The following is a 72089-nucleotide window of genomic DNA, read 5'->3' as shown; positions in this document are numbered from 1 at the left end:
ATACATGCCGAAGCACCCAATACCATGGACTGAAAACCATCACGTCCAAAACCATGTGCGAAAAATCATGCACAAAACCATAGGTAGGTCCGCCCAACCTAATATAGGGTCCAAAAACAAAATTTCCCGAGGCGCTACCCCTGACCCCATAGAGTGGGGTTCCTTGCACCCCTCAAACCCCCTGTGACCCCCCCCGCTATGCAATTGGCGCAACGAAGGGGGGGCTCTGCCCCCCCTCTAACCCCTCTGGTTAACTACGTGGGCTAGTCGTGGAAAGAATATAACACAACCCAACAATATACACCATGATAGAACAACCATCAAGGAAACATAATAACAAGTATAATTACTCATGCAAATACAAGAGAAAAAGAGATCTTATTATCATATGCAAAATCCAACCAGGTCAAGGAATTCCACGTACCACACGATCAAATATTGGGATGAACCAAATATCTCTTTCAACCAATCATCCCTGTGCCACATACCAAGCATGAATATGGGATCTCATGGAATAAACCAAACAAAACCAAACCAGGGCTTCTAGTGGAAAAATCACCTCAACCATGAACCAATGATTCCACCTCACAGTTGGACATCACTAACACTATCTAGATCATTCTCTACCCATGTTGTCTAGGGCTCCAGAGCGTTTGTCCCAACCGCAACTCCATGAACTAATAAATCAACCCACAACCTTATAGGGCTCTTAAGTGTTTGTCCAACCTAGCTCTAGGACTAGTAACTCAACCCACAAAGGGCTCCAGAGAATTTGTCCAACCTAGGCTCGAGGAATAGGAACTCAACCCTAGCAGTTACAGGGCTCCAAATCATTTTTTCTTACCAACGACTCTAGGAACTTGTAACTCAATCCATAGTCATACGGAACCAGAGCACCAATAAAAAACAAGAAGTGGAAAAACCCACAACACCATGGCTATCTAGGAAATGGAAAGGCTAGGAAAAACCACTGTCAATTGAGGAATCCTCCATGCCAATGACAAAATCATAACCAAGTAACCACATGCATATACCATGCATGCCAAAACTAGCAAGCAAATCATACATGTAACTCGATACCTGCAAGGAAATGTCATTGTAGTTATTGATCCCACTATTTCCTTACACTTTCCTGCCTTCCTTTGCCTTCTTTCTCCAAATCCAATGAAAACTAGAGTGCTCCAAGTATGCTCCAACAATGTTCCAAGATTTCTCTAAGTATGCAAGAGTATGAGAGAGAGAGAATAGAGAAAGAGAGAGAGCTCCAAGCTAAAACTAAAAAAAAAGGGTTAACCAACAAAAGCCATGAATTGATCCTTAGAAGAATTTTTATCATTGAGGTCTCTATTTTCTTCATTTTTCTGTAATTTTCCTTCAATTTTCCTCACATGAACTTCTGTGACCTACCTTCCTTTTCTCCTATTTTCCATTATTTTCATAAATAAATGCCAATTAATGCCACTTTTCCTTTGCCAATTTTCATAGCCATTTATTATTCACCAGTGACCCCCATCGCTATGTTTTTCCCAACATTCAACTTGGAATATGTGTCCCATGACCTTGTTTATTATTTTTATTTATTTACATAGGAAATCAACCAGGGGTTGTTACAATAAGAGTCCACGACTTACTACAACAAGGATTTTACGTCCCATAAAAGAGGTAATTCTAACAATGCAAACTTCAAGTTTATAAGCTTAAAATGGATGCGCACTCAACTCCTTTTCTAAGGAAATATCAATCCATGTGATTTCTTCTTGTACAATCATCCAACATAGCAATACGACCTAAAGAAAGCACATGTTTCAACCTCAGGAAATATCAACTAACTCAACCCCTTTTTAGGTATAAACTCGACCCCCTTGTAGCACTGTTCTTATTCAACAAGAAAAGTAAACTCGATCCAGCTGAGATATATTATCCAGCCAAAAATACAATATGACTCGACCCTCCTTCTTGACATAAACTACGACCTATGATAAGGAATTAACCACAGTCTCCTTTATCGTCCTAGTTCTGCTACTCAAGTGGTCACAAATTAGCCAACAATGAAGTAAATACTCAGTCCCTTGATACATATTCGACCCGCCGACACAAAATATGTAACTCGACCAAAAATTTAATTCGACTCATCTCATAAATGTTGTTGGTATCCACGACCATCTCCAAAAAGTGTATTTGGTGGCTTTTATTCATATCCTCATCCCCCACATTTGGCTCTCGATCTCCAGTAAACTCAACCTTATACAAATAGATATGTATAAAAATCACGATTAGTAGATAAAATCAAGATATCTTCCACAAATCATCTTCTCTAGTTAAGCACAAGGGATAAATATGAGTGATTCGCTCTCCAAATATCTAGGGTGTGTGATCTCAACACCGAAACTAGAAATCTACAAGTAGGGTTTCCAAAACCCCATAATATTTCTCCAAGAGCTCTCCAAAATTTCTTTTTCTTAATTGGAAAAGTCTAGAATGAGGAGAGATCCCCTCATTTCCCTTTTTTATAACTCATTTGCTACTTTTGCCACCATTTTACCTTTTTCACCATTTAAATAATAACAAATCACTTTTCCCTTCTTTATTTAATAAAGTGTCTTTTATTAACTAATTAAAGTCACTTTTAACCCTTGGAAATGCCTAATTTTCCTCCATGGCCACACCACCCTCACAAATCCCATTTTTATCATCCAGACTTGTACATATTTTATTCCCAATTCCAATGATATATTACACTAAAGTGTTCCTACAAACAATCAACCTCAAATAACACCTTAAGCGTACATAAATAAAAGATGTTTGCTAATAACCTCGTTTTACGAGAATCGTTGGAATGCAATGGAACCAAGAATGAATTATGCATAATTGATCTTGATGATGAAAAATGGTTAGTAATTTCAATAGGACCCCATAAAAATCTTCAAAACCCTTATGGCCAACCAATAATGTAATCCAACTCTTTTGACTTGGCTGACATAAGCTCTGGAAACTCCTCCTGATCTCATCACAAAGTAATGCAAAATTTGGGGACATTACAATCTCCCCTCCCCAAAATTTCTTGTCTTCAAGTAATGTCAATACTCATTTCCTCTCCGCAAGCTGATCCCCATTAATACCATGGTCCCAAATATGCCTTTGATCCACTCTAGAACATTTTACTACCCCAACTCGAATGGATATCATGATGGCGGGGTCCCAAATAATCTTGATCTTTGTGAAGCATTCTTTTCTCCTCCAACTTCTCAACAAGGCATAACAACCAAAGGCCCTCTACATACTACCAGTAAGTAGAGCATCTTGATAATGAAAAATCCTGATCAAATCCTTTAAAATTTTCACTACCCAAAAACCACACCCATGTACCTCAAGAGTAAAATCCTAGAAGTACAATCCAACTCTTGCTGAAAAGGGTCCTCATCCATGTGAACTAACAACAACCTCCTCTTGTATACCATCAATGAATCATTGAGAAGTGAAATTCTCCCTGCCAAACTGAATTCCAATGGAAGATCTAAGTGACCTTCCCTTGTAAAAATCAACTCATCTCTAATGGTAGTTGAAATGACAAGCCTTGTAATGCCAAGATCCCATGTTGATCTAAAAAATGGATTGCTAGGATAACACTGCGCCAATTTGGCCTTAACTAACTTCCCATTGTGATCATATTTATTCCTCCTCATCTGGAGCCTCATGCCAAAATATCTATAAGTTTTGGACCCATACCCTTGAATCACCTCCTTCCAGGGCATCTTAGTGAGGTTAGAGTCTACTTCTCTAGAACCAGAGTTGACCCTAAGCAACAACAGGGAAAATATGCACACCACATGGTGAAGGCCTCAATGATTCTCCTTGTGTCAACCTCAAAATCAACTGTAGAATTTTCTATACAAATCAGCTAGCTCACTGATATCATGTAGAAATTTCACCTGTAGATCAAACTGATATATGCAATGTACTAAAGCATAAAACTAGATCTACATCTACCATAAACTTTGCAGAAGCTTAATTGAACATGAGCAACATCAAGCATGAACACATATAACTGGTAAGAAGGAATCAATCACACATAACACAAAATATATCACTGGGGAAAGCACCAACATAAAACCCCAACACTGTATTATCAATCAAGTGGAGATCCTCAACAACATACAAAAAGAATCAACTCAATAGCTATCCTGCTCTCTCTATAATCAGAAGATGAAAATCATGGACTACCTAGGCCTCAATATATAGGCTGTAAATTGGTCTAATCATACCTGCTGTCACCTCAGGTCCAACTACGTACTCATAGAAGAAAATATATTCCTTCCTCATGCAAGGAATACTTACTGGAAATATCCAAGCATCTGATAGTACACTGTCCCTCATCTGATCTCAACTAGGTCTCTGTCTGAACTAACATGCATCAATTATCCATGAGAAAATACTCAGTTATCTGAAAATAATAGTTGTCACATTCATGCAAGCATTAACAAACTGTATCTCATTAATTTAACAACTTGTTGAATTAATCTAACTGGACTTGACTAAGTTAAACTAAGTCAATTGATCCTCTCAATATAGAATTGAACCTTATCTCCTTTAATCAAGGGATAAATTCCTAAATCAAGGGAGAAAATAATTGCATGATCTCACAAAGACCTCTGGTCTGATTCTCCTCAACTAATTAACTCATAGAGAATTAATTAATTAATTTTCAAACCATTGGTAAGACCAAATTCAAATTTTACTTCATATAGTTAGACCAGGGACTGCTAACAATAGGAAGGGACCCAGAAATGCTATTTTAGAAAGTGCTATTTTTAGTAGTTTCACCTCTCACCCAATGTGGCCAATGACCTCACTGGCCAAACTGCTATTTTTAGTAAGTTCTATCTTTAACATTTCTTGTTGCACATTTTTCAACACTCCCTCTCAACAAGAAAGGCTTCCTCTCGAATCCGATCCTATACCTTTAGAATGTTTTGCATGCAATACTTGCTCCAAAGAAAAATCCCAACTGACTTCTCTGTTGGGCTAGAAACATACTTTGATGCTGAAGCTCTACCTGCTGCTAACAAGTGCTCCCTCTCTGACCTCTACACTACTGCAACATCTCCATGCATCTGGCACCATTGCACCCTGCACTATGCAACACACTTGTGCCTCTCACATTGCTGCAGCCTACATGCTTTGCACTGTCCTAGGATTCCCTGCACTATAGCTCTCTCTGCCACTCCATTTGCATCTGTCTCTACCCAATCAGTCAGTGCATCTGTAGGAGGTGGGACGATCACTCTATATCTCCCCACCTCCTACCTGGAGGTATGGCTGCATGTGATCCCTCTGCCCACTGGGCTCGAAATTTCCCCCTACTAGAGGTCTCTGCATGAGTAGATGTCTCTACTCAATCTCCTCTCAACTTCTCCTGTTGCGGCTGCTCCACAACCTCTTGAAGTTGCTGCACCAATCGTGGCTCCTCCACAATCGTCTGAGACTTCTTTTAGCGCTGCATGTTGAGAGGTAATACTCTCCCTCTCAACCACCAAGTCTCCATCAGTTGCCTTGCTGTTCAAGGCTTTGCATGCATCTTGAACCTTAAGAGCATACAGGTTCTTGACCCATGAACCAATCTGCTTCACCTGTCTACTGATGATGTGTCTAAGGAAAACATTTCCCTTACTGAAGACTACATCATAGCCTCTATCTTCCAGCATCGTGATTGACACCAAGTTTCTCTTCAGTCTTGGTACATACTTGACATCGGTCAAGGTAAGGTGAGCTCCATGCTCCCTCTAAAAAATAACCATGCCACAGCTGAGACACTATAATTTTCATCATTACCCATTGCTATGAGTATCTGGAGATCTTTCTCCTCCAAAGTACTGAACAAACTCTTATCGCCGGTCATGTGGAAAGAAGCTCCACTGTCAAGAAACCATCCACTTCCCACCATGGATGAAACCATGCATGCGAAGAGTGTGAAATCCAACTCAAACTGTGAAGCAAGTGCCTTACCTTCAGATCCTTCCCCGGATCCCTTCTTGGATTTCCTCTGTGGACAATTTGTAGCATAATAGCCCACCTCATGACAACGAAAGCATCGCACTTTCGATTTGTCAACCTTCTTCCCATCATTGGAAGAACTGGATTCGGAAAGAGAAACCTTCTCCTTCCCCTTCTTTGCCTTACTTGCTAAGGAACAATTCTCCTCATCCTCCAAGGATGAATAACCATCTCTGGTGCTCCATCTGATCTCCTCCTGCATCAAATCCGACCATAGTCATTCCCAATTTGGCAATTTCTCCCTTCCATTAACAAAGTCCTGGTAGCTATGCTAGCTCTTAGGAAGGCCAAGGAGTGCTAGAATCACCATATCATCATTAGCTATCACGACCCCTACACTTGCAAGCTCATCCCTGCATGTGATGAGCTTGGTCAGATACATAGAGATCGTCTCATCCTTTTCACACTTGATCTTCGAAGTTTGTCCTTCAGTGCCAGCTTCCTTTGATCACTGCTATTCTGATATAAATATTTCAATGTTTTCCACATTGCATGTGGAGTCTCCTTCCCATGGGGGCTCGAGACAATGTGATCTCACACTCCCTCCAATAGAATTCTCCTAACTCTAGCCACACACTTCTTCCATTACGCCAGTTGAGTAGAATTAGTAGGCTTAGGGACTTCTTGATCAATGAAGTCCTTAAGGTTGTTATCTTCCAATACTGCCTCCATGCGATCCTTCCAAGCTATATAGTTTGAGCTTCCATCAAGGGCATACTCAAGCCTCAAACCATAGAACGCCATCGGTGAAATAGATGTGATAAGAACTTGAGATCTATATCCCGAATAATAAACTTTGAATTCGTTCTTGTATATTGTTCTTCCTTGATCACTTGTGCTCTGATACCATGTAGAATTTTGTAGAATTTTTTTACACATAAGCCAGCTCTGATACCATGTAGAATTTTCAATAAAAATCAGCTAGCTCACTGATATCATGTAGAAATTTCACCTATAGATCAAACTGATATATGGAATGTACTAAAGCATAAAACTAGATCTACATCTACCATAAACTTTGCGGAAGCTTAATTGAACATGAGCAACATCAAGCATGAACAAATATAACTAATAAGAAGGAATCAATCACACATAACACAGAATATATCACTGGGGAAAGCACCAACATAAAACCCCAACACTGTATTATCAATCAAGTGGAGATCCTAAAAAACATACAAAAATAATCTACTCAAGAACTATCCTACTCTCTCTGTAATCTGAAGATGAAAATAATGGACTACCTAGGCCTCAATATATAGGCTATAAATTGGTCTAATCATACCTACTATCACCTCAGGTCCAACTACGTAGTCATAGAAGAAATAGATTTCTTTCTCATGCAAGGAATACTTACTAGAAATATCCAAGCATCTGATAGTACACTGTCCCTCATCTGATCTCAACTGGGTCTCTGTCTGAACTAACATACATAAGTTATCCATGAGAAAATACTCAGTTATCTGAAAATAACAGTTGTCTCATGCATGCGAGCATTAACAAACTGTATCTCATTAATTTAACAACTTGTTAAATTAATCTAACTGGACTTAACTAAGTTAAACTAATTCAATTGATCCTCTCAATATAAAACTGAACCTTATCTTCTTTAATCAAGGGATAAATTCCTAAATCAAGGGAGAAAATAATTGCATGATCTCACAAAAACCTCTGGTCTGATTCTCCTCAACTAATTAACTCATAGAGAATTAATTAATTAATTTTCAAACCACTGGTAAGACCAAATTCGAATTTTACTTCATATAGTTAGACTAGGGACTGCTAACAATAAGAAGGGACCCATAAATGCTATTTTAGAAAGTGTTATTTTTAGCAGTTTCACCTCTCACCCAATGTGGCCAATGACTTCACTGGCCAAACTGCTATTTTTAGCAAGTTCTATTTTTAAGATTTCTTGTTGCACATTTTTCAACATCAACTAGATCACTCAATTTTATAACCTTTCTCATCGAGAGGTGGAGTGATCTATCAACCAACATAATCTCTAGATTCCACAACAAAATCATAAGTTCACAACTTTCCATTTTTATAGACTGCCATTGCATAGTACTAATAGTTGTTGTAACCCATCTATGCCTCCCCTATGATCCCTACATGTATCAATAATTAACTTGGTGCTTGTTAAGCCACCCTTCTCTTGCCAAATCACATAGATAAATATAATAACACACCCAAATATTGCTTGGTGTCTAGGAACCCTCCTATAATATAGGTTTACCGTATGATGTATCTCATGTTCATAGGTTATCTCAGAATTTCCTACCTAAAGTGTGTCATGCATCTCCCTAAGTGTGAGATCTGGGGTAGAACTTATGGTATCTCTATAGTAAATTGGGCCATCTCTAAGTATAGATTTGCCAACTCCTGCCTTGACCATATGCCACAAGTGGGAAGTCTCTCTATTAATGCATTGTGTCCCATCGAACTATCTCAAGTGATCCTCCCACGTCCTATTGCTTGTGATGAGAGAATCAAGGGAAAAAAAACCAAATCCTCTGTGATTGTAAGCAATACGATAGAGAGATAGGCATGTGAGTCCCTAGGGGTATGAAAAAGCGATTCTCATCCTTTTCCTCATTGATCCTAGGTAAGCTAAACCCAATGATATGCCTGATGTCCTTGTTAAGAGATCTCTCTAGAGGGAAGACTCCAAAATTCCACTGTGCAACATCATACACTAATGCATACAACCATGTATCCTTACACTCCTATGCATAACACTGTATCCTGTGACATATGTCTATGCACCACTGGATGTCACTCCTTATTTTCATACCTACCTGTATCATCTGACATCCTGCATTAGCGAATGTAGCTGCCACTCTACTAGTTAACCCATTATGATGTAAGCCATATCCCGTCATCTATCCTAGTAGATATAAGTGACATAACTCCTCACACGCTAATGGGAATGTCACTATTGTGTCAATCCTCTGTGGATCCTATGCCCAATACATCCATGGAAGAGAATCATCTCCATAAAATTCCCTTCTTGGTGGCATACTGATGCCATCCCATTTGAATAACTCCTTCCAATAACCCCACACATAGATGACATGCCAGGACGTCCCCTAATGTCTACTCATAAACTGATTGGCCACTAATACTGATTGGAACTCCTATAAAGAATGTGTGGGTTCATTAACTTGGTTAACCATCCCACTAATGTCATAGTCATCATGCACCTTTAGTATATGATGAAAAGCCCAGGATCTGAATTTCATCCGGGCTTCTAGTATCCACTCCACTCACATGAACTGAACCTGGATCCTAGATGGATGTATCCTTGTATGAAATATACATGTATCCACATCCTTTGGGTGCATAATCAGGAACCTCTAGGACATACCTCTCTGCAAGTTCCAGTTCATTTGGGTGCTCCTTCTACTCAACTATCATAGGAGGATCCCTTATCAAACCATGAGTGCCCCTAACATCCTCTTCTATGATGGTTTCCATAGTTAACTGATTGTCTACTATGGAGGATGAAGAACACACGTAACTCAACTCCATACAAAGCTGCTCAACCTACAAATCTAATTCTTGAAGGGCCAACTGGCTACTCTTCAAGTACTCCTGGGTAGTCTCAAGCTCATGTGCAAGCCTGTCAATTTCCTCCACTTTCCCTACTAGCACATCATTATATATCTCACTAAGGATGAGTAGGTGATATCTACCTGAAAGGAGGTGTAAGTAGTTGGATTTAATATCTACCAATTCCCTTTTGAGAGTTTGAAAATCTACAAGTGAAGGCCATCCTCCAAAATTGTCACATGTCAGTGCAGTTCTCTAACAATTATCTACCATTATTGCCTATATATCATCATAATTCCTCATGGATTCCATAATCTTGTCTGTGTCCATCTTCAATTGGTTTTCCAAATTATGTGCACATGTAAGCTTGTGAACAATGTTTACCTCAACAACTAATGGGTTTGGGTTTGCATCGCTAACCACCTCTGTGTTATCATCTTTGCACACCTTCGGATGGGGAACTAAGGAAACATTGATCCCAAACAAAGGATCATCGTCAACTATCGTTAAAAAAAAATTGTCCTTGTGATTTTCCTTGTGCTCATCATCTAACTCCACAATCTTGCTAAGTGACGATAGGATTTCTGTAGTAATATCTGACTCTCTTCCATCTTGGAAAACCCTTGTACCAATTGTAGAAATTCTGCAAATTCTCTACAAATATACCTCTGAGATATCTGTAGAAAATATGACTATAGATTAACCCGATAATGCAATATACCAAAAAAAATACTATAATCTACTTCTACTATCAAACTTGCAGAAGCTTAAAGATTGAGCAAGATCGAGCTGAACACATATAACCAGAAGAAGAAACAATACACATGAAAATACTTTCGGGAAAGCCTCTGCTAAAAAACCCACTATCTGTATTATCATACAAGGTGGAAATACATCAGAATTATACAAAGCCTTAGCTCTCACAACTAGCTAGCTCTCAGTACAATCCTCTTGGATGCTCACAGGTAATCAAAGCTTCTCACAAGTCTTCTCCTCTGCCCTCCAAGCTCCTATTTCCTTGTGCAGTTTCTCCTGGGTGATCCTCCTATTACCAAGTGGAAGACTCTCAACCAAGTGGAACACTGATCTCTCACATTGATCTCACACCCTGTCAGACCTGCGCAATCCTCCTGTGCATTAATCCTTCTGCATGCATAAGTTTCCTTTATAGGATAAAACATGCAACTGATAGTACACTTGTCCTTGACATTTAGCTCAACTGGGTCTTTCTCAGAATAGACATGCATGAGTTTCTGATGAGAGAATCTTCAGTTATCTGAAGTACACTTGTTAAGTGCATGCATGCATCAACTGACTGATAACTCACAATTAATTCCTCAAATAGTTTGGAACTAATTTAACTGGACTTAACTCAGTAAATTGAGCTAACTAATTACAACTCAAATATAACTCAATCTTATCTCCTTAATTAAGGGATAATCTCCTTAATTTAAGGGATAACTATTACATGACTTCAGAAAGACTTCTAACTTGAATTTCTCCAACTAATTAGCTCAAGATGAATTAATTAATTATTTTTCAAGCAGCTGATGAGACTAAATTCGAATTTTAATTCACAATTCTAATTTAAGGACAAATTAAAATTGGAATATCTGGATTATATTTTTATCATTTCTTGTTGCTATTTTCAACACTCCCTCTCAAAAAGAAAGGAATTCAACTCGATCCCGATCCTGAACCTTTGGAATGTTCTACATGCAACACTTCTCTCTAGTGTTGTTGCTCCAACAACTCTAGAAACAAAAAAACATCCAACCTGAATCAGTATGATGCATCTGTCATCAAAATCTCTGACTGCTATTGCCTCTGTCACCTGAAAACTTTGCACTTCGGCTGACTCTGCCTTTCTACACTACTGTCAATCCTTCTTAACGCTCTTCAGTATTTGACTACTCTAGCCTCTGTCACTTTGATCTCTGACTGCATCAATCCCACTGATTCCTCTAGCTACTATGTACTTTGGGCTCCTGTAGCAAGGTACGATCCATGAGATAAAACCTCTCAATGGACCTTGCCAAATTTCAGCCTTCTTGGGACTATTAGTTCACATCACCCCACCTCACACCTGGAGGTATGGCTGCATGTGATCCTTCTGCCCACTTCTCCAATTGTGGCTCCTCCACAATTTTTTGAGACTTCTTCTAGGACTGCATGTTGAGAGGTAATTTACTCTCCCTCTCAACCACCAAGTCTCTAACATTTTCCTTGCTCCTCAAGGCTTTGCATGCATCTTGAACCTCAAGAGCATATAGGTTCTTGACTCGTGAACTGATCTGTTTCATTTTTCTCGTGGTTATGTGTCTAAGGAAAATATTTCCCTTACTGAAGACAACATTGTAGCCTTTGTCCTCCAACATCGCGACCGATACCAAGTTCTTTTTCTGTCCAGGCACATATTTCACATCTGTTAAGGTGATAGGAGCTCCATGCTCCCTCTAAAAAGAAACCGTGCCCACTCCTGAAACACTAAACCTTTCGTTGTCAGCCATCTCTATGCACATCTTGAAGTTTTTCTCCTCCAAGGTACTGAATAAACTTTTATCCCTGGCCATGTGGAATGAGGATCCACTATCAAGATACCAACCAAAACCCATCATCAATGACACCATGCATGCGATGAGGGTGAAGTCCATTTCGAACTAAGAGGCCAATGCCTCACCTTCCGACCCTTCCGAGGATCCCTTCTTGGACTTCTTCGATGGGCAATTAGTCACATAATGACCCATCTCGTGACAACTAAAGCATCTCACTTTAGACTTGTCAAACTTCTTCCCTCCATGAGAAGAATTCAATTTGGAATGGGACGGCTTCCCATTCCCTTTCCTTGCCTTACTCACTAAGGAAATATTTTCTTCATCATCATCCTTAGATGAAGAACCATCTTGAGTGCTCCTCCTGATCTCCTCCTGCATGAGATCCGACCACAGTCGTTCCCAATCCGGCAGTTTCTCCCTTCCATTCACATAGTCCTGGTAGCTTTTCCAGCTGTTTGGAAGGCCAAGGAGAGCGAGGCTCACCATATCATCATCAGCAGTAGTTATTTCCACACTTCCAATCTCATCTCTGCAAGTGGTTAGCTTGTTCAGATATGTGGAAATAGTATCGCCCTTGTCCATCTTGATTCTTCGAAGCTTATCCTTGAGCGCCAATTTCCTCTGGTTGCTACTGTTTTGGTAGAGGTCCTTCAATGTCTTCCACATTGAATATGGAGTATCCTTCCCATGGAGACTCGAGACAATATTGTCTCAAACTCCCTCAAGGATGATCTGTCTCGCCCTCGCCACACACTTCTTCCACTCAGCTAACTCTTGTGCATTAGTTGAACCTGGCTTTGGGATTTCTCGATCAATGAAATCCTTCAAGCTGTTGTCTTCTAATATAGCCTCCATGTGATCTTTCCATGCTATGTAACTCGAGAGCCTTCCAAGGCATACTCGCGTCTCAAGCCATAGAATGCCATTGGCAAACCTTGAAGTATGATAAGAATTCAATTTGCACCTGCAACCCTGAACTTCAAACTTCGAATTATCTTTTCCGTATACTATTCACAGCTCTGATAACCTTTGCTCCGATACCATGTAGAAATTCTGCAAATTCTCTACAAATATACCTCTGAGATCTCTGTAGAAAATCTGACTATAGATTAACCCGATAATGTAATATACCAAAGCAAAATACTATAATCTACTTCTACTATCAAACTTGCTGAAGCTTAAAGATTGAGCAAGATCGAGCTGAACACATATAACTAGAAGAATAAGAATAAATGCACAATACACATGAAAATACTTTGGGGAAAGCCTCAGCTAAAAACCCCATTATCTATATTATCATACAAGGTGGAAATACATTAGAATTATAAAAAGCCTTAGCTCTCACAACTATCTAGCTCTCAATACAATCCTCCTGGATGCTCATAGGTAATTGAAGCTTCTCACAAGCCTTCTCCTCTTCCCTCCAAGCTCCTATTTCCTTGCGCAATTTCTCCAGGGTGATCCTCCTATTACCAAGTGGAAGACTCTCAACCAAGTGGAACACTGATCTCTCACACTGATATCACACCCTGTTAGAGCTGTGCAATCCTCCTATGCATTAATCCTTCTACATGGATGAGTTTCCTTTATAGGAGAAAACATGTAACTAATAGTACACTTGTCCTTCACATTTAACTCAACTGGGTCTTTCTCAGAATAGACATGCATGAGTTTCTGATGAGAGAATCTTCAGTTATCTAGAGTACACTTGTTGAGTGCATGCATGCATCAACTGACTGATAACTCACAATTAGTTCCTCAAACAGTTTGGAACTAATTTAACTGGAATTAACTCAATAAACTGAGCTAACTAATTACAACTCAAATATAACTCAATCTTATCTCCTTAATTTAAGGGATAACTGTTGCATGAATTCAGAAATACTTCTAACTTGAATTTCTCCAACTAATTAACTCAAGATGAATTAATTAATTATTTTTCAAGCACTTGGTGAGACTAAATTCGAACTTTAATTCACAATTTTAATTCAAGGGAAAATTAAAATTGGAATATCTGGATTCTAATTTTATCATTTCTTGTTGCTATTTTCAACACCAACTGTTTGGAGTTAATTTGTGATAGCTTCATCTTCAATGGGTATGGTTTTTCCTAATTCATCTTGGAAGGTTTGGTCATCGTCTTGTTGTAGTGGCTAAAACCACCCTGCAAAATTTTTCCTTAGCTTCGTTTTGGAGCCTCCTTACCAACCATCCTTAGCAGCATGTCTTGCACTATCAAGTACATAGGCTTGAATTGAGTTTCAGTGGCTCAACAACTTGTGCATGTCAACTTGTTTGTCTACCACCCACAGGTTATCATTTCGGACTTAGGAAATTTTCTGGCTGAGATGCTCCCCTTAAAATTTGTGCAATTATTGAGGGGAACCAACCTTTCCTCTAGAAATTGTGCAATCCTACTGGGCTACCTACTGAGCTCCAAAATTGAGCAATCCAGCCAGGCAGCCCTCCCTAAAAAAATTATGCAATCTAGCCCAACTTTTAGGCTTCAGCCCAGAAATTGCACAATTATGGGAGACAATTACCTACTAACCCTAGAAATTGTGCAATGCCTGAGGGACAACCAACCTTTCTCAACCCATAAACTGCACAAATTTCATCCCCAAGCTTGCAGGCTATTGCATGTGCTGTTAGGTTGACTAGTTCCCTCCAGGACTAAGCAAGCCTGATTTGCATGCATGGCCTGCTTGTCCCAAAAAAAAAAAGGAAAAGCATCCCTAGATTTTAGGGATCTCTTTTTAGCAGCTAGAGGTTACATGCAAAGATCATTTTATAAACCTCCTGCTAAGTGTCGCTTTTTTCTAGATTTGTAGCATGCGTGTCGTAACCTCGATCTTATCAAAATTCATTTGTCGGACGCTGCAGAGCTCATTCCTCACATCGATCTTGTAGCTCTGACATCCCACGTCGCATCTAGGAGTATTTGACACATTTAGCTAAGCTTTTTCAGGGTAAGTCTACATTTCATGTCTTGTGATGCATTTCTGTCGCTTTTTGTATTTCTCTTTGTGTAAATATTGTATGATTGATTTGAATGAACACTTTCGGTTGATTTGATGCATGTTAGCTTGTAGAAGCACTATTTCAATTTTTCTTTGCATCTCACTGCTGTCGCATGCATGACACTATTTCTGCACTAACAGTCGTCGTCGTGGTGAATCACTTCATACACATGCTGGTTTTTCCGTTTATTAAATCCTGCACTCATTGTTTGCATGCATGATCATCCACTCTTGTTTGCATTCAGCTTTTCCATGCATTCAAACTTCTCGTGTTTTCAGTTGCTCGAAACTCCACATTTCTGAAAGTGAAGATTATGCCTTCCCTCCAGAAATTGGGCAAATCTAGCCCGACATTGACCTTTAGGCTTGCATTACGCAATTCTAGGAGGTAGTGCCTTGTTGGCCCCGGTTTGCATGTCACTACTGACTGAAATAGCACATTGCGCTATTTCAGTCCTCAGTAGGCTAGGATGGACTATGAATTGCACATTTCCAGCAGCCAGTCAGCCTCCTGACAGCGTGGACTGGGCCTTGCACAGTTTTGGTAGTCAGTCACAGGATGTTGCATGTCAGTCCTCCATTTTTTTTTAGTTTTCAAATGACAGATTGCTTACTATGAGTGTTTCTATATCTCCAAGTATCACAAGTGTTTGTCTTCCTATCAGCAGTACAGGTACATTGGCCTCCCAGAGAGCAAGGTCAAAGGACATAATTGATAGCGCAATTGGAGATGTAGTTGAGCGCACGTCTATGACCTTGCATATCTATGAAGACACCAAGCTGCTCATAGACAAGGATATCAATGGTAGTGACATCATAGAGAGAAACACCATCAGTAGCAGAGGGTAGCATGCCTAAGCATGACCAAGGCAGGAGGAAGGTTGTTGATAGCACAGAGGCGGAGAAAACCTGCAAGTTCAAAGCAGATTCACTTGTAATGAAAGTATCTTAGGAGATTGAGACTTAGAGGCGACAGCGTGACAAGGGGATCGCACAAAGGTAGAAAGAGAAACAGAGAAGGAGTTGCAGGAGATGAAACGACATCTCAGAGAATAACAGGAGCTGCATAGACCTGAGAAGGAAGCGTAGCACGAACAAGGACATCAGGAGGCACAACATGCACAAAACTGATGAAACTACACCCATATAGGTTATAGACCCATCCCGACAGTTGGCACAGACCAGACAGGGTGAGTAGTGTTGTCGATTGCATGCAAGGTTGTTTAGGAGCATGGGTGTCATTATGCGCACGCATGAAATCCCACCCATTGGCACACTCACCGAGGCGAATATAAGAACCAAGTATGACTGGAGCTGGACATGTACTTCGATGTGTTGATACACATAGCCACCAGCACACACTTGGAGATCAGTGCAGACACTATGCATCAGTATGTTGCTGGGCTGACTCCACTCAAGACTATGATGCACATATTATTAGACGAGTTGGACAGAGGAGCCAAATCAATGTACGTAGATGCAAAGGAGGCAAGAGTTCGCTTCCAGCAGGATGTCACCACAGAGTACATAGACACCATCACAGATTACCAATATTGGCATCAGATCGTCACCGTCGATCATCGTGAGGATGTCGAAGAGTTGGCCTTCCCACGTCTGTCCAAGTCTTAGTGATGTCTTTCATGGCTTACTTAAGCTGATTTTGTCTCACAAGGGTACATGTGCATATTGTAATGTAAAATCCTGTAAAAGAGAAAGATCAGGTGTTGATAGTCGAATGTAACAGTCATGTAGTAGTTGAAGAGTCATGAGGGTAAGTGAAGAGTCACAAAGGGGAATGTCAAGGGTCACCCCAACCTTTTCTATTTATAGAACCTCATAATTCATTGTAAAGCTTTTGGAAGCCAAGCTTGCTAAAGGTGTATCTTAGAGAAAGCTTGGAGTGTATTGTAACAAGCCTTGGCTTATCCATAGTGAAGAGCTAGTATATCTCTTTGGAGGAGTAGGTGATAGAGACTATAATGTTCCGTTGTTGGGACTAGTAGTTGGACATGGTTATATGTATGATTGGAAATTTGACTTTCTTAATATAATAGAGTCAACATGTTTCATGTATATGTTATTATTGTATTTCAGTTATCTTGGTTACTCTAATAATATATGTAGTTGTTTTCTTACACATGTATGTATGGACCCTTTCTATATATGTATGTATGAATCTTGTTTAGATGTGCTGTTGGTTTAACCATCACTTTGGATCGTTGGTTCACCTACCTTCCAGCTCGTGATGTATCTTTACTCATGTGTTTCCTTCCAAGCTGTGTGTTTCCATAGGTTTCCAAGGGGCACACTTATTCCACTTTCTGTGTGTTAGAACCTTTCATGCACCTTCCTTGGCTCGATGCACTGGTCACACCCTTGCTACCAACAAGGACATCCTACTTTCCTCTGCACGTAATCACGGTTAAGGCGATACCATATGACCCGCTGCTGGGACTCCTACACTAATTGGTCTGAGGTCTAGTTGGGACTTCTTACCGAGGAGATCCCTTGAAATTTTGGTGGGTCCAACACCATCAAAATTATGGTGCTAGAAGGAGGGTCAGATGACAAGTTGAGTCCTCACAATATGTTTTGAATCTCTACATACCTATCATGAATAACTACATAGTTTCTCTTCCGGAGTGTATGTCTTATGGGAACAACTTCAAAGTCTCAGAAGAGCTCTGGGATAACTTGTCACATAAAACATACGATGGTGGAGGCCACATAGCCTTGGTTAGGCACACAATCGACATTGTAGGCTCATGCAAAAGACATGAAATCTTTGAAGATTACATGACCTGCATGCTATTCACCTACACGCTTTGAGGGCACCCAATGCATTGGTGTGCAACGCTGCTCAAAAAATCTATTCATCCTCTTTCTCATCTAGTCACAGAGATGAATCGTGATTTCAATCATTTTGACCATAAAGCACTCAATAAATAAATTCTGAAATTACAGAAAGCACCCGATGAATCCGTTGAACAGTTTCACACACACCTTTGTAATCTTGCATACCGGTTTCCCGAAGGTGAAATTGATTGGCAATTTCTCGATGGAATATTTGAGTATCTTCTTTACATATCCGAAAATCCAAAATTCTTGAAATCACTCGAATCCCTCTTAACATACTTCGGTGATGGAGATGCGCAATCACAGGCAGACACTGTTGTTGTCACAAGTGATTGTCTGCCTTCACCTCGCCGAACAACTCCACCATCGCAGAGTGATGTGGGAGAACATGGACACACATTTTTTGAATTGTCACATCCTCTGACCCCACCTGCTCTTGATATCTGTGAAGATTTGGCTTGCAAGCCTACTGGTTGTCACTTGGATTCATTCCCTCAACCTTTGTCCCTATGTTCCATTGAGCCTTCAGATTGTACTATCTTGTGTTCTTCTGTTCCGGACTCCATGCTTGTTGTGAACGAGGATCAAGTTGTTGACGGAGTTGGTGTTGTGCAACCAACCTATGCCATCATTCATGATGAGTTTGTGTGGGAATCTAAAGAAGAACCAACAGTGAAGGGTGAATCCCTTCCACTCGTGCCTCACTGAATCTATCTTGACATCCCTTGTGATTCTGCCATTATTGATTTCCCCTGTGAAAACTCATTTCCAGATGTTTCTACTTCCGATCGTTCACAGGACACATCGGATGTTAGTATTTCATTACATTGCGGAGAGGACACATCTTCCTCTAAAAATCTGTCCAATCTGTCATCTATCATTTCTGAAAACACATAGGTTGAACATCCTTGCTTCTCATCTACCCCTCTACACGATTCATCAAATCATGAGGATTCCGACAAACATCCCAAATTTTCTGATTATGGCTGTCGTGATCTTTGTACTTCTTCATTCGATCATGATGTTGATTCACTTGCTATTAATATGTCTAGGCTACTAGTCTCTGATGATCTACCTATCGACGAAGTTGAAACCCCCCAGGCTATTGAGGCACTTCAACTCGAGCTGACGGCTATGTCAGGCCCTCGTTGTCCTAAGGTTGGTTTCATTTTTGATCAGGAAATTGTTGAAACACACAAGGCTCCTCATCATTTTCTGCTTTGCATTGAAGATCAACCAAACACCCAGATTTCGCTTCCTCCACTCGAATCACATGATCCCATCACTCTTGCATTGGAGGAATCTTACACAACAATAACACTTGCGCAACGTAAGTGGTCTACCTTTTTCACGTTTTCTTGCATGTCATAGTCAAGAGAATGTGTATGCTTAACATCTACACGTAGTGTAGCACAACACCATGGCAAGTCCACAGAGTGCATGTCATGCTTTTTCACTCATTTCGTTTCTATGGACGCATTTAAACTCGGAGTGTGTTTGTCTTCATCTTTATCTATTTCACGTTTGTTGGTTCACATGAATGTGTTGTTCATGAACCATGCCTTCACGAACATGGGTTGACCAATGCACCGGTGGCTGCATTGGAAGTATCTCTTTACGTGAGTAGCCCCATGCACCACTAGCTTAGGAGTACGAGTAGTGTTTGCTTACTATCTTGTTTACTTGCATGCATGTTTGCTTTCTTGTTTGTGTGTTTGTTTTCTTGTCTTCTTGCTTTGCTTACTCCCTTTTCTTTCGCATTTGTTGTTACTCTTTTCTTTCTTGTTTGTTTGCTTGTTTACATTCGTAGGTTAGTTTCACATGAAACTGTGTGCGACTCTTGAAACAAGCAAGGTAAAGTGCAAGAAGACTTGTGCAAATATCAATACTTGGTTATTTGTCGTCTTGTCTCTGTATGATGAAATTTTTGTCTTTAGTCCATGATACACCGATGGAAAATACGTTCTGTTCGAAGTGAAGCTTGATGAAAACACAATTCTTGCACGCAAACTAGTATCACCAACTCTAGTCATTTGTTTTGGGTTAACCCTTGTCATCTTAGTCAAGTAGAGTAAGGTGAGGGGGAAAACCTTAACAAGTATGTTAGAGGTATATACAAAATACTTCTCTGAAGGAACAACCTCTTGTACTCTCAATAAGTTGGGATCCCTCTTCCACCTCCGAAATGAATAAGTGCTATGCATAGTTGTTGAAAAAATGAAAAAAATGAAAAAAGTTGAAAAAATGAAAAATGAATAAGGCAAAAGAAGATAAAAGCTTCCTGCACAGAGAGGTGATGCAAGTAAATTTTCTAGGGTAATGACTAGGATCACTGCAAGTGGAGTGATGATTTTGTTCCTGCATGACTCCATCGTGGTACTGTCTAGGTCTGCTGGCAGTGGAGCAACATCAGAGATGAAACTTAAACTTTGACTATCATATTTTCTGTGTACCAATATACCCCTCATCCCTAATCGAAACAACTGTGTTGACTTGGCTTGGAATGTGTGCTAACCGACCAAGAGCACGACAGGTGCTACATCTTTCAATCAAGCTAGTGTGGAAATCAAGATGATCTAAGAATCGAGCAATAATTCCGGAGGAGTTAGACTTGATTTTCAAGAAACAAGGTCTATTTAGAGAGCTGGAGTTCTACTAGTGTGTCCCAAAGTGCTGTAGCAGCTACAACCACCCTCCAAAATTTTTCCTTAGCTTCATTTTGGAGTCTCCCTACCAACCATCCTTAGCAGAATGTCTTGCACTGTCAAGTACATAGGCTTCAGTTGAGTTTTAGTGGTTCAACAGCCTGTGCATGACAACTTGTTTGTCTCCCACCTGTAGGTTGTCATTCCGGACTTAGGAAATTTTCTGGCTGAGATGCTCCCCCTGAAAATTGCGTAATTCTGGAGGGGAACCAGCCTTCCCTCCAGAAATTGTGCAATCCTGTTGGGTTTCCTACTAAGCTCCATAATTTGCAATCCAACCAGGTAGCCCTCCATTAGAAAATTGTGTAATATAACCCAACACTGGGCTTCAGCCCAGAAATTGCGCAATTCTGGGAGATAGTGTGATCCATGTGGATGTTGGTGGCCACCCACCTATCCCACTTGGACCCCCACAACTGTCACTTTCAGTATTTTTGGTTCCTTAATTGTAGCACAATTTACTATTTTTAGCAGTTTTTTGGGTCCTGAACTTCCGGAGCCGTTTTGAGGCCCTAAATGATGTTTTTTGGGAAAACTAGGAGGAACATGGGTCATAGACCGACCCATGTTTCTCATCCCAAAGTTGTAGTCCTCATACAGATCCTTCTAACGAGCTATTGTGCGCGTCAAATGGAGATCGTATGCCAAAGTTACGACCTCGGGAAGTTGATGTACCAATTTACCCAAACGGGGCCCACAGTTTGGCTTTTCATCTCCTAGGGTTAGGTTTTTGGATGTTTAGGGTTTTCCATTGTTTCTCAGCAATAAATAGGCCTTCGAGCCTCATTGTAACACAATTCAGAGGCATGTAGCCACCACATCTCTTCTCAGAGATAAGCTACCATCGCCCTAGCTGGTTTATTTCCATTTCTGTTTGTAAGCATATTTCAGTATTTTACATTAATGAAATGAAGTATTATTTCTGTTGCATCTCTATGTTTATGGTTATCTCTGTAATTTGTTGCGTTCTTGTTTAAATCTGGAGAAGTGGTATTAGAGCGGTCTACTCTTTCTTTGTTTTTCTTTGCATGTCCCTAACGAGGTCGGGATATAAGGAGTTAGGGCTTGAACTGGTCGAACCTTTGCAAGACCAGCATCGCAAATCTTGATGGCCTCCCATGGCGGATGAAAAGAAAGACGAGGGGGCAGGAGGTCCTATCAAAATCTTGCTCGAAGAAGCCCTCGAGCGACAAAGGAACGTGATGATGGATAACTTTTCCCAGATCCTTCAGTGGCTATCCAAAGGCGACGCATCAGTTTCCAACAACTACTCTGGAAACGCCACACCATTTAAGGTACGAGTTAATTTTGAAATCCCCATTTTCGAGGGTAAAATAGACATAGATGTCATAGATAAATGGCTAAATCTGCTAGAAGGGTATTGTTCTGTTCATGATTTTTCCAGTCGGGAAAAGATTATTTTCGCTCTTCTCAAAGAAGCCCCCCACGTCAAGGATTGGTGGGAAACCTACTGCGAGCAGAAGGAAGAAAGTATGGGTTCAATGTTTTCAACTGCACCCACTTGGAATTCATTCTGGGATGCCATCAAGGAGCAGTATTACCCTGTCAAAAAGCTATGATGAAAAATACATAAAGTGGACCACGCTGCGGTAGGGAAGGGACCAAGATGTGCTGGAGTTCACAAACATTTTTCATACCCTTCGAACACAGTTGGGTATCAAGGATTCTGAGTTGCATTTGGTACTCAAATACCACGACTTCCTACACAAGTACATCCAAGAAGAGATGGAGTTCCTGAACATCTCCTTGCTCAGCACGACATATCGATACGCTATCAAAATTAAGCAGAAGTTTAAATGGAAGAAGCAAGAATTTGGATCTGCGAATCCGTAGCAAGGGAAAGGCTTCCCCAAATTGCAGAACCAAGGACAAATCCAAGATGGGGCAACCCAAGAAAACCTGTCAAAGCCACAAGAAAAGAACAACACCACGAAGTTGAACAAGGACACAGGAAAGTGGTGTGAGTTCGATAAGAGCCCCACTCACAACACAAGTAAGTGTTGGACCAAGCAGTCATTGGTGGTTGAGTTGAAGGCTTCCGAATTAGATGCATGTTCTGACCCTGAGTCAGAACCTAAAAAGGGGAATGGAAAAGGGAAGTAGATCATTGATGTGAAGCCCAATGCCATTGTTTCCACTGCTCAGATCGAGAAGAATGAGCCCGAAGATCCAGAGGAGGGGGAGCGAGTTTTCCACTCACAAATGTGGGTGAAGGGTTCGCTGCTGCAATTCATTGTCGACAGTGGAAGCCAAAAGAACCTCATTTTAGTAGAGGTTGTGAAGCGGTTGGGCCTACCGACTACACCACACCCACAGCCATACAGTATCGGGTGGATTCACCAAGGGCAAGATCTCCGAGTTCGCCAATAGTGTCACCTTCCCTACAACATCAAACCCTTCACAAACAAGGTATTGTGTGATGTTACACCTCTGGATGTTTGTGATGTATTATTAGGCCAGCCTTACTTTTGGAGGTTACATGCTGTGTATGAGTCAAGGCCTCGCACTGTCATTATTTATTTATGTAATTCATTATATAGGATACTGGAGGTAGCCCCACCTACCGCCACCTCTTTGATCATTGCTAAGAAAAGAAGCAAGCTCATCTCCCAGACTATGAAATTTATTTTCTGTCTGGTTTGCCCCCAAAGTAAGGGGGAGATTGTTGCCACATCCATGGCCCTCGCGAAGGGTCCCTCCACGTAGCAGCAGCAGATGAATATGGTCATGAAAGAACACAGGAACATCTTCTCCCCAACCACATGGGTACCATTACACTGTTAGGTCAAGCATTCATTCAATCTGACTCCTAGAACACCTCTACCCAATGGACCGATATATCACCTCTCCATTCTGGAAAACGCCAAGAAAAAGCAACGACATGATCAACATCAGGTACCACACAAGTTTCAAGTGGGTGAAAAAGTCTGGTTGCATTTGCAGAAAGAACACCTTACAAGAGCCCATACCAAGGCTATGGGAAACAATGCTTTGGAGCACAACATTTCCCCATTCCTTCTCTTACACTGAGTGTTCAATGTGGACCACCCTCGACCATGCTTCCCACCATTACTAGACACATCAGAGGTTGTAGAATAGCTCACCAAGGACCCACCTCAGCAGAAGTTTCCTCATCTTAGGGAGGAACTCAACGCAATGGGGACCATTGCTTCCTAAGGGGGGAGGAATGATCTAGGTGGATGTTGGTGGCCACCCACCTATCCCACTTGGGTCCCCACAACTATCTCTTTCAGTTTTTTGGTTTCCTTAATTGTAGCACAATTTACTATTTTTAGCAGTTTTTCGGTTCCTGAACTTCCGGAGCCGCTTTGAGGCCCTAAAACAATGTTTTTTTTGGGAAAACCAAGAGCAACATGGGTCTAGAACCCATGAACCCATGTTGCTTATCCCAAATTTGTAGTCCTCGTATAGATTTTTCTAGCGAGCTATTGTGCACATCAAACATAGATCGCATGCCAAACTTATGACCCCAGGAAGTTGATGTACCAATTTACCCAAACGGGGCCCACAGTTTAGCGTTTCATCTCCTAGGGTTAGGTTTTTGGATGTTTAGAGTTTTCTATTGTTTCTCAACAATAAATAGGCCTTCGAGCCTCATTGCAACAGAGTTTAGAGGCATGTAGCTTCCACATCTCTTCTCAGAGATAAGCTACCATTGCCCTAGCTAGTTTATTTCCATTTCTGTTTGTAAGCATATTTCAGTATTTTACATTAATGAAATGAAGTATTATTTCCGTTGAATCTCTGCGTTTATGGTTATCTCTGTAATTTTTTGTGTTCCTGTTTAAATCCGGAGCATAGTGTCCTGCTAACCCCATAAATTGTACAATGCTTGAGGGACAACCAGGCTTGCTTAACCAATAAACTGCGCAAATTTCATCCCGAGGCTTGTAGGCTATTGCATGTGCTGTCAGGGTGACCGATTCCCTCTAGGATTGAGCAAGTATGATTTTCATGCATGATCTGCTTGTCTTAAAAAAGAAAAAGGCAAAGAATCCCTAGATTTTAGGGATCTCTTTTTAGCAGTTGGAGGTTACATGCAAAGATCATTTTAGAAACCTCCCGCTCAGTGTCGCTTTTTCCAATATTTGTGGCATGCATGTCATAACCTCGATCTTATCAAAAATTATTTTCCGGACACCGCAGAGCTCATTCCTCAGATCGATCTTATAGCTCTGACATCCCACATCACATCTAGGAGTCTTCAACACATTCAACTCAACTTTTTCAGGGTAAGTCTACTTTTCATGTCTTGTGTGTTTCTATCGCTTTTTGTACTTTGATTTGTGTAAATGTTGTTTGCTTGATTTTAATGAACGCTTGCTATTGTTTTGATAAATGTTAGCTTGTAGAAGCACTATTTCAGTTTTTCTTTGCATCTCACTATTGTCCCGTGCATGACATTGTTTTTGCACTAACGGTCGCCATCGCGGCGACTCGCTTCACACACATGCTGGTTTTCCTGTTTGCTGAATCATGCACTCATTGTTTGCATGCATGATCATTCACTATTGTTTTCACTCAACTTCGCCATGCACTTAGACTTCTCATGTTTTCAGTCACCCGTCGGTGGGTCTGTGCTGCGTTGGCCCAAACCCTGCCTTGCCTGGCTTAAAAATGCACATTTCTGGAAGTGAAGGCTCCGCCTTCCCTCCAGAAATTGCACAAATATGGCCCAATACTGACCTCTAGGATTTTATTGCACAATTATGGGAGGCAGTGCCTTGCTGGCCCCAGAAACTCTGCAATGCAGTTTGCTGGTTTGCATGTCACTGCCGACTGAAATTGCGCATTGTGAAGTTTCAGTCCTCAGCGGGTCAGGATGAACTGTGAATTGCGTAGTTACAGTAGTTAGTCAGCCTCTTGATAGCTTGAACTAGGCCTTGCACAGCTTTGGTATTCAGTCTCCCAGCCTCCCAGTGAAAATTGTGCAATCTTCACAGACAGTCACACAGGTATGTTGCATGTCAATCCTCCATTTTGTTTTCAATTGAAAGATTGCTTTCCATGAGTGTTTCTATGTACATTGGCCTCCCAAAGAGTAGGGTCAGAGGACATCATTGAGAGCGCAACTAGAGATGCAGTTGAGCGAGTGTCTATGAGCTTGCATATCTATGAAAATACCAAGCTACTAGGAGATAAAGATATCAATGGAAACGACATCGTAGAGAGAAGCACCATCAGCAATAGTAGAGGGTAGCATGCCTGAGCATGACCAAGGTAAGAGGAAGGTTGTTGACAACGCAGAGGAAGAGAAAAGATACAAGTTCAAAGCAGATTCACATGTAATGAAATTATCTTTGGATATTGAGACTTAGAGGTGACATCGTGATAAGAGGATCACGTAAAGGTAGAAAGAGAAATAGAGAAGGAGTTGCGGGAGATGAAGTGACAACTCAGAGAATAATAGGAGCTGCACAGATGAGAGAAGGAAGTGCAGTAGGAATAGGTACATCAGGAGGCGCAACATGCACAGACTGATGAAACTGCACCCATATAGGTTATAGACCCATCCCAACATCTGGAACAAAGCAAATAGGGTGAGCAGTGCCGTCGATCACATGCAAGGGTGTTTAGGAGCATGTATGTCATTGTGCACATGCATACGATCCCACCCATTGGCACACTCACCGAGGTGAATACAAGAACCAAGTCTGACTGGAGCTGGACATGTACTTTGACGAGTTGATGTGTATAGCCACCAACACACACTTGGATTTCAGCACAAACACTATGCATTAGTATGTTGTTGTTCTGGCTGCACTCAAGACTATGATGTGCATGTTATCAGAAGAGTTGGACAGAGGAGCCAAATTAGTGTACCCGGATGCAACAGAGGAAAGAGTTCGCTTCCAGAAGGATGTCACCATAGAATAGACGGACACCATCATGGACTACCAAGATTGGCATCTATTTGCCACCGTCAATCATCATGAGGATGTCGAAGAGTTGGTCTTCCCACGACTGCCAGAGTCTTAATGATGTCTTGCATGGCTTAATCAAGCCTATTTTGTCTCATGTGGGTACATGTGCAGATTATAATGTAACATCTTGTAAAAGTGAAAGACCAAGTGTTGATAGTCAAATATAACAGTCATGTAGTAGTTGAAGGGTCATGAGGGTAGGTGAGGAGTCACAAAGGGGCCAAGTGTCACCCCACCCTTTGATATTTATAGAACCTCATAAATCATTGTAAAGGCTTTTGGAAGCCAAGCTTCCTATAGGTGTATATTAGAGAAAGCTTGGAGTGTATTGTAACAAGCCTTGGCTTCTCCACAGTGCAGAGCTAGTATATCTCTTTGGAGGAGCAGGTGGCAGTGACTGTAACGTTTTGTTGTCGGGACTAGTAGTTGGACATGGTTCTATGTATGATTGGAACTTTCACCTTCTTAATATAACATAGCCAACACATTTCATGCATATGTTATTATTTTATTTCAATTATCATGGTTACTCTAATAATATATGTAGTTGTTTTCTTACACATGTATGTATGGACTCTTTCGACATATGTATGTATGAATCTTGTTGAGATGTGCTATTGGTTTAACCATCACTTTGGATCGTTGGTGCACCTGCCTTCCAGCTTGTGATGTATCTTTTCTCATGTGTGGTGAGCTCTAGTATTGTAGCAATAATGCTGCAACTCCTGGGGCTCCCTACTTTACTTTTTATCAACTTGGTAGTTCGTAACAAACTTGGAAGCGACAGCGCTGTATACACAAGTACTAGCTCTTACTATAGGCTGTCACTTGATCAGCTGGTGCAAGTTTGCTAGGAGCTTAAGCCAACTTCTATGAATTCTCAAAAGAGGCTTTTAACTGTGATGAAAGAAAACTAACTCGAAAGAGGCTATTCTACTTGCAGAAAGAGAAGGAAAACTGAAATGTAATGCAAACCCTAGCAAACCCTAATTTACCCACTAACCCTATTGTTGCAGGAAAAGAGATCAAAACTGATGAAATGAGTGCCATTGACTACTGAAAAGGTAAATTTCATTTATTCAAGCTACTTCTGAAAAGAAATGAGAAGGAAACATCTTTTTGTACTTTTGAGTGTTTTTATGTGAAATTATTATGCTTGTGACATATCTAGTTATGGCTGTGCAAAGGTTTGGTGGCAAAGGACGATGGAGTTGGCTTTTGCAGAGGTGGAGTAATGTGTGGAGAGGTCCTAAGAAGCCCCTAGTACCCTTCTGGAGACTTCCATTGCGAACAAACTTCGAAAAATCACTCACAGGAAATTCTACAGGAGGCTACAAGGGATCTATAGGAGGATCTACAGGAGAAGGCCGAGAGCTATTTTTGGAGTTTTGAAAGTGGAAAAAGGATGGGAAAAGGGAAATGAAGGCTGGATGAAGGTGTTGAGGTGTCTAGAATTTGTCAAAGAAGATCAGGGATGAACGTGATGGTTGGATTTGTTCAAATGGTAAGAAAATAGTTTTATGGAAAAATGCAAAAATTAGGGCAGATTGGTGAAATGTTGCGAATGAGCTGGGAAATCTATGAGGAGTGAGGTAGTGATGACTGTTGCATGGATGGATGGTGAGCAGGAAGGTCCTGCAATGGATTTTGCACAAAAACTGATCAAAGGAAGAACTACTATACCATGAAAATAGATCTTTTTCTATCTTGACCTAATTTCTGACCTACAAACATAAAAATGTTGAAAAATCACTTATGAACAGAAAAGCATGTGGAGAAATTATGGTAAAAGAATAGAAAATGATCTAAGCAAGTGAATCTGAACCAATATCAACTTTTCCAAATCAGGTTATCACGCTAGCAGTTGCATGGAAGAGCAAAAACTATGTTTTTGGTGGCAACAGTAGTGCCTTGACCTCAAATCATAGTCCCAAGAAGGGAGAAAGGAGATTAGGGCCTGCTGTGGCATTTTTGAATCTTATCTTGTCATTGCAGTAACCTACTTAATCAACTGAAACAATAACAACTATACTAACCATCAAAAGCAACCTATTCTAATAAGGCAAAGTGAATTTATGCAACAGAAATTAACTGATGAATGGAAGCAAAGAACATATAAGTACACAAAGGAGGTTCTAGGAAACTTGGGTTGGGCCTTAACCCAAGAGCTTCATCCCTTTGAAAAGGATCAGTGCTGGCTCAAAAACTGTTTCATCTTCATTTATCAAAAATAGTAGTTACATCACATAAACTATTCTAAAAAAGAACTCGAAAATAAGCTGACCAATGTGCTGCACAAAAGTGCGAAAATATACTAAGAACTGGCTAACCTACTGAGGCTATAAGCCTCCTTGTTTATACAAATGGAGTTCTTCAACAGTCCTCCTAAAATCAAGGAACTTGACTTTCTAGAATTGGAGATAAACAACAGGCCTACTTTACTTGCTTGGTTGCCCCTTGGAATCATCCATGTGGACCTTTGTGCTCAAAGTTGCTGATGGAGGATTCGAGGAAAGGGGTCATAAATACAAGAGACACCCCCCCTACAAGTCCTCTTCCCTGTCTTCCTCAAGTTTGGTTGCCATTTGCTCATAAATTCCTTGACTTTGTCAGAAATTGGCCAAAAAATCTGCATACAACACACATTTGGCTACATGGCAAAGTGACTAACCCAATTCACTCTATTAGCATAAATATATTAAAAAAAGTGCATTAAACTAATGAGAATGGCGGATTAAGTCGAAATAAGAGGTAGAATGAACCCATATAATTACCCATTTCTGGGGCTCATCATCACCCGCCTGCTAAACGAGTTTCTCATCCTCTGAGCAACTAATCTAGCTCTTCATCCTTAAGGGCTCTGACAGATTCCCTGACATCCGAAGCCTCTGATGTGATGTCTTCCTCCTTATCATGGAAACCTGCTTTCATATCCACTTCCTCCCATTTTTTCTGTTCTTCCTCCTCCTTAACTCCTTGCAACAGTCCTAGCAGCAGTGGAGGACTGAACATAAGACCAATCCAGTTGGCTTTCAAGTTTTGCATTGAGTGCTTATACAGGGGCACTCTCCTCATGCCCTCCCTCATCCTGTTTGGGGAGTGATACTCCTTGATCCTTAGGCTATGTGGCAATGTATTCCATCTTCTCATGCAGGCATGAAGGCAGTCATCACTAAACAATTTCTCCATATCCTTGAAATGAGCAACAACCTGTGCTTGCCTGCCAACATAGTCAGGGAGAACTTGAGGATTAGCTACAAGGTGTTGGTGGGCATAGATGAGAGCTAATGGGTTTGCTGGTTTTTCTCTAATCATCAGGGGCTCACTCAGCTCAACTCTTTTGTCATCATTTTCTGAATTTCCATTGCTCTCTTTTTTTCATGGCTCATCCACGAAGCCATAGCCATTAGCTTCAAGTCTCCCAATGCATCATTTGGATCCCATAAATTCATGTCAGGAAGTGCCATGTTGTGTAGGTAAAATTCTGTTAGTTTTGATTTATCCTCAGTTGAGCTACAATCACATAAATGCATAAATTTGCCATAATCTTGAAATGGTATTGTGCCCCTTTGGGCCAGTGTCTTAATCTAGAATTAGAGCCACTAATCTTTGAGATATAGTGCATATGATTTAGCTAGCCATCTGCACTGCAATGCCTCCATTACCCAGCTGGCCATGTAGGCTAACTGGGCTTCCTTTTCCTATAGTTTCCTTTCCAAAATCAACACTGCAGTTTCTGCCTAGGATTCTTTTTCTTGCTGCTATTTCATCAGTGTCTCACTATCTGTCTGTGGTTCTTCTTGTTGTTGTTGTTTTTCTGTTGCCTCACTATCTTCTTGGGGTCCCTCTTTTTGTTGCTGTCCTTCCAAGATTGACAGTTTATTTCCTCCTTGAGGTTCCATTTCTTGTAGCTGCTTTTTCAACAATTCATTTTCTTCCTGCAGTTGAGCTCTTTTGATGCTCTCTGTGTGCCTGTTGTGGCCAGAAACAACCCCCCTTCTTATTTAGTGTTATTCCTAATACTAAATAATTGGGGACCCTTAGTTAAAAATTTAAAAAATCAAAGTAGTGCTTAAGTCCCTTTCCTAATAAAACTTACCATCATAAGCTTAGGAAACCCCCTTGCAAAATCTAAAAAATCTAAGTTTTATGATAAAGTAAGACAAAATCTTTCCTTAGGAAATCTCGCATCGAAAAAATAAAATGACAAGATACCACCTTACAAGCCGAACTCCAACATTACGAGATCGCGATATGTGATAATAAAATATCGCATCGCATATATCAAGCACAACTTACATTGAAACATTGTAATTTGCCGATATGCGATGACGCCGATCACAAATCGCATTTCGAAGAAAACAGGTTAACGAAGATTGACATATATCACTTTCATGTGATCTGCGATATTACAATATTGCAATTTTGTGATATAGCGACAATGCGATAATGCGATATACCAAGCTATCAACTCTGCGATGTCATAATTCCGCGATATTGCGATCTGCGATATTGCGAAGCAAATCGCAAAATCACTTCATCGTAGATCTTTCGAGCTCGTTATTCAAAAAGTTATTTTCCATAAACTGACACCTGGTTATGTGCTTTAATGCTAATAAATAAGTTAGTTGCCAGTTATTAATGGAATATGGTTTCGTGCTTATCAAAAAATTATCTCACGTAAGGTGGTATACTTTATGCATCTCCGGCATTTAAAACTTTCCCATCACCCTTCCTTGTCATTATTTTCACTTCACTTGTGAATTGCAGGAATGGAGAACAGAAAATGGTACAAAGCAATACACAGAATATTATGGGAAAGAAAAGAAAAGCTCCGAGCTCTGAAGAGAAAGAAATGGCGCCCTTGTATACAGACACGGCCTGTAACAGAGACGCAGGAATTGCTACATGGGAAGGCATGTATAATCTGCTTGAGGAGGAGAATCCCAGAGTAATGGAAGTTACTGCTACTGCGGGCTCACATAGTTCTTCTGAGGCATCTATCACAGAGCTAGCTTGCTCATTCTTGCATCGGATAGCAGCAAGGCCCAAAATTCTCCCATACACGGACATGGTTAAGTGGATAATGGACAGCGTTGATATCAGAAATAGACAGTTTAAGACTTAGGGTCAAGAGCTTACGGAATTATTATTTTTACAAATTTTTAGCTTTATATCTGCTTAGAGGAAAAAGCGCAAAAGGTGAAAAACGCATCAAGGAAGTCCGGACCAAGAAACAGAGGCAGTTTCCAATGCGCGATTACTAAGAAAAATTCTCGAAAAGGAAAGCTGCTAATTGCCCAGTCACCTGCAAGCCCCGAAAATTACAAGAAAACAATGGTAGAGACAGATTGGAAGCAGAAAGCTCAAGAAAAGTCAGAAGCAATCCAAGGGTTAACCAAGTTGAACTGGGATTATTACTGGGCATACTTGGTAAAGCCACATAGCTAGTGGATGACTATCAAGTGTATCATCAATTCGGCCGAAGAGATGGTGCCAGCTCTTGTCGATTCTATTTTCTTAGCTCAGCTGAAATTGGAGGTCGGCCAACCGACTCTTCTCAAACAAATGCTGCATGCGTGTAATTTCAAGGACCATATACAAAAGTAGTTTTGATTTTAGATTCAATTTTAGTTTTAATTTTGTTTTGTTTTTCCTGAAATGAGGACGGTCATTTAAACCGCATCCTACATTTTTGTAATAATTTATTTTTAGATTTAGTTAGTAGTATTTAAACCCTTCTCATGCATTTAGAGAAGGGTCCTGAAATTTGTCAAAAACTTATCCCCAGAACATGCACTTCTGTACCCTCTGAGGAGGTTTTGATGAATGAATGGAACAATATTTATTGATATTTTCATTTGATATCTGCTACTGATGTTGCACCTTTGTACTCTTAGTGGATGTTTGATCAAGAAGAGATAAATCATTATCGCTTGAAGTTCATGAGTAGGACTAGTTATAAATGGTACTTCTATCTCTTAACTATTTCTGCCTCTATGTTAAAGTGATATTCATGTTCAGTTATTTATATATTGATGTATGAATGCCTGAGTTATCATTTAGCACTTTTGTACGGTGATAGCTATTTATTTATGCTTAATGTATGAATAGCTTATTATGCGATATGTTTTTCACAACTGTTTCGTCTAACTTTTTATACGAAGTGGTTCATCTTTATTGAATTCTTTTCTCATAACAGTTGAATGATCTTTATTACCAGTTGTTATTTGAAATCATTTTAGATCGCATAGAAGAAAGATTACACCCCGGGTTAGTGTATATTTAGATATTTCTGCTTATTAGAATACAATTTCCATGTTATTAGACTAGAGTTAGAGTAAAAGTATTCCATTTAGAAACTGTTAGAAAGGGAAATATCAGTCCATCACACACACACACCTAAATTGGGAAACTGGTCCCATATCCCCAGTCGGACCCACTATACCAAACGGAAAAGGAGCTGCTAACCAAGGTCCGGACTGGGTGGGTATCCCCCTTGTTGTAGACCCGATTTTCGGGGCTTCAACATATTTGGTGCTAGAAGGAGGGCCACGAACTGTGAATGGAAAGTAAATCTAAATCTAAATACCATTCTGAGAGTAAATCACCCTCACCATCTCCCCCGACTTCTCCATTGCATTTAAATCCAGAGTCAGAAGTTGCTGGACCAACAACCGCTGCTACAAACCCTGATATTTCAGAACAATCTACTATTGAACCTCCTGAAGTTGAATCTTTGATTCAAAAACTTCAGCGATTTTCTATATCTCCTCAAAAATCTGATAAATCTCAAGGCAGCGTGACTTCACAATATAACCCTGCTCATCCTCTTACCAGGTTAAAAAGCGGAAAGTTTGGTGTTCAACCAACTGAATTACCTCTACCAACAAGGAAGAGAGCAAGGAAGTCTCCTAAAGGGTCCGATAGCAAGACTCTCTCATCATCATCATCCATCTCAACCTCTTCACCGCGAAGTCAACCATCCACTCCTCCACTTCAGATCATCGTCCATCAGCCTACTGGAACTTCCACAACTCCTTCCCAACCATCTGGAATCGTAATATCCTCATTTTCTCAACTGCAAGGATCATCTTCTGCACTTTCCTCTGTTAGTAGTTCAGTGATGGCCCAATCTCCATGGAATAACCCAGGAGCAGTCTTAATGCCTGCACCCTTGAGTCAGTTACTGGCCCATCCTGAAAAATGGCTGCCTAAGTTTAATCCTAAGGCAGGCATGCTAGCGGAAGAACATATAAATAACTTTATGCTATCCATAAATCTCAATGGAGTTGTTAACGAAGACGTTTTTCTTCAACTTTTTCCTTATACTTTGCAAGGAATAGCCGGATCATGGTATTTCTCATTACCATCTGGATCTATTACTAGTTGGGATATCTTCCAAGAACAATTCCTGACCAAGTTCGGTGATGACAGGTCTACAACGACACTGATCAATGACTTGTCTAACCTTAAGGCCGAGTCAAGAGAACCTATCAAAGATTTTAATTTACATTTCAATAAAATCTTAAACAAAATTCCTACTACTTCTCAGCCTAGCGAAGAAGTGCGAAGTGAATGGTACATTACCGCTTTACCATCAAACTTAGCAATCTTTGTTGATAGGGCTAACAAAACAACCTTAGTAGAAAATATGAAAGAAGCAATAGCAGTAGAGAAACATATTATGGCCCTAGAAAAGAAAAATGTGATAGAAGAACGAAAATCTAAGAAGGTTTCTTTCAAAGAAGATCCCAAGAAAAAACTATCGAAAGATCCATTCGATTTAGAAGGATTACAAAAAGTTTTGAAGACCATGTTTAACGAAATGGTCGACATTAAGAAACAAGTAGTAGAAACTTCTTCTAAAAAGCCATACAGGCCTTTTAAAAGAAATCCTTCAACTGATTCCAAACCCCCTAACGCAATTACAAATGCTGAATCAGAAGAAGAAGAAGAGGAAAACGTTATTGAAGAACATACCGATGAAGAAGAAGTTGTAGAGTTATAAGGTATGTGGGATTTCATCCTCCCAGATGAAGAGGATCAAGAGGCATTCCTGGTTAGTACTCGCAACAACTTGATCCTCCTCAACCTACACCTAAGCCAAAGAGCGCAAGCTCGATGACTAAGGATAAAGTCGCAGCCAAGAAAACATCACCCAAAGCGACTCAAACCAGCCTAGTCCAAACAGACACATCAACTCCATCTAAAATGCTAATCGTTTCAGATGAAATGGAGTATAATATCATAGAAGACATGAAAAAGACTAGGGCCAATATTACTATTTTTGAATTGAGCAAGTTAAAACGCCAACAAAAAGTACTTTTGAAAGAATTACATGCTGTACGAGTTGCACCTTTACTAGCCGCTGTAATCTCTGAAGCTTCCCATGATATGGGAAGACCTCCAACTAATACGATGAATAAGGTTTATCCAAACGATATTGCCTTAATTGGAGGAAGATCGAGATCGCATACTCCCCCATTTCTCCTTACTTATGAAATTTTTAATAAAAACGTGCATAATTGCTTAGTGGATTCTGGAGCTTCATCTAATATTTTACCAAGATCAATATGTACGAAATTGAACGTTCAACCACAGAAATCCGCTGTGTGGATAGTTTAGCTAGATCGATCTCAAGTCGAAGTGATTGGCAAATTAAATCAGGTTACCATAAGGCTGTCATCAAACCCAAAGGTATGTCAAGTTATCGACATTTTAGTTGCTGATATTCCAGAATTTATGGCTTAATTCTTAGTAGAGATTGGTCATAAAAACTTCATGGATACTTTGCAACTGACTGGTTGCACATGTGTCTCCCTTACAATGGTAAACCAAATTAGATAAAAGTTGAGCAGGAAAAACATCAGAAATACATAGTAACAGAACTCAGGGGAGAAAATGAACCAGTAGCATATAATTCTAACATCATTGGTAACTATTCAGTAGATTATTTCTTAGGAAATTTTAATGCTCATACTTCACCATACTTAGAACATTCTGTTTTATCTCAAGTAGAAAATTTCTCTCAAACAGATAGTTCTAAATGCATTAATTTTATAGATAGTCCTGTAAATAAATCTTTGTTTTGGAAACTATTTTTTGATGGTTCTAAGTCTAACGAAGGAGCAGGAGCAAGATGCGTGTTAGTAAGTCCAGAGGGAGATAAAACTATGCTAACTTGCAGACTCAAATTTGAGTGCACCAACAATACCGCAGAATACGAGGCTTTAATCCAAGGGTTATACAAAGCAATCGGGTTAGACTTCAAATACCTGCAAGTTTTTGGAGATTTAGAAATTGTAATCAGACAGGTACGTAATACTATACATTGTTTATCAGGTCATTAAAAGCATTACCAATCTTTAGTTCAAGATCTGATTGAACACTTTATACCATTTAATATTTCATCGATTCCCAGACTCCAGAATGCTAGTGCATACCTCTTAGCCAACGTAGCTTCCAAGCTCATTCCTTCAGAAGATTTCAGCCTTGACCGATTTTCAATTGAGTTAATTTTTAGACCATCTATTCCTGATAACATTACCAATTGGAGGATTTTCAACGACGATCCTGATATCGTGAGTTTACTCACATCTGAAGGATCCTACACCAATCAAATAATTGACGAAGACCAACATGATCAACAATTACAACAGGATAGTACTAATAATGCTATACCTAAATCAGTAGTCAAATTAGAATACCTTTATGATTTGAAAGATCGATTCAAAAGATCTACCAATTCAAAACTCCAAAGTTCAACTTTGAATCATGAATTAGTAAATCTAGGAACTGATGCCAAACCACAGAATATCAATCTATGCCTTGGCCTAGACCCTGAAGAAAAATTAGTGTATATTTGTATCTTGAGACAATAAAAAAGTGTCTTTGCTTGGAATTATGATGAACTCAAAACATATGACACCTCCATCATCCAACATACTATCCCAATGATTGATAATGAAAAACCTGTCCAACAAAAGTTGAGAAAGATCCATCCCAATTTAGAAAATCAGATCAAAACTGAACTCAATAAGTTATTGAAAGCCAAAATAATCTTTCCCGTTAGGCATTCTAAATGGGTCTCCAATATGGTACCTGTTAGAAATAAAAACAGAGATATTAGAATCTGCATTAACTTTCAAAACCTTAACAAGGCCTGCCAAAAGGATAATTTTCCTTTACCTCCTATGGAACAAATACTGCAGGTAGTTGCAGGCTTAGAATTAATGTCATTCTTGGATGGATTCTCAGGATACAATCAAGTGTTGGTACATTCCGACGATCAATTAAAAACTACATTCAGAACTAAATGGGGTACATACACATATCAAAAGATGCCATTCGGATTGATTAATGTAGGTGCCACATTTCAGAGAGCCATGGACATTGCATTCAAGGGGTTATTTAATAGATCAGTGGTAATCTATTTGAATGATATAACTGTGTATTCCAAGAAACGAAACAACCATATCAGGGATTTAAAACAAATCTTCCAATGTTGTTTAAGGTATGGAATTTTGCTTAACCCGAAAAAATCCTTTTTCACATTAAGTGAAGGAAAACTTCTAGGATTCATAGTGTCAAAATCTGGAATTCAAATTGATCCTGACAGAATCAAGGCAATTTCCACAGTACCCCTACCTCACAACAAGAAAGCCATGCAATCTTTCCTTGGCCAGATTAACTTTGTAAAGAGATTTGTTCCAGGATTTTCAAGAATCATATCTCCTTTACAAGCAATGATTAAAAAGAATGCAAACTTTAAATGGGGTCAAGACGAACATGGGGCATTCAATCTGATCAAACAAGCTATTATCAATGCACCATCTCTAGCAACTCCCAATTTTTCCGATCCTTTTATATTGTATACATTTGCCTCGGATAAATCATATGCTGCGATACTCACTCAAGCAAATCAAGAAAAGGCGAAAGCCCCAATTGCTTTTTTCAGTTCCAATTTACAAGGAGTTGAGTTGAATTATTCAGATGTGGAGAAACAAGCTTATGCTGTTTTCAAAGCAATTAAATATTTCAGACCTTTTTTACTCAAAATACATACCAAGATCATAGTACCATTTCCAGCTGTAAGAAATATTTTAGTACAGAAGGATGTGGGTGAGAAAAGGGCCAATTGGGTTACTACCTTACAGGAATATGATGTAGAAATCAAACCAGCGAGTATTGTAAAAGGCCAAGGCTTTTAAAAAATGCTAGCAGGAGCATCGCTAATGTCCGAAAATCCATCTGCAGAGGTACAAGTGTACGAGGTAAGCCTAAATGATGTTGAGTCATTATACGCTGATATTATTTATTATCTAAAGAACAGATATGCTCATTCAGACCTCGATCATACCAAGAAAAGAGCTCTAAGGTTAAAAGCCAAACAATATCAACTCATGAATGACGTTCTTTTTAGAATAAATTATGATTCTGTTCTCCTTAGATGTCTTGAGAAAGCTGAAGCTGAAAAAGTCTTGCAGGAACTCCACGATGGGCCAGCAGGCGGACATTATGCTAGAGACGCAACTGCTCATAAAATCTTACACGCAGGCTATTACTGGACCACATTATTCAAAGACACACATAATTACATGAGGAAATTTCAAGTCTGTCAAACCGCTGCTGGGAGACAAAAGAAACCATCCCTGCCACTGCAACCAGTTAACATTGAACAACCTTTTGATCAGTGGGGATTGGACGTACTAGGTGAGATCGTTCCTCACTCTTCTAAATAGCATAGATATATCCTTACAGCAACAGATTACTTTACTAAATGGGTAGAAACAGTTCCACTCAAAACGGATAACGTTGAAAATATCATCGAGTTCATAGATCAGTTCATAATTACCAGGTTTGGATTGCCTTCTGCTTTAATGTTTGATAATGCATCATATTTTCCTGGTAATGCAATGACTGAATTTTCACTCAAAAGAGGTTTCAAGCTTAAATACTCTGCCAATTATTACCCACAAGGGAATGGGTTGGTTGAATCTACAAATAAGAACTTAATTAGAATCATTAAGCGAACCATTGACCAAAATCATAAAAATTGGCATAAGTCTTTAATATATTCTTTATGGGCAGATCAAATAAGGCAGAAAGCCTCCATCGGCACTTCTCCCTTTAATTTAGTTTATGGGAAAGAAGTGGTTCTTCCAACACATCTGGCAATTCCTTCTTTAGCCTTGGTTCAATATATTAATGAAGCACCAACTTCTTCCTTACAACTAAGGCAGCTAGAATTGATTAAATTAGAAGAACAATGAGAACGAGATAAGATAGCTCACGCTCATCATCAAGCATTAGTGAAAGGCTCTTTTTATTCCAATATGATATCCAGAAAAGACTTTCAGATGGGAGATCTAGTTTTAAAATGGGACAAGGCACATGAGGAAAAAGGGAAACATACAAAATTTCAAAGAATGTGGCTTGGTCATTTTCAAATCATAGAAGTCATAGGTCCGTCTACTTCATGTTACAATATTTAACAGGGAAAAGATATTCTCTACCTGTTAATGGTGAGATCCTTAAAAGGTATTTTCCATAGAAGATCATTCTTCTATTTTTGTAGGCTAGTTGTTTTCTTTTTATAATAAAACCAGTTGTAAATGGTTACATTTGAGATTCACGAAAAAGACACAAATTCTCTTTTAGATTTTGTTTTCACTTGTATAAATAGAATTCTTTCTAAAAAATTAATCATTACTATTGAAAGATACAGTTAAAGACTATAGGCCTAGAAATGATATTAGTTTCAATTGTATAAATTTTGATGAAAAGCCACCTTTAGTTAGAAATTGTTTTATATCCATCCAGTGAAAGGTATCAATAACAAAATGAAGATTCTCTGTAGAAAGGCTCTTTCCCAAAAACTCTATCATTGTCGTCCAGAGCTATCTTAAGGATACAATGACTTCCTCCCCACCTAAGAAATTACAATATTCAGAGAATGAACCAAAGATACACTTTAACTTAAAGAGTAAGAGGTCTCATCACGAGTTGACTTATCATGATCATAGATATTATAGCTTGCTGACTTTGCCAATACTGCATACCACAACAGGGCAATGACTCAAGATTGTTGTAATCAAAAGACAAGGGGTCTCATCACGAGCCAGCTTGTTCAACAAAGTTATAAATCAGTGAATGACTATGTCATGAATTGGCTATCAAACCAAGACATTGTTCTTTAAGAATAAAAAGAAAATGAAAGAAAAAAGTGTGGAAATGGATTTTTCTTTGAAAAGTTGTAAATTTCTCTAAGTAGGATACAGGATCATTGTTGGATAATAGGTAACCTTGTCGAAGCTATAAACGCTTGCTGGCAGCAGAGGCTCTACCTACGACAAATGAGCATATTTAAAACTGATTTACAGAGAAGACTTTGTTTTTATCTTTATAAACCAAGTAATGACTGATGTAGATACAAGGACTAGCTTGAGGGAGTAAATAATCAAAGTTGGGAAAAAAGAAGAAACGAAATATCATTGATAGGCAAAAGCATAATGTACTTAGTCTTTCTATAGTAAAGTTTAATTTTCTGGAAAATTTTCTGTTTTGGAAGTTTTGAAAATTCAAAAGAACAACAGAGATAACTGGTTCTTCCAAGTGAATCGCCAATTGTTGTGGCCAGCAACAACCCCCCTTCTTATTTAGTGTTATTCCTAATACTAAATAATTGGGGACCCTTAGTTAAAAATTTAAAAAATCAAAGTAGTGCTTAAGTCTCTTTCTTAATAAAACTTACCATCATAAGCTTAGGAAACCCCCTTGCAAAATCTAAAAAATCTAAGTTTTATGATAAGGTAAGACAAAATCTTTCCTTAGGAAATCTCGCATCGAAAAAAGAAAATGACAGGATACCACCTTACAAGCCGAATTCCAACATTGCAAGATCGCGATATGCGATAATAAAATATCACATCGCATATATCAAGCACAACTTACATTGAAACATCGTAATTTGCCGATATGCGATGACACCGATCGCAAATTGCATTTCGCAGAAAATAGGTTAACGGAGATTGACATATATCACTTTCCTGCGATCTACGATATTGCGATATTGCGATTTCGCAATACAGCGACAATGCGATAATGCGATATACCGAGCTATCAACTCTGCGATGTCATGATTCCACGATATTGCGATCTGTGATATTGTGAAGCAAATCGCAAAATTGCTTCATCACAGATCTTTCGGCCTCGTTATTCAAAAAAGCTATTTTCCATAAACTGACACCTGGTTATGCGCTTTAATGCTAATAAATGAGTTAGTTGCCAGTTATTACTGGAATATGGTTTCGTGCTTATCGAAAAATCATCTCACGTAAGGTGGTATACTTTATGCATCTTCAACATTTAAACTTTCCCATCACCCTTCCTTGTCATTATTTTCACTTCACTTGTGAATTGCAGGAATGGAGAACAGAAAACGATACAAAGCAATACACATGATATTATGGGAAAGAAAAGCAAAGCTCCGAGCTCTGAAGAGAAAGAAATGGTGCCCTTGTATATAGACACAACCTGTAACAGAGATGCAGGAATTGCTATGTGGGAAGGCATGTATAATCTGCTTGAGGAGGAGAATCCCAGAGTAATGGAAGTTACTGCTACTGCGGGCTCACATAGTTCTTCTGAGGCATCTATCACAGAGCTAGCTTGCTCATTCTTGCGCCGGATAGCAGAAAGGTCCAAAATTATCCCATACACGGACATGGTTAAGTGGATACTGGAAAACATTGATATCAGAAATAGACAGTTTAAGACTCAGGGTCAAGAGCTTACGGAATTATTATTTTTACAAATTTTTAGCTTTATATCTGGTAAGAGGAAAAAGCGCAAAATGTGAAAAATGCATCAAGGAAGTCTGGACCAAGAAACGGAGGCAGTTTCCGATGTACGATTAGCGCCTAGCGCTAATCGTGCATTGCTGAGAAAAATTTCTCGAAAAGAAAAGCTGCTAATTACCCAGTCACCTGCAAGCCCCGAAAATTGCAAGAAAACAACGGTAGAGACATATTGGAAGCAGAAAGCTTAAGAAAAGTCAGAAGCAATCCAAGGGTTAACCAAATTGAACTTGGATTATTACTAGGCATACTTGGTAAAGACACATAGCTAGTGGATGACTATCAAGTGTATCATCAATTCGGCTGAAAAGATGGCGGGAGCTCTTGTCGATTCTGTTTTCTCAGCTCAGCTAAAATCGGAGGTCGGCCAGCCAAATCTTCTCAAACAGATGCTGCATGTGTGAGATTTGAAGGACCAGATACAAAAGTAGTTTTGATTTTAGATTCAATTTTAGTTTTAATTTTGTTTTATTTTGCCTGGAATGAGGACGGTCATTTAAACCGCATCCTACATTTTTGTAATAATTTATTTTTAGATTTAGTTAGTAGTATTTAAACCCTTCTCATGCATTTAGAGGAGGGTCCTGAAATTTGTCAAAAACTTATCCCCAAAACATGAACTTCTGTACCCTCTGAGGAGGTTTTGATGAATGAATGCAACAGGATTTATTGATATTTGTATTTGACATCTGCTACTAATGTTGCACCTTTGTACTCTTAGTGGATGTTTGATCAAGAAGAGATAAATCATTATCGCTTGAAGCTCATGAGTAGGACTAGTTATAAATGGTATTTCTATCTCTCAACTATTTTTGCCTCTGTGTTAAAGTGATATTCATGTTCAGTTATTTATATATTGATGTATGAATTCCTAAGTTATCATTTGGCACTTTTGTATGGTGATAGCTATTTATTTATGTTTAATGTATGAATAGCTTATTATGCGATATGTTTTTCACAACTGTTTCGTCTAACTTTTTATACGAAGTGGTTCATCTTTATTTGAATTCTTTTCTCATAACAATTGAATGATCTTTATTACCAGTTGTTATTTGAAATCATTTTAGATCGCATAGAAGAAATATTACACCCCGGGTTAGTGTAGATTTAGATATTTCTGCTTGTTAGAATACAATTTCCATGTTATTAGATTAGAGTTAGAGTAAAAGTATTCCATTTAGAAACTGTTAGAAATGGAAATATCAGTCCATCACACACACACCTAAATTGGGAAACTGGTCCCATATCCCCAGTCGGACCCACTATACCAAACAGAAAAGGAGCTGCTAACCAAGGTCCGGACTGGTTGGGTATCCCCCTTGTTGTAGACACGATTTTCGAGGCTTCAGCAGTGCCTTACCATGCTCAATTCTCTGCTCATCTCTCTCAACTTGTTTTCCATGTGCCCTATATCTTCGACCCCTTTGGATTTTGCAATCTGCATCCAGGTGTGGGTCTTGACTCTTTCCTTCTCCAGTTCGAAGAAAAGAGGCACTGCAAATTTTTGTGGGATGATCTTCCCACCTTCTAGAAGGTTGTAGTAGGAGCCTAAGTTAGGCTACGGTCCAGGCTCTGGTATCTCTTTTGCCTTACCTTCATCTTGGGACTGTTCTTCTGCCTTCTTTTCCAGTTTCTCAGTTTCTTTGAGCTTGGCCAATGTCTCCTATAGAGAGGTTTGTGCCTCCTGTAGAACTGCTTTAGAGTCCATTAATTTGATCCTTTCCTTCCAGGTGGAGGTCTTAGGACTCCCTCTCTCATAAGTGATAGAGATTTTGGAGGGAGATTCCTCCTTTGTTACAGTAGGTGCATCCTCAATTATGATGGGCTCCTTTGAAGGTGGCTGAGGCTTCCCTATCTTGATCCTAGTGCTCTTTCGAGCTTTGAAATACATAGATGTCTGTCTCTTTCTCTTCCCTTTTTGCTTAGCTGGAGTGCTAAGTGCAGCAAGAACAGCTGCTGCTTCTCTTGCTAGTGTCTCAGGAGACACTTCTTCTTGCTATTTTTCTTCTTCATCTTCTGTAGTCTTGCCTGTGTCTGTTGTTCCTGATTTTGTTTCTGCTGTCTCTGGTGTTGTTTTCTCCTTTTCTTGCTGAGTTTCTACCTTTCCTGTGGCAATCTTTTTCTGAGCTGTCTTGGGCTTCTTCTTCTCAACTTTTGTTCTCTTCCTTTTCTTTGCTTTTGATGCTATTTTCTTCTCTGCTTTAGGTTCAACTGTGGTGGTGTCTTGTTTCTCTTCTCCTCTTTGTTTTTCTTCTTTGTCTTCTCCCAATTGGATATTCTAGGTTTCCTCATGGATTTCCTTCTCAAGTTCCTCTTTCTGCTCCTCCTCTTCACTGCCAGATGGGCTAAGGTCATCAATGAGAGCTTTTATGTCATCTTCCCTAGACATGTTCCTAAAAATTTCCTAGGCTATAGGGATGGTGTATGTGTGGAGGGCTTCCTCTACCAATAATTTAATGAGCCCATGGTGGGCCAGTTGGTCTGGAACCCTTGCATTCAACTTGGTGCCACACTCCATCAAATATTGGAGGAGGAAATATGGGAGACTGAGTTTTCTAGATGCAGGTAGGTCCATTGCATATCTTATTTCATGCAATAATATGAAATGATAACCATAGACTATACTGTATCTCCCTTCACAAGAGATATATTTCATGATTTGGTAGCTGACCTCACCCCATGGATGAGGTATACTTGTCCTTTTGACCCCATTCTTATCCTCTACAGGTTGTTCATCAAGTTGGAAAAATGTCTTTTTAGCAACCTATCCTAATGGTTTTTCTTCTTTGCTCCAAGGGAGCCCAAGTGGAAGACCTGTGATTCTGTTGTGAATTCTAGTGTAAGCTCTATGGTTAGACCCCTGAAACTAACTGTAGCATCATACCCATGAATTCTCTCAAATAAAGGCATCCAATTTTCCCTGGTAAAGAGGGCTACCACTTCTGGGTGTTCATGAAATTTGGTGGAATTTAGAGGCTCTTTTCTCACAAAACCCCTGGTCATGATGTTTAGTGACTACTAGAAATTCTCAGGTGAGGAGGAAGGCAACAATTTTTCAAGACCAAAAACAGAGGAATAGCTGAGGTTTGTCTTTTTGGAACTAGAGAGGGAATTTTTTCGTGTTTTTTTCACAACAACAATTTGCAATTTCCCTCCCTTCAAACCCTGTTCTCAACCTGAATCTACTTCTCGGGCTTTTTGAGGAAATCAAGATTTTGACAAAACAGAGAGTATATAAACCAATGCTTTTCTTTCTCACAAGATAAACAGACTGCCCAAATGCAAATTCACTCTTTTTTTTTAACAGGCTTGATTTTCTATGGTTGCATCCCTTCTTTACAGGAGAATACGGGAAAGAAAAAGATAGACTTTTAGTGCAGAGAGTAAAATGGAGAGACTGTATGTAATTCAGAAAAACACAGGCAGACTTTTGTTTTCACTTCCCCTTATTTTTTTCAACCCAGTACTTTGCTTCAAATCCCACCACCTTTTGTAGATATTCACATGCAGAGTGGGTTTCTGAGCCTACCTTGTTTCGAGCTCGAATTTGGCAAAAATTTCAAATTTTCCCTCTGCAGAGCTGCTCTTTGGGCTTCCTGTAGAAAGGCTCCTGTAGACTGTGTTTCCGCTCCTGTAGAATGTGATAATGCTCCTGTAGAGCCCGATAAGCGGGAGGGTTTTGAAAATTGGCAAAGAGTGACTATTTCAGTGTTCTAAAGGTGGTAGGTGGGTTGTTGCAGCCGAGAAATCGTCGATGCCAATGAAAAAAAAAGGTGTTGGAGGCTTCTACCGCAGTGTACTTAAGATGATGGCGTGATCTGCGGTGACGAGGTGAGGTGGCAAGATGGGTACATTATCCCCATCCAGACTATTGGTCCCTACTCCAGTGCCATTATGGTTTTTCATCTTGCCTGCCTGCCATCACTTCCATCATTCCCGTTATACGCTACCACCACTACTGGTTCTGATTTTTTTCTTTCCGAGTTGACAAACCACACGTGCTAACTGCACCTTCTGACCACTGTTTGAATTGGACGAGGCTTGTTTGAATTGGATGAGGGTGGCCAGTTAGCTAGCCACCGATTTTGATTAATCGCAACCATCTCAAAGGTTCATGCAGTCTCTAAATAATATTCACGCAACAGAGGAACGGGTTTAGCCACTTACCTGTTAGTCGCTACCATGCTCTGCATGTTTAGACTTTGGTACTTTTTTCTTTTATTGCTACTGCTGTTGATGCTCATGGCCTCTGAACTGGTGGCTTTCCTACCTTATGCTGGTGATTTTCTATCAGGAACCGCTCCTTGCACATTGGATACATCTTGACTACACTGACCCTGCCTCTGAAGCTTGTTTTTTAAAGGGATCAGCTGTTAGAGGAATCCTGCAGGATTTCCTGTAGTTGCTTCTCCCTCTAAAATTTCTGGCTGATGCTTGAGCAGGGACTGAAGAGACAGTTGAGGAAGGTTTTGAAGGAAAGGAAGAGTAGCTGGAATGCATCAAGTAAGAAATAAGTGAAGAATGCTACTGTTTTATTCATCATTTTTTTATTATTTAAAAAAGCAAAAGAAATAGAATTTCTGTGTTTTTTGTGCAAGGAAGGAAAAGCGGGCGGAAATGTACTGGTGCAGGGATGGAACAGAGAGTTAGGAGGATGAATGGTGGCAGGGAGGTCCACAAGTCTTCTGGACTAATTTCTAGCCCTCGGATTCTCTTCTGAACTTGATTTTGAGCTCGCTGTGGTTTCTACAAGAACCTCTTGTAGAATGCACAGAGTTTCCTGTAGGATGCAAAATTTCTAGCATGAGTGAGACCAAGGCCTGGGAAAAGACAATGGCGATGGAGAAATGAGATATCAAGGGTGTATGCAGCCTGGACATGTCCTTTCTCCTTCTGTGACCCTCCTGCAATCTGTAATGTATTCAAAAGAAGTTAGTTTTTTTTGCTTTTTTCTGTTTTTTTTTTATGAGACAATTGGGGCGCCTCCAGGAGGTTTTCACCCAGGGATATTTTATTCTCTTTTTCTATTATTTATTTATTTTTGTTTATTTGTTTAGGGTGTGGGTGGAGTGGAGGTAGAGATCTGCTCCACTACCAACACTGTTTTACTCAGATTTTCAATGAAATCCTGCTTGGAAAGGGGCTTCCTGTAGATCTTCAACCTATGCCCATTGACGAGCATGGGGATGGCTTTTTCATCGATGGTATGGATCAGGACTGAACCATTGTCATTGCATTTTTCTACTGTGTATGGTCCTAGCCATCTTGTCGTCAGTTTTCCCTTGAAATCCTTATATTTTGAATCATACAACAGTGCCCAATCTCCTTCATGGAATTTTTTTTATTTGAGGTGTCTGTCATGCCATATTTTTCTTTGAAGTTGGACTACCTCTGAGTGGAGAAGGGCTTGCAATATCTATTCATCCAATCCATTTAGCTGAAGTAACCTTCCCTTTTGTGCATGGCTGAGATCTAGGTCCAGCTGAGCTGCCATCCTAAATGTGTTATATTCAAATTCTATTGACAACAAAGCCTTCTTCCCATAGACCAACTCAAAGGGTGCGAACCCTGTGGTGGTTTTCCAGGTGGTGTTATAGGCCCAGGTGGCCTCAACTAATCGACCTTCTCAATCTTTCCTGCTGCTGCTCACTACCTTAGTCAAAATCCCTTCCAAAGCTCTGTTAGTGACTTACACCTGTCCATTTGCTTGCAGATGATATGAGGTGGAATTCCTGTGCTTAATTTTGTGATGTGTGAGCAAGTCTTCAATCATATTGGATGTAAACTAACTCCCTTGATCTGTGATTAATTCTCTTGAATAGCCAAACTTGTAGAAGATATTTTCTCTCAAAAACTTAGCTACTCTTTCTTCTATTGCTGCCTTGATCGCCTTTGTTTTTGCCCATTTTGTCAGATAATCAATACACACAATGATGTAAGGTTTCTTTTTTGAAGGAGGGTTGATAGGACCCACAAAGTCCATGCCCCACTTCTCAAATGGCTCGAAAGTCACTTGAGGTTGCAGGGGCATCTCATGCCTTGGAGTAGGTTTCCCCATCCTTTGACATCGGTCACATTGGTTGACATATCTCCTGACATCTTGATAAGAGTGGGCCAATAGTAACCTGCTTGCAGAATTTTGAAGGTAGTCCTCTTTGCTGCAAAATGGCCCCCATAGGGCCCATCATGACAGGTTAGGAGAATGTCAAAAACTTCCTCCTCCCTGACACATCGCCTCAAAATCTAATCTGGGCGAAGTTTAAAAAGATTGCCCCCAATCCAGGTGAATGGGGCACTTTTCCTCACGATCTTTCTCTTCTCTTTTGAGGACAGGTGTGGCGGAAACTGTGCTAAAACCAAGTAATTTGCTATATCAACAAACCATGGAGAGAGTACTGAAATAGCAAATAGCTGTTCGTCTCACATTTGATCATCCACCATTCCTTCTTCACCTGCAGGCAGATCTAGTCTAGACATAAAATCAGCAACAACATTTTCCTTACCCAGCTTATCAACAATGGTTAAATCAAATTGCTGTAATAAAAGTAACCATCTAATAATACGAGCATTCACATCTGGTTTGTTCATCAAATACCTAATTGCAGCATGATCAATGTGCACGAATGTCTGATAGCCGGTGATGTAGTGTCTGAACTTATTTTGGGAATGGACTACAGCTAGGAGCTCCTTTTCGGTTACAATGTAGTTTAATTTTTCCTTGGACAAGTTTTTACTTACAAAATATATTGCATAAGGAAACTTCTCATCAACTTGCCTTAAGGCTGCTCCTATCGCTTTGTTCGAGGCATATGTATGAATGTGGAAAGGTAGGGCTTAGTTTAGACCTCTCAAAATTGGGGTAGTTACCGGTTTACTTTCAAGGTGTCTAGAGCCTCTTGAAAGTTGTCAGTCCATATGAACTCAGCATCTTTTCCCAAAAGACCAAACAATGGAGAGGCTAGCTTACTAAAATCATTAATGAGTCTTTTATAATACTCTGCTAAGCGTAGGAAACTCTAAAAATTTCTTACCTTTGGAGGAGGTGGGACCCTTTGGATGATGGCAATCTTATTGGGATCCACCTATAATCCTTGCTGAAAAATTGTATGACCTAGCACGGTCCCTTCAGTCATCAAGAATTCGCATTTTTCAGGATTGAGGGACAGGTTCATTTCGATGCACTTGGCTAAAACTTTTCCCAGGTTAGTCAAAGTTTCTTGGAAGTTAGAACCATAAGGGGTAAATTCATCCATATAGATTTCCACTGAATCATGAACCAGTTCAGCAAACATGCTAAGTACTGCTCTCTGGAAAGTGGTGGGAGCATTGCAAAACCCAAAAGGAAGGACCTGGTATGCAGAAGTACCCCAAGGACAAGTGAAAGTGGTCTTATCTTGGTCTTCCGGGCAGATTTGAATCTGGTTGTATCCGCTAAACCCATCTAGGAAGGAGAAGAACTTCTTCCCTACCAGGCCATCTAACACTTGATCTATGAAAGGTAAAGGAAAATGGTCCTTCTTGGTGGCCTTGTTTAGTTCTCGATAATCGACATAGATTCTCCACTTCCCATTTTTCTTTGGCACTAGCACCAAAGGAGACACCCATTCACTATCAGAGATAGGGTAGATGAATCCCGCATCCAACAACTTTTGTAGTTCTTCTTTGACCATGTCCTTAAGGGCTAGATTCATCCTCCTTTGAGGCTGGCTAACTGGTTTACAATCTTCTTTAATGTAAATGTGATGAGTACAGACTGAAGGGTGGACTCCCTTCATCTCCTTATAGCTCCAAGCAAAAGCATCCAAGTGGTTTTTCAATAAGCTACACAGTTCTTTCTCCTGAGAGGTGGATAGGGATGAGTTGATCTTCAAGGTTCTCTCTGGGCCAAATTCCACATTCTTAACTTGGAGAGAGGTCGGATCAGCCACACAGAGATCAACTAAAGCATTGGCTTGGGTCTCTTCCACCAGCTCTTCTAATGGAAACACACTGGGGGGTGGATTCTGAATCAAGTTTCCAATAAGATCATCCTTAGTTTGTGGGCCCCCCATGGTAGCTTCTACTGTACACAATGGTGTGGAATAGACTTCATCCTCATCTTCCTCCTCCAACCAGAGAGGTAAATCATGTTCTAATAGAGGTTGGGCAGGAGGATATAGGACTAGTTGTTTGGACATATGCCCATTCTTGATTGTTATGTTCCCAACTTGACAACTAATGTAGGCATCCACAGTAGCCAACCAAGGTCTTCGTAGGATGAGAGGATACCTAGTGAGCTTTGCCTTTGGCTGGAGAACTAGGAAATCAACAGGGTACTCCCAAGAGTCAATAGAGACCATTACATCTTACACAATCCCCTCAGGGCCACAGTGGAGCAGTCTGCTAGCTGCAGTACTGTTGTGGTCTTTCTTAGGGAACCCTGAAGGTTGAGCTTGAGCATAGTGTCCTTGGTCATCACATTAATGGAAGCCCCTAGATCAATTAGGGTATGGGGGATTACGATGCCATTGATGTGGACATCGACTACAAGACTCCTAGGGTCTAGATATTTCGGACAGATTACCTACCCCAACATTAGGTCGGATAGTTGTCCTACGATATTGATAGTTGGAGCATCTCTCTTGTGCTTGCTTGGGTGCCTGAAGCACTTCTCCTTGATCATCTTGTTGTATATAGGCACATCTTTTATGGCTTGGAGAAGTGGTATCTTTACACATAACTGTTTCAATTCTCCCAGAAGTTTAGTTTCTTCTGGGGTCGGTTGTGTGGTTCTTGTTAGTCTCTCAGGAAAGGGTGGAATGGCTTTTGGTTCACTTTCCTGTTTTTCTTCCTCATCCTATTTGGGAGAACCTTCCCAGATCATAGGTTAATCTCCTGAATTTCCACAGCATAGGTCGGGCATGATGTTTCTCCAACATATACTTGTTGGGCCTATCTGTTATTGGGGTTCGGGTTCAGTTGAGCAGGTATTTAGGGTTGCCTTGGTGGAGCAGGAGGAAATGGTTGTGGTTGAGCAGGTGGTGGAGGCAAAAGAGCGGGAGGAGAGTTGTACTGGGGCCTCCACCCCTGATGAGGTGCATTCCACTGAGGCTGTGGCTGAGCATAAGAGTGAAATAGAGGAGCAACTGGTTGAGCATGGTATTGAGATGGATATGACCAAGGAGGGGGTGTGGACCAGGAAGGATGAGTAGGGGGACCCCAAGAAGGCATGGAAGTGGCTTGATTGGGGTTGTAATAGGTCTGGGATGTCCCTTGCATTCCCTACTGGTAAGGTCTGGGTCCATGTGGCCTCCTTTGGTTCATGAAATAGAGTGGTTCAGTGGCGTCTTCGGCCCCCTAATATGCAGTTTTAATTCTGGGCAAGGTAGGGCACTGATTCATAGGATCATCTTCTTCACAGACTAAACACACTTCTATAGAGTGCAATGGACATTCGTTCCTAGGATGCTTTCTAGTGCACCTAGGACAAAATATGGCCAAAGCCCTCTCGGCTTCCTCTTATTTCCTTTTGATATGAAAGGTATCCATTTGCATGGCAAGAGTCTGCCTCATCTTGCTCTTGAAATCTTCCAGCTGATTCTTAAGTTCGCTTCTAAGGGATGAACTGGATAAGGGTGTACTAGCTAAAGGTTGACTTCCCCTGCCTCTCTTTTTGGCTGCCATAAAATGGTTTCAAAACATAGTCTTTATATCATCGTAAGGCAGTTGGTAGATGTCTCCCCTAGCTAGCAAATGGAGGGTATCTAAAAGGTCTTCAGGGACTCCTCTGAGTAGGACCAACTTCAGAGATTCGGGGTCAAGTGTGCACCTAGCCCTTTTATAACTGAGTTGAAACCTCTCTTCATAGTCTTCTAAAGATTCATCACTTCCCATGGTCATTCAGAAGATTTCTTCCTTGGTATCCTTTGACCTATAGTAGTCCTGGTATTTGTTGTTAAAGGCTTGCTGCATCTGAGCCCAAGTTGTGATATTGTTTCTAGGTAACCCCATGAACCAGCACAATGCTACATCCTTGAGGGTAGAAGGAAACAATTTCAACTTCTGCTCGTCTTCTGCATAGTCATAGGTTCGACAGAGAACAACAAATTCAAACAAGAAGGTATCAGGATCTTCGGTAGTCAATCCATGGAAGTGAGGTAAGGCTGAAGGACTTATGTTTTTCATTTTTGTGTCCCCATTGGTCTCTCGGATAGGAAAGGCACCCTCTATTCTTTTCCCATTTCCTCCAACATTTCTGTTTTCAGCCATGGTCTTAGGAGGAATGGTTTCTTGCTCTTCTTCTGTTATAGGATCTTTGTTATCTCTAGAGGTTCACCTATAGGTTCTTCTAGATCACTGCCACCAAAGAAGAGAGAAGGGTGACTTAATGATGTGGTGGGGGTGTTGGGTAGGAATTTTCCTGAATTGTCTCTGTTCCTACGAGGCATGAAAGGAAATCTCTTTTTGGGTGAGTTTTGTTTTTTTCTGCATGTACCTGCAAAACTAAAATGGATTGAACAACAAGCTACAACTAATTGAAATGAACTTGCTGAAATGGAATTGCAGAATTGAAATGAAAGCAACGAAATGATTAATCTATTTTGCTGAAATGGAATTTGTAGAATTGAAATGAAAGTAGGAAATGACTAATCTATTTTGCTGAAATGGAAATTGCAGAATTGAAATGAAAGCAGGAAATTCCTAATCTACGCTTTCTAAAATGGAAATTGCAAAATTGAAACGAAAGTAGGAAATGCCTAAGCTACGCTTGCTGAAATGAAAATTTCAGAATTGAAATGAAACAACTACTCTACTTTTGCTGAAATAAACTACTTAGCAGAATGTTGCAGTAGAAAATAGAAGAAAAGCAGTCATCATAAAATACTTTGACGCTTCCCCCGCAATGGCACCAAAAAGATGGTGAGCTCCAGTATTGTAGCAATAATGTTGCAACTCTTGGCGCTCCCTACTTTACCTTTTATCAACCCGGTAGTTTGTAACAAACTTGGAAGCGCCGGTGCTGTATGCACAAGTACTAGCTCTTATTGCAGGCTGTCACTTGATCAGCTGGCGCAAGTTCGCTATGAGCTTAAGCCAACTTCTATGAATTCTCAGAAGAAGATTTTAACTGTGATGAAAGAAAGATAACTCGAAAGAGACTATTCTACTTGCAAAAAGAGAAGGAAAACTGAAATGTAACACAAACCCTAGCAAACCCTAATCTACCCACTAACCCTACTGTTGCAGGAAAAGAGATCAAAACTGATGAAATGAGTGCGATTAACTACTGAAAAGGTAAATTTAATTTATTCAAGCTACTTTTGAAAAGAAATGAGAAGGAAACATCTTTTTGTACTTTTGAGTGTTTTATGTGAAATTATTATGCTTGTGATTTATCTGGCTATGACTATGCAGAGGTTTGGTGGCAAAGGATGATGGAGTTGGCTTTTGTAGAGGTGGAGGAAGGTGTGGAGGTGTCCTAAGAAGCCCATAGTACCCTTCTAGAGACTTCCATTGTGATCAGACTTTGAAAAATCACTCATAGGAAATTCTACAGGAGGCTGCAAGGGATCTACAGGAGGAGTCCGAGAGCTATTTTGGAGTTTTGAAAGTGGAAAAAGGATGCGAAAAGGGAACTGAAGGCTGGATGAAGGTGTCAAGGTGTCTAAAATTTGTCAAAGAATATCAGGGATGAAGGTGACAGTTGGATTTGTTCAAATGGTAAGAAAACAACTTTATGGAAAAACGCAAAAATTAGGGCAGATTGGCGAAATGTTGCGAATGAGCTAGGAAATATATGAGGAGTGAGCTAGTGCTAGCTATTGCATGGATGGATGGTGAGTTGGAAGGTCCTGCAATGGATCTGCACAAAAAATGATCAAAGGAAGAACTACTATACCATGAAAACAAAGCTTTTTCTATCTTGACCTAATTTCTGACCTACAAACAGAAAAATGCTGAACAGTCACTTATGAATAGAAAATCATGTGGAGAACTTATGGTAAAAGAACAGAAAATGATCTAAGCAAGTGAATCTAAACCAATATCAACTTTTCCAATCAGGTTATCACACTAGCAGTTGCATGGAAGAGCAAAAATTGTGTTTTTGGTGGCAGTAGTAGTGCCTTGACCTCAAATCATAGTCCCAAGAAGGGAGAAAGGAGATCAGGGCCTGCTGTGGCCTTTTTGAATCTTATCGTGTCACTGTAGTAACCTACTTGACCAACTGAAACAATAAAAACTATACCAACCATCAAAAGCAACCTATTCTAACAAGGCAAAGTGAATTTATGCAATAAAAATTCACTGATGAATGGAAGCAAGGAACATATAAGTACACAAAGGAGGTGTTGGGAAACTTGGGTTGGGCTCTAACCCAAGAGCTTTAGCCCTCTGAAAGAGATTAGTTCTGGCTCAAAAAATGTTTCATCTTCATTTATCAAAAATAGCAGTTACATCACATAAACTATTTTAAAAAAGAACACGAAAATAAGCTGACCAATGTGCTGCACAAAAGTGCAAAAATATGCTAAGAACTAGCTAACCTACTAAGGCTCTAAGCCTCCTTATTTATATAAATGGAGTCCTTCAACAGTCCTCCTAAAATCAAGGAACTCGGCTTTCTAGAACTTGAGATAAACATCAGTCCTACTTTACTTGCTTGGTTGCCCCTTGGAATCATCCATGTGGACCTTTGTGCTCCGAGTCGCTGATGGATAATTCGAGTAAAGGGGTCATAAATGCAGGAGACACCCCCCTTACAAGTCCTCTTCCACATATTCCTCGAGTTTGGTTGCCATTTTCTCATAAATTCCTTGACTTTCTCCAAAATTAGCCAAAAAATCTGCATACAACACACATTAGGCTACATGGCAAAGTGACTAACCCAATTCACTCTATTAGCATAAATATATTCAAAAACATGCATTAAAATAATGAGAATGGTGGATTAAGTCGAAATAAGAGGCAGAATGAGAACATATAATTACCCATTTCTGGGGCTCATCATCACCCCTTGCTAAATGGGTTGCTCATCCTCTGAGCAACTAATCTAACTCTTCATCCTTAAGGGCTCTGACAAATTCCCTGACATCCCAAACCTCTGATGTGATGTCTTCCTCCTTACCATGGAAACCTGCTTTCCTATCCACTTTCTCCCATTTTTTCTGTTATTCCTCCTCCTTAACTCCTTCCAACAGTCCTAGCAGTAGTGGAGGACTGAACTTAAGACCAACCCAGTTGACTTTCAAGTTTTGCATTGAGTGCTTATACAGGGGCACTCTCCTCATGGCCTCCCTCATCCTGTTTAGGGAGTGGTACTCCTTGATCCTTAGGCTATGTGGCAATGTATTCCATCTTCTCATGTAGGCATGAAGGCAGTCAACGCCAAACAATCTCTCCATATCCTCGAAATGAGCCACAACCTATGCTTGGCTGTTAACATAGTTAGGGAGAACTTGAGGATTAGCTGCAAAGTGTTGGTGGGCATAGATGAGAGCTAATGGGTCTGCTGGTTCTGCTCTAATCATCAGGGGCTCACTCAGCTATTTTGTCATCATTTTTCTGAATTTCCACTGCTCTCTTTTCTTCATGGCTCATCCACGAAGCCATAGCCATTAGCTGCAAGTCTCCCAATGCAGCATTTGGATCCCATAAATTCATGTCAAGAAGTGCCATGTTGTGTACGTAAAATTCTGTTAGTTTTGCTTTATTCTCAACTGAGCTATGATCACATAAATGCACAAATTGGCCATAATCTTGAAATGGTATTGTGCCCCTCTCGGCCAGTGTCTTAATCTAGAATTGGAGCCATTGATCTTTGAGATATAGTGCATATGATTTAGCTGGTTGTCTGCACTGCAATGCGTCCATTTCCCAACTGGCCATGTAGGCTAACTGGGCTTCCTTTTCTGTAGCTACCTTTTCAAAATCAGCACTTCAGTTTCTGCCTAGGATTCTTTTTCTTGCCACTGTTTTTCTGCCTAGGATTCTTTTTCTGCTGCCTCACTATCTGCCTGGGGTCCCTCTTTTTGTTGCTGTCCTTCCAAGATTGACAGCTTATTTCCTCCTTACGGTTCCCTTTCTTATAGCTGCTTTTTCAACAATTCATTTTCTTCCTGCAGTTGAGATCTTCTGATGCTCTCTGTGTGCCTTACCATGCTCAATTGTTTGCTCATCTCTCTCAATTTGTTTTCCATGTGCCCTATATCTTCGACCCCTTTGGATTTTGCAATCTGCATCCAGGTATGGGTCCTGACTCTTTCCTTCTCCAATTCGAAGAAAAGAGGCACTGCAAATTTTTGTGGGATGATCTTCCCAAATGCAAATTCACTCCTTTTTTTTAACAGGCTTGATTTTCTATGGTTGCATCCCTTCTTTACAAGAGAATACGAGAAAGAAAAAGACAGACTTTTAGTGCAGAGAGTAAAATGGAGAGATTGTATGTAATTAAGAAAAAACATAGGCAGACTTTTGTTTTCACTTCCCCTTCTTTTTTTCAACCCAGTACTTTGCTTCAAATCCCACCACCTTTTGTAGATATTCACATGCAGAGTGGGTTTCTGAGCCTACCTTGTTTTGAGCTCAAATTTGGCAAAAATTTTTAATTTTCGCTCTGCAGAGTTGCTCTCTGGGCTTCGTGTAGAAAGGCTCCTGTAAATTGTGTTTATGCTCCTATAGAATGCGATAATGCTCCTGTGGAACCCAATAAGCAGGTGGGTTTTGAAAATTGGCAGATAGCGACTATTTTAATGTTCTGAAGGTGGTAGGTGAGTTGTTGCAGCCGAGAACTCGTTGATGCCAACGAAAACAAAAGGTGGTGGAGGATTCTAACATAGTGTACTTAAGTTGATGGGGTGATCTACGATGATGAGGTGAGGTGGCAGGATGGGTACATTATCCCCATCTGGACCATTGGTCCCTACTCCAATGCCATTATGGTTTGTCATGTTGCCTGCCTACCATCAATTCCATCATTCCTGTTATACGCCGCCACCACTACCAGTTCTGAGTTTTTTCTTTCTGAGTTGATGAACCGCACATGCTAACTGCACCTTCTGACCACCATTTGAATTAGACGAGGCTTGTTTGAACTGGATGAAGGTGGCCAATTAGCTGGCCACTGATTTTGTTTAATCGTGACCATCTCAAAGGGTCATGTAGTTCTAAATAATATTCACGCAACAGAGGAATGGGTTTAGCCACTTACCTGTTAGTTGCTACCATGCTCTGCATGCTCAGACTTTGGCACTTTGTTCTTTAATTGTTGCTGTTTTTGATGCTTGTGGCTTATGAACTGGTGGCTTGGCTACCGTATGCTGGTGATTTTCAATCAGGAACTGCTCCTTGCACATTGCATACATCTTGACTGCACTGACCTTGCCTCTGAAGCTTGTTTTTTAAAGGTATCAACTGTTACAGGAATCCTGCAGGATTTCCTGTAGTTGCTTCTCCCTCTAAAATTTTTGGCTGATGCTTGAGCAGGGACTGAAGAGATAGCTGAGGAAGGTTTTGAAGGAAAGGAAGAGCAGCTGGAATGCATCAGGTAAGAAACAAGTGAAGAATGTTGTTGTTTTATTCATCATTTTTTTATTATTTAAAAAAACAAAAGAAACATAATTTCTGTGTTTTCTGTGCAGGGAAGGAAAAGCGAGTGGAAATGTAGTGGTGCAGGGATGGAATGGAGAGTTAGGAGGATGAATGGTGGCAGGGAGGTCCACAGGCCTTCTGGACAAATTTCTAGCCCTCGGATTCTCTTCTGAACTTGATTTTGAGCTCTCTGTGGTTTCTACAGGAGCCTCCTATAGAATGCACAGAGTTTCCTGTAGGATGCAAAATTTCCAGGACGAGTGAGACCAAGGCTTGGGAAAAGACAATGGTGATGGAGAAATGAGATATCAAGGGTGTATGCAGCCTGGCCATGTCCTTTCTCCTTCTGTGACCCTCCTGCAATCTGCAATGTATTCAAAAGAAGTTAATTTTTCTACTTTTTTCTGTTTTTTTTTTTTTATGAGATAGTTGGGGCACCTCCAGGAGGTTTTCACCCTCACTGCCTGCCTTGGGCGCCTCCAGGATGTTTTCACCCAGGGATCTTTCATTCTCCTTTTCTGTTTTTTTTTTTAGGGTGTGGTTGGAGTGGAGGCAGAGATCTGCTCCTCTACCAACACTGTTTTGTAGGAATTTACAGGGTAAGTTCCTTAGAAAGAACACCAAAAGGACACCGCTCACAACCATATCACAGATCAATACACCAGTATTTATGACGTGGTTAAAACCCTCAAAGAGGGAAACAGTCCACGGCCTGAGCCAACGCGGCCACTTTAGGCAATTTATTAATCAAAGAATGAAAATTTACATAAGCTTCTCTCATGCACGGATTACCCTACAAATGACCCTCCATGCGCTTTAAATAGAATTCATGGACCAATTGGGTGTCAAGCCATGGATCAAGTGTCGATAATACCGAGGAGAGAATGAACCGTCGGATCACTACATATCGTGACCGTCGGATTGTAAGTTACAAAATGTACAACGGTAAAGAAACACACTTTACCTAACTCTATACCTAACTCTACACTAGACCAAGTTGAACTTCACTATATCCTATGTGTCGGAATATCCTAACATCCCCCCTTAAGAACATGTCTGCAACTTGATCATCTGTTGAACAATATTGCACTTCAAGAACATGGTCGTGAATGAGCTTTCTGATGAAGTGCATGTGCAGTTCAATGTGTTTGCTGTGCTGATGTTGGAATGGATCTTTGCATAGCTGAATGGCACTTTGATTATCACACCAAAGTGTAGTCGGATGCTGCTGCTCAAAGCCAAACTCTGATAGGATCTGACGAAGCCACAAGGCTTCCTTACTAGCTTCTACGACACCACGATACTCTGCTTCTGCTGATGAAAGAGAAATGGCACCCTGTTTCTTGCAAGCCCATGTAATAGGTCCTGAACCAAGAGTGAACACATAACCGGCAGTAGACTTCCGATCATCAGGGTCACCAGCCCAATCGGAATCAGTGAAACCAACCAATAGAGGAGATGCTTTGGCACTGTAATGAATGCCAAACTGAACTGTACCTCGAACATAGCGAAGTATTCTTTTAGCTGCTTTCCAATGACTTTCACGGGGGTTTTGCATGAACCGAGCAACAAGGCCAACAACAAAGGAAAGGTCAGGACGAGTATGGGTTAGATACAAAAGTTTTCCTACAAGTTGACGGTATAAGGTAGCATCAACTTCAGGAGAAGTACAAGTGACTGAGAGTTTGACTCCAGACTGAAAGGGAGAAGGGGTTGGCTTACAGTCTTCCATGTGAAAATGACGTAGAATATCACAAGCATACTTGGACTGGGAAAGGGAAATACCCTCCTTGGATTGCAAGACTTGAAGACCGAGAAAATAGTGTAAGTGTCCTAAGTCTGTCATTTCAAATTTCCTTTTGAGGCTAGACTTCACATGGTTTATAAGGTTGGGATCACTACCAGTAAGGATAAGATCATCAACATAAAGAACAAGGATGATAAGAGAGTTGCCCACTTTCTTGGTGTAGACAGTATTGTCAGAATGACACCTAGAAAAGCCAGATTCTAAAAGAAAGCTATCCATTTTGGCATACCAAGCCCGAGGAGCTTGCTTGAGACCATAAAGGGATTTCTTAAGTCGACAAACAAGGCTGGAGTCTGTTTCTATGAAGCCAATGGGTTGTTCCATATAGATTTCTTCATGCAAGTCCCCATGCGAGAAGGCAGATTTAACATCCATCTGATGGACTTCCCATTTGAAAGAGGCAGCAAGGGAAAGAACAAGGCGGATAGAGTTCATTTTGGCAACAGGGGAGAAGGTTTCAGTGTAGTCAATGCCTTCAACCTGTGAAAAGCCCTTAGCAACAAGACGAGCTTTATGTTTATCAACTTTCCCATCTGGTCCATACTTGGTTCTGTAAACCCATTTGCATCTAACAAGTTTTCGTCCCTTTGGTAAAGGAACAAGATCCCATGTATCATTTGCCAATAATGAATGATATTCTTCATTCATAGCTGCTTCCCAATCTGGATGGCCTGAAGCTTCTGCAAAGGTGTCAGGATCATAATTTACTGGAGCTTGAGCCAGTAAAGAAGAGGCTCTCTCGAACTGAGAACGTGTGCGTCGCTGATCTGTAGGATCACCGGCAAGATCACCTGCTGCATCTCGAGTAGCACGAACCCATTTTGGAAGCTCAGGAGCTGAAGGAGGATCCTGAGATGGTGGGGGAGGATTGTCATCCTCACTTTCATCATCTGAAGAAGAAATGTTTTCAAAGGTAGAAGAGATAGGGAGAGGTGGCACATCCGCCGGACTTAGCTCGCAGGCCGATATATTTTCATCAAATTTTACATCTCTTCTAATGATAACATTTTTGGACTTAAATGGAATAAGTCTATAGCCTTTGACATCTTCAGAATATCCAACAAAAGTACATTTTTCACTCTTAGGTTCTAAAGCTTTATGCTTTTCATCTGGAATATGGGCCCACGCTTCACTTCCAAAAACACGAAAGTGACTTACATCTGGTTTGATTGAGCTCCATGCTTCTTCTGGAGTGATATTCTTTAAAGCCTTAGTAGGAGTGCGATTTATTATGTAATTTGCACAGTTAATTGCTTCTGCCCAAAAACTAAGACCAAGTCCTTTAGATTGTAGCATACAATTAGCCATTTCCTTTAAGGTGCGATTCTTCCTTTCAGCTACACCATTTTGTTGTGGAGTATATGGAACAGTATGTTGCATTTGAATTCCATTCTCAGTGCAATAGTTGATGAATGTATTTTTAACATATTCTCCGCCATTATCAGATCTTAACTTAAGAATTTGATGTCCAGATTGTTTTTCAACAAAGGCCTTGAAGGCCAAAAAAGTGTTAAATACTTCACTCTTGAGTTTTAAGAAGTATACCCAAGTGCGTCTGGAGAAATCATCAATGAAAGTTAAGAAATACTTGCAAGCAGAGAATGACACAACTGGAAGTGGACCACATAAATCACTATGCACAAGCTGTAAAGGGGCTGAGGCGTGCCAAGAGGCACGTTTTTCAAAACTGTCCCGATGATGTTTTCCGAGTACACATCCGGAACAAACACCATCTCTGCAAGATACCATAGGAAGACCTGTCACCATATTTTCTTTACATAGATGCTGAAGGGAGCGATAGTTTAAGTGACCAAATCGCTCATGCCAAAGTTTGCTCACTTCATCGTTATGAGCAACAAATACTGAGGGAAGATTTGATGACCCAAAGTTGTGAAACTTATACAACCTTGTAGAATCATCAGCAATGCCAGTAGCCAAAATCTGTTTAGGATCTTTTAAGTCCTTGATTACAACATCATGAGGTGAAAATTCAACGATTTTACCTTCACCTGAATGAGTTATCTGATATACAGATAGAAGGTTGCAGGATAAGGTTGGAACACATAATACATCATTAAACTGACCATTGTCTAGATGAACAGTTCCAGTCCCTACAACATTAAGAGATCTATCATCACCAACATATATATTTTTGGTGTTACAATCATTTAAAGAAGAAAACATGGCTTTGTTTTTAGCCATGTGATAAGAAGCTCCGATACCATGTAGGAATTTACAGGGTAAGTTCCTTAGAAAGAACACCAAAAGGACACCGCTCACAACCAGATCACAGATCAATACACCAGTATTTTTGACGTGGTTAAAACCCTCAAAGAGGGAAACAGTCCACGGCCTGAGCCAACGTGGCCACTTCAGGCAATTTATTAATCAAAGAATGAAAATTTACATAAGCTTCTCTCATGCACGGATTACCCTACAAATGACCCTCCATGCGCTTTAAATAGAATTCATGGACCAATCGGGTGTCAAGCCACAGATCAAGTGTCGGTAATACCGAGGAGAGAATGAACCGTCGGATCACTACATATCGTGACCGTCGGATTGTAAGTTACAAAATGTACAACGGTAAAGAAACACACTTTACCTAACTCTATATCTAACTCTACACTAGACCAAGTTGAACTTAACTATATCCTATGTGTCGGAATATCCTAACATGTTTTACTCAGATTTTCAATGAATTCCTACTTGGAAAGGGGCTTCCTATAGATCTTCAACCTATGCCCATTGATGAGCATGCTTCTGTCATACTTCTAGTTACCCCACCGATATGACACTGGTACATAATTCTTGACCTATTTCCATCAAAGTTTTGCTAGTCTTCTATCTGACCATATTCAATAATGGCGTAGAAGGAGGAGCATGTGTAGGGCTCCTGAATTTCAAGACCATGCATATATGGATTGGCTCCTTAGATCACTTTTGGCCTCCATTGGTAAATATGTCGCCTCCCACTTCCCCCAGTCTAAGGAAGAAGCGCTCTAAGTAGCTTTGAAATATGACCTGATCTATGCACAATCAAGATATGTTTATACTGTCCTTCTCGATCTGCCTTGGCCCAATGCTACTAATGCGTCGGGAACATCTCACGCCGTTGACGGTATCATTGGATCTATCTCACACCCTCAAAATCCTTCATATCCTCAAACTCACATGAGTTATGGTCAACCCCGAGGGAGGACCAGTTCCAGTTATGTTATGTTCTTGACCTGCGAGAAGATGATAGGATACCAAATATGTGAAGAAATACAACCCAGAACACAGAACAAAATGAGAAATAACAACATGTATTTTATTATTCAGAGATGAAAGCAATGTTCACTTGCCTCTTCGAGGGGGCAACCTCCAATAGAGCAGTGCTTGATTACAGAATAAGACACGATGCTCCTGAATGGGGAGTCTCTATCCTTTATATAGGATTCATACATGCAATACCAAGGGTCAGTATCATGGTTCTATTAATACCATCTATCTAATACCATGGCGCATTTGCAAATAACTATGGTCCCTTTATTTAAATGCGGGTCAACCACTTACGATTATTAATATGGGCTTTATTGACTCTTTAACTAACTATAACTATGACTCAAACCTATTACATAAATGAGGGGGTTAGGGTGGGACCCTAATATGCCCTCCCCCATAAAAACAGCCTTGCCCTCAAGGCTGAAGCTGCGGAAATTTCTGAAGAATAGTGGCTGATTCCGAAGTTGCACCTTCTAGAGAGGTGTCTTTCCACTTGACAAGGACTTCCTTTATCGTGCAGCTGTGTAGGTACCATTCTCATGTGTCAAGAACCTGTTCAGGTTGGAGCTAGATTGAAAAATCTTCATCCAATTCCGGTAGACTAGTTTGAATTCTGCAATTGTTCCCTACCACTTTCTTGAGGCATGAGACATGGAAGACGAGATGGATTTTTGCAATGGGTGGCAAGGCTAGCTTGTAGGCTACTTCTCCAATGCGCTGAAGTATTTGATATGGTCCGTAGAATTTTGGAGATAATTTCTGATGACCCTTGTCTTTGAGTGATGTTTGCTTGTATGGTTGTAGCCTCAAGAATACCTGATCCCCTTCTTGAAATGTGCGCTTTGAACGATGTTGGTTTGCCTATTGCTTCATGCGATTCTGAGCTTGATGGAGATTATCTTTGAGGTGGGTGAGCATGGTTGCACGGTTCTATTGGAGCTAATCCACTGCTTGTACCTTAGAGCATCTAGGGATATAAGAAATAGGTGAAGGGGGGAGTTGACCATAAACTGTGGAGTCATCTTGGTGGCGACATGATAGTTAATTTTAAGTATGGGGGTCTAAGCAGTGCATTATATTAGATATCCAACTGCGGTAAGTCATTCACGGATGACCATTTCCATGAGAGGTAGTCGTAACTGTCATGGAAATGGTCATTGAATGTGTTGCGATACTATGATAGTTAATATTATACCACCATTTGGCTAGAGGTAACCATTGTACCCATAGATGTTGCTTTTCTGAAGTGAAACACCTAAGGTAGGTCTCCGGAAATTTATTGACTGCTTCAGTTTGTCCATTAGTTTGGAGATGATAGGAAGTACTGAGTTGGATTTGGGTGCCTTGTAGCTTGAAAATTTCCTGCCAAAAGTTACTGGTGAAGATCGGGTCACGATCAGACATAATGGAAGTGGGCATGCCATGCAATTTGAAGATCTATTCCATGAAATATTGAGCCACAAAAGTGGGTGTAAAAGGGTGGGGTAGGGCACAAAAATGAGCATACTTAGAAAGTTTGTCCACAACCACCATGATGACTAACTTGTTGCCTAACTTTGGAAGACCAATAATGAAATCCATAGAAACATCCATCCAGATTGAGGGAGTTATGGGAAATGGTTGTAAAGTGCCTAGGGACTTGATTGTTTCTTCTTTGTGGGACTGACACACATAATATTCCTCTACAAAGGTAAGAATGTCCTTTTTCATGCCTGTCCAAAAGAAGGAATGACAAGTGTGGGCATAAGTCTTCTGAAAGCCAAAATGGCCTGCAGTGGGAGATGAGTGCAACTCTAGAAAAAGGTGCCTTTTGAGGGTGGATGCTGGTGATATCACTACTTTGTCCTTGGAGCGAAGAATCTCATCCTTCCAAGAGTAGCCCGTTGTGGAATTTGGATCTGCGTGCAAGTTATGAATGAGTTTGGAGAGCAAAGGATGTGAAAACCATTCCTTACAAGCTTCTTCAATCCACTCTGGAATGGGAAGAGAGACTGCTAGCAGGGTGCTGTACTCCTAAAATTGGTGTGATAAAGCATCTGCTACGACATTTTCTCACCCATTCTTGTAAATTATCTCATAATCATATCCCAACATTTTGGCTAGCCATTTATTTTGCTGTGGCGAGGATAGGCGTTGCTCCAAAAAATATTTAAGGCTTTGATGGTCTGTGCGGATTTGGAACCACTGCCCCAATAAGTATGGTTGCCAGGTATCCACTGCATGTAAGATGGCCATCATCTCCTTCTCATAGGTAGATTTCCCAGATGTTTCCCACTTAGTTGTTGGCTAGTGAAGGCCAAGGGTCGACCTTCCTGCATTAAGATAGCCCAATACCCGTACCTAAAGCATCACATTCAATCACAAAAGATTTGGTGAAGTCGAGTAGTGCCAATACGGGAGTGGAACACATCACATGTTTGAGAGCTATAAACACCTGTTGTGCTTCATCATTCCAGAGGAATGAATTTTTCTTGAGAAGGTGAGTGAGGGGTCTAGCAATGCAACCATAATTACGGACAAATTTGCGATAGTAGCCTGTGAGACCCCAAAATCCTCTCAAACTCTTCAAGGTCTTTGGTTGGGGACAATCTTGCATTGCCTGGATCTTTTTGGGATCCACCCTGACACCTTCACGCCCCACAATGTTGCCCAAATACTAAACTTCTTTCATGCCAAAAGAGCTCTTGGACAATTTGACAAATAATTTATGCTTCCTGAGTAGTTGCAAGAGCAGGTCTACATGCTGACGATGTTTTTCTCGGGTGAGGTTGTAGATGAGAATGTCATCAAAGAAAACAAGGACAAATTTTCTAAGATATGGTTTGAGCAAGTGATTCATGAGGCTCTAAAAATTGGATGGGGCATTACATAGACCAAATGGCATGAATAGGAATTCATAATGGCCTTCACGAGTTTGGAAAGCAGTCTTTGGAATGCCTACTTCTTTCATGCGAATTTGGTGATAGTCGGAGTGAAGGTCTATCTGAGTAAAGAATTGAGCCCCATTCAGTTCATCCAAAAAATCATTAACAACCAAGATGGGGAATTTATATTTGACCATCAGCTTATTAAGAGCCCTGAAGTTTGGACACCTACACCATTCCCCATTTGTCTTGAGCACCATGACTAGAGGTGATGAATAAGGACTAATGGTAGGATGAATGACACTGGCTTTAATGAGTTCCTTGATGATTTTTCAATTTCATTCTTTTGGGAAAAAGGGTATCTACATGGGCGCACATTTGGTGGTTGTGCCCTTGGGACAAAAGTAATGCTATGATCATGTTCCCCTATCGATGGTGGAAACTCATGAGGTTTGTCAAAGACCTGCAGATGGCTATTTAAGACCTGTTGCATCTCAGGATGAATATGAAGAGTAGGGGGCTCGAAGGCCTGAATGGAATTAAATTGGGTGATAACTCCATGGTGGCCATTTTTTAACAAATTTTCTATCTGATGCGAGCTAATGATAGAAGGAGTACCTACTCGGAGTTCGCAAAGGGTATGCATGTGGTCATTCTTCTTAAAGCTCATATATAAGTCCTGGAAATCCATTGTGATTGGGCCGAGTGTGCAGAGCCATTCAGCACCCAAGACAATGTCACACCCACCCATGTTGATGGCAAACATGTGGGTCTTTAGGTGGTAATCTGGCATCTGAAGTTTGATATTTTCACAGCGGCCATCACATTTCATTGTCCCCCCATCATCAATCTGTACCTGGAAATTTGAGACTACTCTAAAAAATAGTGCACAACTTCTACGACTATCTAATGGATAAAGTTATGTGTGCTGCCTCTATCAATCAAGACTACTATAGGGCGATTTTTAATAAAACCTCTGATTTTGAGAGTTTGGGGAGAAGAAATGCCTGCTAAAGCATGGAGTGAGATAACTGGTTCTTCTAGTGTAGCTAGGAGCTCATTGTCCTGCTGGTTGTCCTCATCTTCCTCCTCTGGTCCCTCAAAAGATGGTGCTTTCTTAGATAAACTGTGATCAGTAGCATTAATTTCAAAGAATTTGGGTTCCTTGTATTTATGCCTCGGGGAGTATTTGTCATCACAATAGTAACACAATCCTTGCTTTCTTCTTTCCACCATTTCTATTGGTGACACCTTTTGAACCTTAAGTGTTTGGGTAGTGCACAGAGCTTGGGTGGGGCATCCCTTGGCTATGAAATTTGGATGAAGCGACTGGGCCGCTAACATGTGTTCCCTTTGCAAGTCGTTGTACAAGCTTCCAGCCATGTGGCTAGGTGGTGCATCCGGATGTGAGCTTAGATGGCGTCTTTGAGACCACTGATAAAACATTCCGAGTATAATTCATTTGCCAGACTCCTGTGTTGAAGGCTAATTTCTCAAAGGCTGTAATATAGTCGTGTACTATGCCTGTTTGTCTGAGCTTAGTAATATGACCCAAAAAATTGGATTCACATTCAAAGCATTCACAAAGGGATTTTGAGAATTCCTGCCAAGTAATTGGCCTTGCATAGCATTTTTGATTCCACTACCACCATTTCCATCTTTCTTGGTCCAAGTAAAGGCCTCCCACACGTAGCTTAGTCTCATCATCTCTGATGTGATTCAACATGAAATATTGGTCCATTTGTGATAGCCATATTGCTGGATTAGAGCCATCAAATTTGTACATGTCCAACTTGGGTGGTCGAGGGTGGGAATGTTGGTGGTTTCCATTGAAGTGAAGATAATAACTAGATTCTCCTTCATGGTCTTCATTAAAAGCATATGCCTCCGATTGTGCCACCGACTTTCCCTTTGTGAATGTGTCATTCAATGTATGGATCTGCTTCGCTAATTCCTCCAATTTTTTTTCAAGGGATTCCATCTTCTCATGGGCCATAGCTTGAGCTCTGGTTTCTACCATACATAGATATGGTCGTCACTGTGAAAAATTTGGGACCGCCTGAAATTTGAAGTTGACAAGTGAATGGTACCACCTCACTCAGCCCGTCGTCCTGATTCTTATGGGCTAAGTCTCTTATAAGGGTCCAGGGTGGGCCTTAGAATTTTTTTCCTTTTTTACTTCAAAAGGAGTTTTACTCCCCGCTTATCAATACTGCAATAGCCAATTCCAAGAAAGGTTAATCCTACCCAATGTCCTGTGAGAATCACCCCAAGGTATAGGAGCCACAAGCCTCCCTGCACAAATGGTCAGATCTGTCTATGAAACCCTCAACTACAGAGTGTGATTAGGAATGCGGTAGCGACTGAACCCCCACTACTAGATTTGAATGGTATTCTGGTGGATCTGATTGTTACGGCGGCGCAAAATCTAATCTGCTAGATTTGATTTGGCAAAGAAGATGATGGGTGATCTTCAGAGAGACAAGGGAACTATGGTCTCAAGGAGTCTCAAGTGCTTCAAATCGGAATATATATAAGGGTCTAACAGTAGTACTCAGCCCAATCTTTTAGGGCACTAACTAAGTAGGATCACCCGTACGCTTAGACGTACTACCTCACTACCCTATTGTATGCGTGAGTAATCTCCCTGACTGTAGTTCTCGGTGTACTATAGCAGCAAGATGACTAATGGTTTATCTACGGCGAGGTTTTACATGAGCCTAGGGGGCTTCTAATATACCCAGAGGGTACATGGAAGACAGTCAGTGCGTGGTTCTATCTAATGCGCTACTACTCAAAGGGGTACCCACAGGGGTTACAAGGGAGTACAACAAGCGTGAACACCTCTTGTATTTCTTGTGTGCATGCCTCCCTGAATCTGTAGGTTTATGCACTCAACGACAGATCCCGTGGTTTAAAGAAGCCAGAACACGTCTCTAGCCAAAAAAAAAAATTTGCTACAAATGGAGATACCACCTTCCCTGGAAAGTGCTTTGATACCACTTGTTATGCTCTTGACCTACGAGAAGACGACAGGATACCAAATATGTGAAGAAATACAACCTAGAACACAAAACAAAATAAGAAATAATAGCATGTATTTTATTATTCAGAGATGAAAGCAATTTTCACTTGCCTCTTAGAGGGGGCAACCTCCAATAGAGTAGTGCTCGATTACAAAATAAGACACAACGCTTCTCAATGGGGAGTCTCTATCCTTTATATAGGATTCATACATGCAATACCATGGGTCAGTACCATGGTTCTATTAATACCATCTATCTAATTCCATGCCCCATTTGCAACTAATTGTTGTCCCTTTCTTTAAATGCGGGTCAACCGCTTACAATTATTAATATGGGCTTTATTGACTCTTTAACTAACTATAACTATGATTCGACCCTATTACATAAATGAGGGGGTTAGGGTGGGACCCTAACAACTTACACCTATCCCCCTCTTGCTCCTTCCCATAGAAACCCTTACCAAGGTTCAAGCACATCATACACATATCCCCATCCGAATAAGTCGATTCTAGGGCTAGTTGTCGCTTCACCTAGTTATCCAAATGTTGCCACCAATTATTTCTATCCTTATGCATCATCTAATTCTCTAGCTCCTCTAGCACCATCGCCCCAACCTCCCATGCCTCCTACACCTCTGCCACAACAACAACTACCTCCTCAAGGTCAAGTGTATGCTTAACAGAGTGCAACTAATACCCCCAAACCTGAGCGAAAGAATAAGGAGAAGGGTAACTGAAACCAACTATACCAAGGTAACTAAGGAAACCAAGGTCCAACATCTAATTATCCTCAGGGTGACCAGCCTAACCCTACAATCGAGCAACATGGCAGTCAACCCAAGAAAAACAAGGCCCTTCGAATGAATAAACCCTGTTCCTCTTGTAAATTATTTGGAAATTATACTAACGAGTGTCCCCTATTACCTCAGATGCGCCAAGAATGGGAAGTTGAAGCAAATTCTTCTAGAGGACCTCAGCCCATTGCTCCACCTCCTCCCCCCTGCTTCATCACAACCGATCGTGCTTAAAAATCCTTTTCCCCATGGATATGTAGTTGCCCAACCCACACAGGGTAATGCAACTACTCAACCTTGACAATATATCCATAACAATTACCAAATCCTCATGATGAATTCCGACGAAATCAACATCGAATAATTCAACCTCCAGACTCGGTCACGCCAATACAACAAGCCCCTTGCAAAGTAAGCAACTAATTCCCAACCCAAAATTTCCACTGAGCCTATGTGATCATGAAATGACACCTTACATATCCATTTACCTAAAGTCGAGGTTCAACCCTAGATCCCCAAAGGTCCATTACGTTGAAATGCTACTCCTTAAAAATCTGCCCATACTTATTACATAGTAGATGACTTGGCATTATCCCCTTCTACCATGTCAATGTTGGAAGTCCTCTAGACATGCCCATCCCAATGGAAAGCTCTAATCTCTGCTTTAGGCACTATGGATCCCCAGTTTCCTTTCAAATACTAGTCTCCATAAATATCACCACACTGTCCACCAGTGTATCATAGATGAAGGTTCCTCCACATGTGTGATGGTCACTAGTTTCTCGAAGCAAATTGGTTCCCCTGACCTGTCCCCATCCACTGTTGCTCTTCATGCTTGGGATAGTCATCCCACACAACCCCTTAGTTTGTATTGAAACTGTCCTATCACCATTTTAGGAAAGAATGTCTTGATTGATATCGAAATAATTGATGCCCCATTAGATTATAACATCTTGTTGGGTTGTAATTACACCGATGCCATGTCCGTTGTCACATTCACTATCTTTTGGAAGATGTGCTTTCCTCACAATGGAAATATCACCACAATTGATCAACTGACTTACTATGACCCTCAGTCTCAGACATATCCTTAGACCACTATCTCATCAATGACTGGCAATAAGACTATCAATTCCCTTACCAATGTTTCTCCTAGAGTCTATAAAGATTCCACACTGCTTAGGGATTATTATGGCCCACCACCTATCCCTTCTAAACCTATATCATCCAGTGTTTGCATGCTTCAAGCATCATAGGCCACCCATAAGCAGTTTGGTAAACCTTCACAACAACCGTCCCCTCTACAACTTCCTGCTCCTAAATCAACCCAACCTTCATGTAAACTTCCTCCAGGCCCATTTCCTTATGCTAGTATCTCTCCTGGCCCTTTTCCATCTGGTACCATTCCCCCAGGTCTTAACCATTCGAGAGAATTTCCCCCAAGTCATTACCCTTATGGTCGGACACCTTTCTTTTTCCTGCCACCTGGAATATTTTCTACCCCTGTTATGCCTACGTTGAGTTTACCTAATATCACCTTGGGGATCACAGTTTGGTACATTGAACCTCCTGCAAACACTCCTCCTAATCAACTCAAACCTTACACAACTTTGACCCTGATTCAAACTATTGTTCCTACCCATTCCTTTGCTCCAGTTTTAGAACGACCTCAATAGGAATCCAATCCTTTTGCGAAAGCATTTGGTGAGGGGGGGAAATCCTAGAAAAAGGGACCCAAAGATAAGGCACCCCAAACAACTCCAGTTCCTCCTAAACCACCAAAGTTTGCTCCTCCATGCACTTTGTGTGATGTTGTTGGGCATGCCATCAATAATTGTCTCGAGCTACCTCATAACAAGAATTTGGTGTTTGATACCTTTTTTGACTCTAACATTCTTGAGGTCCATGTCACCTTACTCGAGTCAGTGAAGAAGAATAGATAATTATGCAAAAATCACCCTTGTACTTTGTGTGATAACTATGGCCATTATTCCCATCACTCTCCCCGTATCAAATAATTTCATGATACACTTCAAGTACTTCCCAAGTTAGATGTCATTCATAGTGATTCCACTTCCCCTCTACCTACAAGTTCTAGTCCCACTGTTACGTTAGAATAGGAGGTTTCACAACCCACCATTGTGATTCCCCCTCCTGATGTCGAGATGATGGTTAGTTCCGCCCCTCTTCTCTACCTGTACTCATCCACATGGTCGATCTATTAGGACTCTCTTGACATTTCCTATTGTGATTTGACCAAACGTTCTTTGGAGAACACTTTGATCTCAGCATCGGTAGATGTTACATCTACTTTTCACTTGTCTCCCCTTGTTGATGATGCACATGTGAACATTGTATCTCTTGAAGATGCCTCAGGTAGCTTCTCATCATCATGTGGTCTCTCTTCCTCCTGTCCTCCCATCTTTCATTCTGATGAAGACATCATGGAAGCCATGACCACCCATGACTATCCTTGGGATGATATGCACCATCGTGCATACTTCCTTCCACAGCAAACCCATGATTAATATGCTATGGGTTCTAAAGACTTCATCCATGGTGAGGTCAACTGGTTAAAAAAATCCATTCCTACACCAAATGCTTTCGAAGAAGGAAATATGGCTGACATCTCTCCTAACATCAAAATTAGCATTTCGAATAAACCAGGGATCGAACAAAATATCACATTAGGGGCACAATGCACCCTGGAATAAATTGATGTTTACACTAATTTATTCAAAGAATTTCGTGATGTTTTCACCTGGTCTTCTTCCGAGATGCTCGGACTTGATCCCGCAATTGTTGAACATCACATCGATACCTGGCCCGATGCCATTCCTATCCACCAAAAGCAAAGGCCTACCCATACTTCCAAGTGTGATGCTATCAAAGCTGAAGTTGATGAGCTCAATGAAGTTGTTTTTATTTACCCCGTTGAATACACCACATGGGTGTCCAATCCTGTTTCCATCCTAAAGAAGCAAGGCACCATTCGTGTCTGCACAAACTTTCATGATCTGAGTAAAGCTTTACCCAAAGAAAACTTTACCACACATTTCATAGACCAAATCATTGATGAGTGTGCAGGGCATGAGATTATTTCCTTTATGGATGGATTCTCTAGATATAACCAGATACGTATCTGTCATGATGATCAACTTACAAACAACTTCACTAGTTTGTGGGGAAATTTTAC

Source organism: Pinus tabuliformis, chromosome 3_1 (assembly GCF_031772625.1).
Source record: "Pinus tabuliformis cultivar Carrire ecotype Pingquan chromosome 3_1, CPIR1, whole genome shotgun sequence".
NCBI classification, from domain to species: Eukaryota; Viridiplantae; Streptophyta; class Pinopsida; order Pinales; family Pinaceae; genus Pinus; species Pinus tabuliformis.
Note: the sequence above shows the minus strand (reverse complement) of the source record.